Source organism: Cervus elaphus, chromosome 4, assembly GCF_910594005.1.
Source record: "Cervus elaphus chromosome 4, mCerEla1.1, whole genome shotgun sequence".
Classification (NCBI taxonomy): domain Eukaryota; kingdom Metazoa; phylum Chordata; class Mammalia; order Artiodactyla; family Cervidae; genus Cervus; species Cervus elaphus.
The window spans coordinates 40,096,669-40,157,801 of record NC_057818.1 but is presented as its reverse complement, the minus strand read 5'-3'; the positions used below and the strand labels follow the sequence as shown (position 1 = coordinate 40,157,801).

At 46.1% G+C, this 61,133-nt stretch overlaps 2 protein-coding genes and 1 non-coding gene across 9 annotated transcripts; 1 reads left to right on the top strand and 2 right to left on the bottom strand.

Annotated features, from left to right (window-relative positions):
• The first annotated feature begins 18,904 nt into the window (after positions 1 to 18,904).
• Positions 18,905 to 18,977, top strand: TRNAM-CAU. Its single transcript has one exon. It is a non-coding gene; the product is annotated as a tRNA-Met (tRNA).
• Positions 18,978 to 22,136: 3,159 nt separating this feature from the next.
• TLE7 (TLE family member 7) lies at positions 22,137 to 37,470 on the bottom strand. Of its 3 annotated transcripts, none has more exons than XM_043899019.1 (10): positions 35,147 to 37,470; positions 25,670 to 26,077; positions 25,534 to 25,556; positions 25,297 to 25,355; positions 24,588 to 24,800; positions 24,240 to 24,481; positions 23,897 to 24,038; positions 23,610 to 23,763; positions 22,793 to 22,866; positions 22,137 to 22,496 (listed from the first exon to the last, which is right to left on the bottom strand). In XM_043899019.1, the coding sequence occupies exons 2-10, from the start codon at positions 25,975 to 25,977 to the stop codon at positions 22,392 to 22,394; spliced, it is 1,320 nt and encodes a 439-aa protein (XP_043754954.1). In that variant the 5' UTR covers positions 25,978 to 26,077; positions 35,147 to 37,470; the 3' UTR covers positions 22,137 to 22,391. The 3 variants fall into 3 exon arrangements, with proteins under 3 accessions (XP_043754954.1, XP_043754955.1, XP_043754956.1); XM_043899020.1 differs by lacking the exon at positions 35,147 to 37,470 and adding an exon at positions 34,658 to 35,118; XM_043899021.1 differs by lacking the exon at positions 35,147 to 37,470 and adding an exon at positions 34,658 to 34,704 and having other exon boundaries at positions 25,670 to 26,007.
• Positions 37,471 to 37,602: 132 nt separating this feature from the next.
• Positions 37,603 to 50,692, bottom strand: ZNF23 (zinc finger protein 23). 5 transcript variants are annotated; one of them, XM_043899014.1, is made up of 6 exons: positions 50,655 to 50,692; positions 50,146 to 50,261; positions 45,580 to 45,644; positions 43,280 to 43,406; positions 42,487 to 42,600; positions 37,603 to 39,897 (listed from the first exon to the last, which is right to left on the bottom strand). In XM_043899014.1, exons 3-6 carry the CDS (start codon positions 45,613 to 45,615, stop codon positions 38,096 to 38,098), a joined length of 2,079 nt encoding a protein of 692 aa, XP_043754949.1. In that variant the 5' UTR covers positions 45,616 to 45,644; positions 50,146 to 50,261; positions 50,655 to 50,692; the 3' UTR covers positions 37,603 to 38,095. The 5 variants fall into 5 exon arrangements, with proteins under 5 accessions (XP_043754949.1, XP_043754948.1, XP_043754952.1 ...); XM_043899013.1 differs by lacking the exon at positions 50,655 to 50,692 and adding an exon at positions 50,571 to 50,635; XM_043899017.1 differs by lacking the exon at positions 50,655 to 50,692 and having other exon boundaries at positions 43,280 to 43,456; positions 50,146 to 50,564.
• Positions 50,693 to 61,133: the final 10,441 nt, after the last annotated feature.

The following is a 61,133-nucleotide window of genomic DNA, read 5'->3' as shown; positions in this document are numbered from 1 at the left end:
ATGGTGAGTGACTGGGGCTGCCCCAGGACTCACGGGGACCCAGCTGGTTCCAGATTTGGGAAGTCTCACCTTTCAGAGCAGGCGTCCGCCCCGTGGTGTACCACCTCCTCCTTCGGGGATGGGAGTCTTCTGAGCCCGGCAGACACTCCAAGGGGATGGTTCTGTCCACTCTGGCCCAGCAGCTGACCTCATACACCAGGCCCATGAGGATCCCAGAAACTGCCCAGAAGTCTGGCTCAGGGTGCTCAGTCTTCCTCATGCCAGCCCATTGAGTCCACTCAGAGATCACGGTCAACCAAGAGAACCCTGCCAGACAGCCCTCGTTTCGCTCTCAAGTCCCCCATCTGTAGAATGGGAAGCTTGGAGTGGACAGCGTGCAAGGTTCCTTCAAAATCTTACCCCCTGACATTTCATGGATAGTATTTATAAATGCAAATAAACACACTGAAGATGACTGACGTCATCAGCCATTAGGGAAATGCCACTGTGAAAAACTGAGTATAATTTTTAAGTGTCTTATTCCCACTTACAAAAGCAAAATCTACTGAATGAATTGTTGTGGATGACAGGGAGCTGAAGAAGAAAAAAGGCTTTCTCACAGAGCCAATAAGCAGAGTGTTATAAAACAACATTGCCAAAAATTAAAAAAAAAAAAAAACCACACAATGAAATTCCCACATCCCTCCATGCAGTGCTCTGTAACTCATTCTTACCTGCTTCTGGACCAAAAACGTCCTGGAAATCCCAACTCAATCCATGGGGATAGTCTGAGAGCTGCCTAACTGAAGTCAACTCAGAAGCCCAAGAGTCTATTCTTCATATAAAGTATGGACAGTTTGAAGTACCTGGTACATACAGTCTGTTATTACGAGGCTCTAAGACCATCGTCTTTAACTGAAGACTCAAGCACTCTGCAGCTTAGAGCAGGGCCTTCAGGCAAACACCAGACTAAAAAAAACATCTCTAAGATGACAGAGATTTCATGGCTGTGGTTACCGTATTACTCTTAACCAATAAGATCAGAATGGAGGAGAGTACACTTCTCTCTCAGACTATAGTACAGAACAATTTCATGAGACTTTAGATGAACCTCGCCCCTAAGGGTAAAAATATATGGGCAGTGAGGCACTGACAAGTTGCCAGGAGCTTCCACAAACCATATAATTTCTAAGACACTTACATTAACACTTCATCCATATAAGCATAACCGCAAGAAGGCCAAAAACATTCTCTGATCTGACAATTCTTATGCAAGTCTTAAAACAGTAACATATTAAATAAACCTAATTCGTTCTGGAACCTCTCTTTTAATAAGATGCAAAAATAAATCTTCGTGATTTTCCAGGGCTGCTCTGAGAAATAAATCTCAAAGAACACAGTACACGTAAAGGACATCCTGAAAGTTTCCTTCTTTTACTATGTTTATTATTTGAAAAGATAAAATCTACAAAGAGTTATCAGAAGAGATATAGACACTTGATTAATATATGATTGTGGGTGCCTGAGAAACAATCCCTGGTTACCCATTTAAATAACATTTAAAAGTACACAGACCCAAGAGCATTGAAGGCACGTTGTTCATTTTTGTTCAGTCGCCCAGTCATGTCCAACTCTGTGACCCCATGGACTGCAGCACGCCAGGCCACCAAGTCCCTCGCCATCTCCCGAAGTTTGCCCAAGTTCATGTCCATTGCATCAGTGATGCCATCCAGCCATCTCATCCTCTGACACCCTCTTCTCCTTCTTCCTTCAATCTTTCCCAGCATCAGGGACTTTTCCAATGAGTCAGCGATTCACATCAAGCAACCAAAATATTGGCATACTGAATAGTGAAGGCATAGTCCACATAAATGTTTGCACACAAATGTTCACAGCAGCATTGCTCATAATAGCCAAAAAGTGGAAACAAACCAAAATGCCCATCAACTGATGAATGGATAAATAAAATGTGGTATTTCCATTCACTGGAATATTTATCACTCATAAAATGGAATGAAGTACTGATACGGGCTACAACATGGATTAACCTCAAAAACACTACACAAAGAAGTTACACACAAAAGGCCACATACTATATAGTTTCATTCATATGAAATATCCAGAACAGACAAATCCACTGATACCAAAAGTAGACTAATGGTTGTCAGGGGCTGGGGCAGTGGTTGGAGACAACGAAGGGTATTGGGGAGTGAATGCTACCTGGTATGGGGTTTCACTGTGAAAATGTTCTGGAATGAGGCAGAATGACATAGTAGTGACAGTGTTGATGGTCGCACAACCTAATAAGATACTAAAAATCACTTACCAAATAAGGAGTTCGTATTTTTTGTGTTATAAAATGGTCTATTCTAGGACACAACAAATAAATTCAACATAAAGCACCAAAAAGTTTTCTGGTGGACACAGCATCTCTGCTGTCAAAAATAACCTTCTATGTTGTAGGCAATGGTATTAATCAGTAAATCAAGGGGGCAAGCCCATCCAACCTGAGCAAACTTTGCTAAAATAGAATGCATTGCACAGTTTATTTCCAGACAAAGACAGTGTAAAGTAATATAAACAAAAGGCAGACCTTTTGTTCACTTCTGGGAACAAACTGACCCTTTACTGTGCAACAGAGAGTCAGTGAGGTCAAAACTATTTTCACAATAGTGATAAAATGTTATTTATGTCAACACAATGTGTTCATCATTGCTATTTTCAAATGACTCAATAAATAATTTACAAAATGTTTCCATTTTTATATCAAATGCAGTAAATACCAATAGTTTTAACCCACATAAACAAAAGTTCTTTGGGTAATTTCAACGAGTTTTAAAAATGTAGAGCAGAAGACCATATCTGAAAGCTGTGTTAGGTAAGAAAGAAAACAGATTAAGAAGTGTGCTGACTGTTTATAATAGCCAGGACATGGAAGCAACCCAGATGCCCATCAGCAGACGAATGGATAAGGAAGCTGTGGTACATATACACCATGGAATATTACTCAGCCATTAAAAAGAATTCATTTGAATCAGTTCTAATGAAATGGATGAAACTGGAGCCCATTATACAGAGTGAAGTAAGCCAGAAAGATAAAGAACATTACAGCATACTAACACATATGTATGGGATTTAGAAAGATGGTAATGATAATCCTATATGCAAAACAGAAAAAGAGACACAGATGTACAGAACAGACTTTTGGACTCTGTGGGAGAAGGTGAGGGTGGGATGTTTAGAGAGAACAGCATGGAAACATGTATATTATCTAGGGTGAAACAGATCACCAGCCCAGGCTGGATGCATGAGACAAGTGCTCGGGCCTGGTGCACTGGGAAGACCGAGAGGGAGCGGGTAGAGAGGGAGGTGGGAGGGGGGATTGGGATGGGGAACACATGTAAATCCATGGCTGATTCATGTCAATGTGTGACGAGACCCACTACAGTGTTGTAGGGTGGTTAGCCTCCAACTAGTGAAAATAAAAAAAATAAAAGAAGTGTGCTGAAAGTCACCCTAGGCCCTGAAGGTTCCCACGCCCCCTCCCAAAGGAAGATGCAGCTGCCCAGGACAGAACTGACAACACACAGAGACCCCCGTCCTGGGCTCCGAGCATCATCACCTTCCTAGAGATGCTTCATCCTGGAGAACTTTCTCCAGCAATCCACACACGGAGAGAGCAGGGGAGAGTTGGCCTTGGAGGGAGCAGTTCCCAGGAGACGGAAGGCAGGTGGGGCTAGGTGGACACCAGAGAGGCAACGCATGCGAATTTATCATGTATGGACCACCTGCATTGACCAAAGAGGTTGTATAGTTGCAGGGACAAGGCTGGGAACACTGGCCAGGTGGGAAGCATGTACCTAACCTGGAAATAGGCAGGAAGTGACAGAAGTGGCTGGAGGGAGCAACCACACCGTCTGTCATCGTGCTAAGTGAACGTCTTTAAAAGGTGCGTGAGTTGGAGCACCATGGTGCCCACAGTTAGAGGTGGGGGAGAAAAAAGAACCCAGGAGAGACACAGAATCCCGACTGGAGGGCCAGGAGCTGAGAGAAGAAAGTTCTTCAAAAGGTGCAGAGAGATCCACGGGGTCAGCGCCACAGGCTCAAGTCCCATGGATGTGTCCTGAAGGGTACATGCTCCATCACATTAAACCAACAATAGAAATATCAGTGATCAATGCCAAATGACCAGCTGGTTTCCGCTTATTCAGGGCCCTGACTGATTGGGACCTGCCTGCTTATCAAGAGATTTCACTGCCACTCAGCTCAGTTATGAAGTTTGTCATCATTTGACAACTACTGTTTGGAGCAATAACCACAGGCTGTGAGCTACACTCACACTGGAGTTTGTATCATGAAGAACCTGCCCGTATCGGGCTCCTAGTGGAGGAGACAGCAAATACTTCCAGGGGTGTCCTTGCCTTTTTTGAGTCCCATACAAAATGCTAATCTCTCATACTCTTCATTCCATTGATCCCCTTCCTCTCCCTCCATGCTCACCCTCCACTCTCTCTCCTCACCCCAAGCCTTTATGCACAACTCTTTTTCTGATGACCGATTACCTCTTCCTTCACGGCCCTCAGTAATATTCCAGGGACACACTGTGGCCTGTAACTGCCCTTCTTCGGACTAATCAGGCAAATGATTTATAGGGCTGATCAGTGCTAAAAGAAAACAGGGGGTCTCTCACTTCAGAAAATTAGCAAGAACCACGAGGCAAGGACAGCAGAGCATTAGACCAAGCCTGGGGCCCTTTGAGGCTGCTCACTGTTGTGCACCCCAAAAGCCAGCCCGCACCCTGCGACATGGAGACAGGAGTGAGCTTACTGACCATCAGCCCAGGGCGGAAGAGAACCATCAGTCTGTGACCCCTTAGCTTGTCATAAGCAGGGGATGGGCTCTCATCCCTGACTGTCCCCAACGGGACCCAGAATCTCACCAACACCCCATAAAGGAAATCACTAACACGTGTCAGAGCAGAAATTGCAAATGAAACTTAACAGTAAAGAAAAGCAAGGATCCTGAATGTTAATTTTAAAAACCAAACTGAAGTTGTGAAGGGTGCTTCATGACCACAAAACTACACTCTGAATCACAAAAGCCTGCACAGCAGGCCTGGTTTTGGGACAGGTGTGGTCAGGGCAGCGCGTCCTCAGGGGGGATACTGTCAGCAAACAGAGAGATGAAACTGAAGGGGAGCCAGCTGTGCCCAGGTTGTAGCCGAGAGGAGGATGCCTCCCCGCACCCCAAGGTAGCCTCTCTAAGTCCTGAAGGAAAGAGGCTGTTGCTCCGTACTCCCCTCTCTTGGCTTCTACTTTCCTGAAAGATCCCTGAAGTCAGGAGGCACTCCTCTGAAGTAGGGTATTGTATCAAAGACTAAGCAGCTAAAACCATAGCTGGGTTAACTGGCAAAGAGCTGAAAAACCCCAGGCAAAAGTATAAATGGGGGAAGAAATGGACCCAAAAAGGCAGGGAGGCCACACAATCAGAAGAGTTATCACCTGAGGAGCATCTCTCAGTCAAGGAGACTGGAGCTGGCAAGTAAATCCCCCAGCTTCCTGGTGCCATTTCCTGTGGCTCACACCCCACCTCCGACCCTGTGCCCCCAACCCCAGCATCCAATGAACCACAAGCCAGAAAGCAACTGAATCCCAGGGTGAGAAAATCAGAAGTCTGATGAGTTCGATCATAATGAAACGATCCCAGAATAAAATACTGCCCACAGCAGTTCAAAAAAGGTACCCTCTTTCCCATCCAAATGGAGACAGAGGGCATCACTGTGTCATACCAGAGACAATGAAGGTGCACAGGCCACATTCTACCGAAAAATCAAGAGAAGAGTCACATAGGCCTTCAGAAGGCCATCAGCAGCAAGTCATGGCTCCATAACACAAACAAATCAGGAAGAAAGGGAATGGTTTGAAAAAAGATGCAGTCTCCCAATCCCAGGTGAGATGATGTGTCCAGCGGGCAAGTGTTGAGAGAGGAAAGGGAGCAGTGAAGGAGGCAAGAGTTCCCTGCATCTGGCCAATCGATGCACCCCTGACAAATGAAGCCAAAACCACGCAGGCCCTAATGAAGGCCATCGGCCACGAGGTGGCGCTGTTGCACATCCAGGCCATCAGAAGGGAGAAAGAGCAGGCACTCCTTGAGAAATTGAAAATGGACAACCAGAAAATCCAAGACCCGGAGAAAAAAATTAGAAAAACAAGAAAGATCCTCTAAAATTTACATTTGCCACCTAAACAGGAAAGCCACGACTCCTGTTCTGGGCACAGGATGTTAAAAGAGCTCTTGCCACAGAGGAGGTGGGACCTGCCAACTTGAGACATGTTTTAGGACAAACACACCAAGAAAAAGAGAGACTCTAACAAGCTGTGTCTCTTCAAAAAGTTCTAAGATGTTAAGCAGTCTGCCAGAAACTTCCTGGAAGATGCCCTCGACAACCAGAGGCTCCTGTGGTCTGTCCAACCATCAAAACAGGTGAAATCTGGCTCCGCAGGTCAACTGGGGGTGGGGGCTCTCTCCCTGCTGAAGGACCCCGGCCTGGACTGGAAGCCCCAACAACCACTCCCAGGGATCCCCTGAGGCCTCTAGTGTGGCACCCACCTCCTGGCTGGTTCAGCTGCATCCCACCACAGATGCAACAAACCCTTCTATTCTAGGGAGCTGGATGCCACAGGCTGCCTGTCATTTCCACAATTTCCATGATCACACGGAGACAAAGACACCCACGCCACCAGGAAGACCTCCTGCACCCCCTTGCATCCTCCCACCTATGGTTCCTCTCAGACCTACTGAGAAAATACAACCTGCACTCTCCCCCTCCCCCCACCCAGTAAGAACTTCCTTTTGCCCAAGAGAGTCTACGCAGACAACAATCTGAGGTTTGCGTTTCAAACAACTATCTGACCCCTGTAAAGACCACTGGCTGAGCTGTTTCTCCCCACCACCAACAGTGAGACAGCCCACGAGCCCCTCCTAGCCCCTCCCTGGAGGAGGTCAGCCTGAACTGAGTCCGGCCTGCAGAGGAAGCCCCTCCATCTTGTCCTGGGCTCCTCCAAGGTCTCTTCTGGTCACATAGCTGTGCTCTGCTGAAACCATTCACTTTTGCAGATCTCTGCAGAAGAGCCCTAGTGTCATAGCATCAGAGGGAACCAACTCGATTCCCACAAACATGGCCAGTCCCGGGCCAACCCCATCATCATCTTCCTCAGCCATTCTCCCTGAATCTTCCAAGTGAGAATTCTAAGATGGGACCCACCCTGTGGAGACTGGGCATACTCCAACATCGGCTCTGCTGTCTACATAGCAAATCAGAGGGCTCCACACTTTTGTAACTATTCACACCACAATCCTTGGTGCAGTCTGATCAGCATGAAGAGGTGTCATCTGCAATTAAAGCCAAGACTGATAGCCCTAGCTCCACAGCTACTTCTCACATGGGAAACCAGAATTCTGAACCCACACATCGGTGATGATCTGCAACAGTGACTTGGTCTATAACACGTAGCCCTCAACATCCCAGTGGCATCTTTAGAGACTTCATGATAATGGCCACATTCGCTCTGCAGAGAACCACCTCCATGCTTTAAAGCACCCAGCAACGTTGCCAGGGTACACACATCTTTCCCAATGTACCTCTGTGTACATTACCTCTGTCACGGCATGGCCGTGATGTCACAAGGCACTACCTGGAATCTTCATTATCGAACTCACAGGGACAGCTATGCAGACGACCATCCAGGTATACACAATGGGGAGAGGGACTCAAATGGCCACACTCAACGCTACCAACATGCACCTCCCAGAGCCCAACTTAATGCCAATTCTTCTGCCTGGGGTCTTTGTCAAAACCCCCAAATCCCACAGAGTGCAGAAGTAACTCAAGGCAAAAACCAGCACTCAGTTCCCTCACCGGAGGTGCTCCTTGCTGCACCCTGAGCATTTCCAAAACTTGCTTCTACTGCCTGGTACCAGATATCACAGTCCCAATAATGAGGGACTCGCAGGCTGCCAGACCTACAACCAAAGGACTGCCCGAAGCAGGCCACACATGAGCATTCAAACAAAAAACTTCCAAAGCTTGGAGGAACATTCCTCACTCCTGAGCAGCAACACATCCTGGGGTTTGGAATTCCTGGGGAAGTGCTGGAGTAGCTATACAAAGAATTAAGCAAGAAAAAGAAAGCTTGATTCGACTACGGAGGACGAATCATCATTTAAAAAAAAAAAAAGCCAAAGATCCTCATGGCATCCAGGATGCCCCAGCATGACGGCACTGCAAGTGCAGGGCGCTTTTACATCACCTCCTAAATAGTGGGGACCTCAAGTGCTTCCAATTCATATTCCACATCCCTTCCCTGCTGGGCCTTCTCCTTAAAACCCTTCTCCTCTGGTCTCTTCCCTGCATAAGCAACTACCACTTCTGAAGTTTGTGGTTAAAAAGAAAATGTATTCACCACACAAGGTTATCTCAAGACCTTATTCCCCACAGAATCATTTTAATAGTAAAGGACTTAGGGATTTAGAGCACTACGTATGATGCTCTAAAAAAAACTCTTTGGATTTGAGTAAAAACAAATACAATAAACACCAAGTTCCAGCCCATGCGGATACCCAATCAGATTTAGGAACCAGTAATTCACATCTAAAAGGGCTAGGGTTTAAAAAGTCTGTGGCCGTCACCTTTGAAAACATTTTTGCCGTGCTTTCATTGGACCCTCCAGACGGTGCACAGAAGTAGGCAGAGACTACCAAGGTTCAGAAAAGTAAGCTGGCCAGAGCACCTAACAGCCGCGTTCTGAGGGCTCACTCCGCAGAGAATGTTGCAAAGCAGCAGTTCTCAACCAGAGGCAACCTTGTCCCCATCTCTCCTCCCTGAGGATATCTGGCAATGTCTGGAGACATTTTTGACTGTCACAAATTGGAGGGGATGCTACTAGCATCTCATGGGGAGAGCTAGGGACGCTGCCAATCATCCTACAACGCACAGGGCAGGACACCGCCCACCATGACAAAGAACAATCCACACCCAAGTGTCAAGATTTCAGAGGCTAAGAAAATCCCAACCAAAAGTCACTTGAAATCCCCGAGGCATCCACTCTTGAGCAGCTTATTCTGGAGACAGTCTCCCTGACAGAGGAAACATATTGTACCCAAAGACTCCAAGCTTTGCCGTTTTGAAGGGATGGGGGGTGGGGGTGGGGGCGTCAACAGCCCCTGATGGCCAATCGCGACCACTCTCCTTCACCCCACCCTGCAATGCCAGGCACCCAAGGATACTCAGGTCAGAAACTCTTTTCAGAGTGTATTCCAAAACTTTTAAAGACACTTCTAAATAAAAAGAAACCCTGCTCAAAACAAGCTTCAGCACTTATTACCTCATTTAAACTTCATAGTCATCCTGTCAGGTCGGGACTCGGAGTCACTGCATGACAGAGGAGGAGCCTAAAGATTCAAGCAACTTTTCCAAGGCGACACTGCCAGCGAGTGGCAGAGCCGCAGGCCGGGGGGGCCTTAGGGTCCCAAAGCCACGTGGAAACTCGCGGAAGGATCCCAGCCCACGGCGGTAGGGTGGGGGTGGGGGGGGGGTTGTGGGGGGCACTCCGACCCCAGCCTGGCTCCCACCCAGCTCGCACCTCCTCAAGTGGCCACCCTCCTCTGACTGGTAGTTAAAAACCTCAGAAACGCCCCGCCCGGCCCTCTCGCACCCCCCACCACGGAGGGCGGCTCTCGGCGCAGACGCGGAGGCAAGAACGTGGACGTGGGGGACGTTGACAGGACGTGCGGACGTTGACAGGACGTGCGGACTTGACGTTGAGACACTGACGTGGACACGCAGCGTGGGGCGTGGGCAGCGCCTCCTCCCCCGGGCTGGCGCTGCGTCTGCAGAGAGAACACGCTGTCCCGTGTTCTTCCCCGCTGTGTGGGTCTCCGCAGGTGCGTCTCTGGCTGGCCGCTCCTTTTCCGCTGCAGCCACGCCTGCCTGTGGCACCTGTCGGAGCTACTGGTTCATGGAGCAAGTCAGCGCCAAGGCCCCTCACTTGTGCATTTAGGGTCCCCCAAACTTGCCTGCTGGCTCCATCCGCCAGGAGCCTTTCTGTGCTCCTCGGAGGCCAGAAGCCAGCCAATACCTGTATGTCAATGAGCAGTGGCGAATCCCTGAGGTTTCCTTATTTTTCCTTCATTAAACTCCTCGCTTCCCTCATTTTTGTCTCATTTTTGTCCTTCAGGGGAAAACTTCACTTTCCTCCTCTGACTGGGGAATGATGCAGCACATTCATGCCCCTGGGTTCGTCCTGTGTCTTCACTTCCTGGTGATCGAGCTTTAATTTGATCACGGGGTTCCTGCTGAAAACCACCCAGCAGGGCACCTTTGCATCCAGAGGCCTGTGACAGTCAAGAAATAGCATTTGGAGAAACTGTTCAGAGGCACATTTTTTCTTCTACTTTACATGTATTCAGATCTAAAATTTTTGTTTCAGAAAACAATAGCCAACCAGATTTAATGGATATTACCCCTTTGCCCTGTGTGCACCAGATCAGTTTTTTAAATGAGTAAACGTTATTCTAAAGCTCACCCACCACCACTACCCTGCTATTCCTTTCTGTAACCCACCCCTACTCTGGGACAATCACTATATGAGTCAACAGAGCATCCTTTCTCTGGATATTTCTTACTGGTATGGGACACTAGTGTAGCCAGAAATCAGTATGTTATACCTGCCCAGTGAGTTCTGACAACTTACAGAAAAGGCATTATATTGCCCATATCTGGACCCTAATGGACTCATTCTAAAACAGCCCCAGCTCCTTTTCTTGACTGAATATCGGATCCCTGCAAATGGGCAAGGGTGGCTTTTTCCATTTCAGACTGGATGGGATGAACCCTGCCATCTAATGGAGGAGAAACAAGCCCAGAGAGAACTGAACATGTTGAGATCACAAAGTCAGTGGCAAGGTAGGGAATAGACCTGAGCTCTTGGCCTGGGCCAAGGTGCATTCATGATATGGTGACATCATCAGAACCTTCTTCCTCTTCATCCCACAGAGAGTGGGCTCTGTGGACGGGGCCCTCCTTCCCCACTGCACTCAGCCTGGAGAAGAGCCAGCCAGTTACAGGAAGCTGTGACCTGAGGCTCTCAGCTGCTAAAATTCCGCTTGAGGGCATCCTGCCACTGGAGTCAGCATTTCTGGTCAGGAGGGAGAGGACTAGGGCACACAAGTTAAGATCTAGGTGGAGCCAGAGCGCCATCTGCTGGCTAACTGCTAAGTAACCCAAATCTTAGGTCTACCTCTTAGGATTTCTTGTGATCCCCACCCAGGAGCTGAGGGTTAGATTGAGGGCAAACCCCTCCTGGAGAGATTTTTCTTTTTTCTCTAGATTACCCCTGGGGGAATCCCCAGGATTCCAGATGATGATAAAATCATATCCATCGTGTACAAGACCCTTTTTCTCTCTTACTGCATCCCTAACCCAGCATCATCTATTGATGGCTTTATGTGACCAGCCACTGGATACAGTACTTCGAGGACTGGAAACAACAAGATACTGTTCTTCCCACAGTGGAATTTCTTGAGTGAGGCAGAAAAAGAAACAGTGAGACAAATATTTGATGGTAGGCAGTGGGATGGAGGGGGTAGAAAGGAGGACCAAGTACCATGAATATGGATCAGAGGGGCTCTAATGACAGACAAGGTGTTTTAGCTGAGTTTTGAGGAAGAAACAGGTAGACAGATGTGGGGAGAGGGGAAAGCACTTGTGGGGGATGGAACAGACATAGCCAATACCCCTTCTTACTAGTCCCATGTCCCAAATGCTTCCTCTTCCTCCCTCCAGCCATTCTAATTCACCATGGGTCACAGTGGCTGTCCACCTAGAGAAGCCACCCACCTTTCCTGGCTGCAGCTCCCCTCTCCCACCAGGTCCGTCTCCAGTGGGATTCCTATGACTCTCCCAGGTCTCATACCTTGACCCTGCCCATGAACACCAGTTTCCTGGATCTTGCACAAGCCCGTCCACAATCTGGATGCTTGAGAACTCAATATGTGGGAAATATTTCTTATGCAGGGGATTCAGCAAAGCCTAAACCATCCTTTATCCCTAAGAAACAGAATTCATCCCAGGAAAGGAGAAAAAGTATGAAGGTGTCATGCCAATAAGTTTTTTGCACGTTCAGAGGAAGGAGCAAGATCCCTGCAGGCCCTTATGGCTATTATACGTCCTCACTCATGGCAGGGTGGGTCCTGATGGTGCAGGGAAACCCGGTCACCCTGGACAGCAGCATTGCTTTCTCTAGCCTTCTGATATTCCTATCTCATCTGGGGAAAATCAGCTTGAGCTAGAAATCTGTGCTGCCACCAGAAGGCAGCAGAAGACCACAGTTTGACCAGAAACCAGCTCCTTTGTTACATTCTCTGTCCACTAGGTGGCCCGGTGGTTCTTTACCTTGGCTGCAGATCAGCTTCACCTAGGGGGATTTATAGGAACACTGATGCCAGGATCCCACCCCCAGAAATTTTGATTGTCCCAGGGTGCAATCCTAGCATCACATGTTCTGGTCTCCCAACAAAAACTTTATTTTTGTTTAATGGGGAAAAAATAAAGGAGGAGAAGCAGCAACCTCTCAGACCATTTTTTTCAGCTAGGGTTGAGAACCACTGAGTTAGGCCTTTGTAACCCAATCGTGGTTCACAGACCAGCAGCATCAACATCACCTGGGAACTTGTTAGAAATGCAGAAACTCAGGACTCATCCCAAATCTCTGAATCAGAATCTGCATTTTAACCATATCTCCAGGGGTTTTGTGTGCATATCAAAGTTTGAGGAATGCTGGCCCTAGTAATCAGAAGGGCCCTTAGGGTCGTCTTGGTGAAAGGTGAAAAGTCGCTCAGTCGTGTCCGACTCTTTGTGACCCCGTGGGCTGTAGCCTACCAGGCTCTTCCTCCATGGGATTTTCCAGGCAAGGATACTGGAGCGGGTTGCCATTTCCTTCTGCAGGAGATCTTCCCAACCCAGGGACTGAACCCGGGTCTCCCGCATTGTAGGCTTTACCGCTTTACCGTCTGAGCCACCAGGGAAGTCTTAATCCAGTGCCAAATCTAGTTTAGAAATGCAGAGACTGAAGCAAGAGGGGAAAGTCCATTTTCTCAGCATCACTGGCCGTGCACGGGTGGAATGGCACAGACCTCAAGACACTGACTCCCAGTTAGTACTCTTTTTCCCACAGCACCCAGACCTGGGCCTGGGCATCAGATGGCCATAAATGGTGGTGGGAGTTTGATGAGGTTTTGGAACTTCCCCATAGCTCTTAGTGCAAGGACAGTGGGCATCCCAGAGATGGCGAAAGTACCATCAGCTCAAGGAACTTCCACCCAAATATATAACTCAACACACAGACACATGATATCACCCAAACATAACCTCTCACCTTGAGTGACGCTGTGGAACCATCTCTAAATCTAGGAAAACAGAGAAGAAAGAAACATCAGTGTGGACGGAAGTGTAGCCAGGGAAGGCTTCCTGTAGGCTGGGCTGGTGAGAGGGGTGGGTGAGATTTCAGTGGCTGGTGGAGGGAGAGGCAGGTTTCAGGTCAAAAGGCCAAGATGAATGAAGGGTATTAACAGGTCAGGAAGGGGGTTTGGTAAGACCAGGAAACCAAGTAAGTGTTGGGCAGCTGCGAGAGATAAAGCTGGGTTGAGGGAGTGGCTCGGGGCTTCCCTGATAGCTCAGTTGGTAAAGAATCCGCCTGCAATGCAGGAGACCCCAGTTCAATTCCTGGGTTGGGAAGATCCCCTGGAGAAGGAAGAGGCTACCCACTCCAGTATTCTTGGGCTTCCCTTGTGGCTCAGCTGATAAAGAAGCCTCCTGCAATGTGGGAGACCCCTGGGTTAGGAAGATCCCCTGGAGAAGGGAAAGGCTACCCACTCCAGTATTCTGGCCTGGAGAATTCCATAGTCTATGGGGGTCACAAAGAGTCAGATATGACTGAGCGACTTTCACTGACTCACTCACTGGGGGAGTGGCTCAGAACATAGACAAGACCCTGAAAGCAGACAGTGGACTGCTTGGTAGAGTTGATTCAGATCCTGGGCTGGAGGCCACAGGGAGCCATAGAAGGTATTGGAACCAGAGGGAAGTCTGGGCCTTAAAAAGGCCTTCTGGGATATATTGGACATGATTCAGTGGAGGAAGGGGCTATAGGAACCCTTACCCTGGGAGCTTGCTGAGGGCAAGACTAGAGGCTCATTCATCTCAGGGTCACCAGCATTTTCGTACAGCCTTGGCCTTGGAAGGTCTCCTCTAGCTGACCATATCCTTGGGAGGCCAGCCTTCAACACAAGGGCCATTTAAGACTCAAGGTCTAGAGCAGAACAGGAAATGTAAGTCAATGCTCTTGTGACCTCAGGCTTGTTCCATCACAGAGTGGGGACCATAACAGAAATTCCCTCATAAGGTAAGAGTTGCCGTGATAAGACACATTCTACGCCTGGTGTCTAGCTGGTGCTCCACATCATGACGGCTCTATTCTACTTCTTAACCCTTGTTCTTCCCAGGGCTTCATAAGCTAGCACCGCCTTGGTTATCTCTTTGAGTTACTCCTTCGATCTCTTCCCCCTAATTAATGCTAGCATCTGTTGAGTACTACACCCATATCAAAGCACAAGCTCATTTAATCCTTCAATAATGCTTTGAGATCAGTTCTATTCATTCCCTGATTTAAAGGTGAGAAAACTCAATGACAGAGTTTTACATGCACCCAATAAGGGTTTGAATTGGGTTACTAGATCAAGCACCCCTCTCTTAACCACACTTTCATACAGCCTCCTAATGAGATGGCCCAGGACTCTGTGGCTCCTCCATGACTTTCAAGCTACACATTCTCCCTTAATAACTCCTCCTCTGGCAGTTACAAGGACAAATCTCAATTTTTTTGTTTTTGACCTTCATCTTCTTTGATCAACAGACCCACATTTCCAAAGGCCAGTATCTACATGGATGTCTTGTCTTCTTCTGAAGCCTAACCAGTCCCAAGTTCCCAGCCCTGTCCTCTAGCCTGAGCCTGGGTAACTCATGCCATGTACCTCCTAACTTCATTCTATCTAGAAGGGTGGCCATGCCGGTCTCCATCCCCAGTGTGGGATCCTGGAGGACAGACTGTCTCCTGGTGCCTCTCAAAGACCTGAGCACACTCAACACAGGACCTACCTATCTCTCCAACCAGCGTCCCCTCCCTGATCTCTCATTCTGAATCACAGCACTGTATCCTTCCTTCATCAGGTCCTCTAAGATCTGAAACTTTTCCTGGACCATCCCTTTCCAGCAGGCTTCTCATTCCCCCAACAGTCTTCTCAACTCAGAACTGCCTCCCAACTGCCTCTTAGATTGTTCCCTTCCCCCACATTCCAAAAGCCCAACTGCTCCCTGCCTCCTGCAAGCTCAGGCCAAATCCAAGCCCCCTTCAGTTTTGTCCACACTCTGGCCCCTATAAGAGTTAGTTCCAACTGAGTGTCTTACTCAGTGAACAATAAACTCCTTGGGGGCAGGAGCTGTGGCTTTTTATTTTTTGTCCCCTTGACACTGATCACAGTAACTAGCATAGAAAACCACTAATAACATATTTGAATAAAAGAATTTGGGAATTCAGTTAAAACAGTGTCTTGATTCATAGGGAACATTAAAAAAAAAAAAATAAAACCTAACAACTTGGAACTTGTATGTATTCATGACACAGAAACATAAAACTGCCCACTCCCACAGTCCAGGTCACTCTGGCCCTTGCATTGCACACCTGCCCTGTTTTTATTCATTTATTTCTGTTTTCACACACTAATGTGTGTGGACTATTCATTCAAATACTTCTTGAGCTAATGAATGAAAGAGATGTTAATGGTTACCTGATCCAAGAGAATTTACAGCTGAATACTGGAAATACCTAGGAAGTTTGTTAAAAGTACAATCCCAAAGCCCATTCCCAAAATTTACTGAATCAGAATCTCTAAAGGAAGGTCTGAGGGCTTCCATTGCGATTCATTTGTTTTCAACTTTTAACTTTTCCTTCTAAAGTACTTTTCAGACTTATAAAACAGTTTGGAAATAATAAAGTTCCCATATACCCTTTACCCAGCTTCCCCAAATATTAACACTTAACCTGTCATGCAATGATCAAAATCAGGAAATTAATATTGATATATAAACTCATCTACAGGCTTTATTCAAATTTATGCAGTTGTCCATTGATGTCCTTTTCAAGTTTCAGAAGCCAATCCAGGATCCCATTGGGCACTCTAGACCTCCCTTCCTAACTCCCCTCCCTCCCCCTACGCCCTTGGTCACATCTCCCAACCTCAACCCCAAATCCTCAGATCTCCCAGTCCTTTGTAGGCCTTTCTATAGAGAACTCTCTACAGTAATCAATCAATAAACTAAAACTAGTTCTGTGTATCTGCTGTAGAGGATTTAGAAAATTCCAGAGCAACCTCTGCCACAAAGGTAAAGGAATCATCTCAAGGGAAGAGTAAAGATACAGGAAAGTGAAGGAGAAACATTCTCTGTTGGTTCTGGGCCGCCGAACAAGAGGAGCTCAGGACAGAGGGGCTTTGTGGGTGACCAGCGTCAGATTAGGATGTGTGGGTAGGTGGAAGGAAGGCAGGAGCAGAGGCTGGGAGGGAGGCTGGAAGGTTCCGAGTGGGTGTGCAGGATGGCACATGGCCTAATTCTTCCAGCTGAGAGACCAAGCTGCAGAGCCCTGAGAACTATTTCCCCAAATGTCGTGAGGAGCCATTCAGGATTGGGCTCAGGGATACTTTGGCCCGCTGGAAGAGCTGCCTGTACCGCAGCCGGTTTCTTCCTGTTTTCGGGGCAGAATTTGTACCAGGCTAGGATGACCCGGTGGAGAAGGCAATGGCACCCCACTCCAGTACTCTCGCCTGGAAAATCCCATGGACAGAGGAGCCTGGTAGGCTGCAGTCCATGGGGTCACTGGGAGTGGGACACGACTGAGCGACTTCACTTTCACTTTTCACTGTCACACATTGGAGAAGGAAATGGCACCCCACTCCAGTGTTCTTGCCTGGGGAATCCCAGGGACGGGGGAGCCTGGTGGGCTGCCGTCTATGGGGTCACACTGAGTAGGACACGACTGAAGTGACTCAGCAGCAGCAGCAGCAGGATGACCCAGCGGAGAAGGCAATGGCACTCCACTCCAGTACTCTTGCCTGGAAAATCCCATGGACGGAGAAGCCTGGTAGGCTGCAGTCCATGGGGTCGCACAGAGTCGGACACAACTGAAGCGACTTAGCAGCAGCAGCAACAGCAGAATGACCCGGAGGGGAAGCCACAAGGTCAAGATTGGGTAGTGGCTGAGAGAGAACAAATGCCACGCCCTGACTCCCGGCCATGTGAACTCTTTGTTCACTAAACAGGCTCACAGAGTCTAGGCCAGAGGTGGCAGTCAAGAGGGGCCTGGGGGTGGGGTCCAGAACCTCCTCAACCATCCTTCTGAATGTGGTGTTCCCAGGGGTGACTCAGATTCTGTCCCTGCATTACAGAGCACCCAGTCAAGGAGGAGACGCACTGGGAACAACTGAGAACAGCCTGGAACCGCAGGATGCAATACAGTCACGTAAGCGCCCTGGGAAATCAGAGCAGCCAGAGGGAACCGGTGTGAACGGCTGTCCAAGAGATGACCTGAAACCTGCGTTCAGCTGTGCACCAAGGACCTGAAAGCGGCCAGGGCAAGGGGCTAGACCCACCAGATATGGAAATACACTGTTCCCTGGTGAAAACAATAATTCCACAAGGGCTGAGGGAAAGAATAAGCCGCCCAGCCCAAGGTAGTAATCTTACCTGGTAATAATCGTTGGATAAACGGGATGGGGTAGTGATTCCTCTGTAGTCATGCCTTCTGGGCATCGGCGGCAGAAATTCCCGTGAAGAAGTAAGGAAGGAACGCTTTCTGACTTATATGTTCTATGTTATATGTTCTGCCCATCCACTCATTCATCCATCCACCCTGCATTCTTGTAACAATAACATTTTAAACCCTGCCTAGAGGGAACGCTGCTGCTCTTCTGTTCTCCAAAATGCAATGCTCTATATGTAATAAGGACACAAAATGATTTGAAGGAGAAAGCAGAACCACAAGGTTGAATAAACGAGTAAGCTGGCAAGTCCAAGGCAATCATGGTTTCTCCCTCCGTTTTTCCAACTGAATTCACATCCAAGAGTCTTCTGGAATCTTCTCTCCCTCTCCTAACTCACCCCCACTCCTAAGGCCGGCTCAGGGCCTGGAGAGTTCACGCCCCAAATTCTTCCGAACCCCTCTCTCCTCCTCCCGCCGGCCTGCCCTAGCCCCCAGGTCCCTTCCCACCTTTCAGGGACGCCCCCCGATGCCCATCTGCAGTCTTCGTCCAGCCGGACACCCGCCGTTTGTCAGCAACACAAGCCCGAGCTCACTCCCCGAACGCTCCGGCGACAGTGGCCGTCTGGGCGGACGCCCCAGCGCCGCCCGCCTGCGTGCACTGCGCATCCCCGCCGCCGGTCCTCCCGCCAAAGCCAGGCGCGTGCTCTCCGGTTTCCCTCGGAGCCTGTGCCCGCGCGGGACCCTAGCGTGTCCTGCCCCGCCTACGCCTGCTCGCCCCGCAGAACCCCACCGGCCGCGCGCGCCCTTCCACGCCTGGCGAGCGCGGCTGCACGAACCCACCTCCTCTCCCGACCCTCTGAGCTCCAGGCAGGCGCGGGACTCCCTCCCGCCGCAAGACGGCTCCTCTCCTCTCCCGGAAGAGGAGCCGTCCTGCCCCAGCTATCCCGGGACCCACCGGCGCTCTGCCGGCAAACACCGACTCTTGTTAGGCGATTAGGCCAAAGGAAGCGGCTACAGGTATTTTCCCTTTAATGATAAAGAAGGACTTTTATTCGTCAGCCCTCTTAGCGCAGTGGGCAGCGCGTCAGTCTCATAATCTGAAGGTCCTGAGTTCGAGCCTCAGAGAGGGTATGACATTTTGCTGCCATTCACAGAAAATGCTTTCCGGGATAGTGTTTACAGAGGCCCTGCGGACCCAGCAGATAGAGGGATCCCCACGTGCTGCCAGAGGACACGGTAAATGCGTAGGTCCACAGAGAGCCCGTTCAACCACAAGCCACAGCCAGAGGGTCGATCATTGTCCCATCTTCCTGCGGGGAAATGGATACAGCACTGCTGAGTGATTAAATTCGTCTGGCAACATCTCTGAAAAATGTTTCCTAAACTACTTCTGACTTCCTTTCCCACTTCCTCCGTGTGCTCCCCTAATGGATCAGCGGTAAATAATACGCCTGGAGCGCAGGAGACGCGGGTCCAATCCCTGGTGGGGAAGATCCCTTGGAGAAGGAAATGGCAACCCACTTCAGTATTCTTGCCTGGGGAATCCCACGAACAGAGGAGCCTAACTGGCCCCAGTCCATGGGACTGCAAAAAGTCAGACACCATTTAGCAACTGAAACACGACCACCTTCCTCTACTCGGATCAAGGCCGTGTCTCCACATTCTTTCTCTGCTGCCTCCGGCGACTGTATCCTTTCTACGGTCCAGACCCAGTTTTCAGTTTCTGGGAAGACCTGGGCTGTTAGTGCAAGTCTCCCACGTGGCCCCGGAAAGCAAGGTGACGCCTGGCATTGATGACCTAGGAATGGCCAAACTTTAACTATAGCTTTAGCTAAGTCCTTCCATTCTTTTTAATTTTTTTTAAAAAAATCCTTCAATTTTTGATTTTTCAGTTAACAATAGCTTCCAGTTTCTTTGTGATTTAGCCTCTGCCAATTATTTAGGCATATATTTCTTAATTTCCAAAACAAAGAAATTTCTCGTTTCCTTTTTATTGTTTATTTCTATCTTAATTGCATTATGGTCTTAGAATATATTCTGTAAGAATTAAATACTCTGAACTTTATGGCTCAGTATTTAGTCACGTCTTCTGTTTGTTATTATTACATAATTTTATTTAGATTAATATCAAATTAAACAATGTCCTGAGTTAATAATAAATTATATTATAAATATAAATAACTTATTAATATTATTATACTCTATTATTCCAGTAGTTTTCCTCTATTAACTTGGAAGCTGTACCCTTCTTTAGTATTCTTTTAGTAATTAGCCTTGAAATTACACTACTCTTTGACTTATAGTGACTACTCTTAACTTGGACTTTTACCTTCTTTCCACAAAAGTAGAAAAAGTACAGTTCTCTTATTTTATCTTTTCAAAGTCTTACTCTCCCAACTTACATGCCTTTTTTTCAGTTCTCTTGGGTATACATCTAGGCGTTGAATTGCTGAGTCATATGGTAACTCTACCTTTAGCATTTTAAAAAGCTACCAAACTGTTTTTCAAAGTGGCTGCAATGTGTTCTATTAATACAATCCCACCAGCAAGTTATGGGGGTTCCAGTTTCTCCATTGACTCAGCAACATTTGTTATTGTCTGTCTTCTTTATTCTAGCCATCCTGCTCATGCAACATTCCTTTGCACTGTGGGTTTGGTTTGTGTTTCTCTGATAACATTGAGCTTATTCCTGTGCTTGTTGCCATCTGTATACCTTCTTTATAGAAACAGATATTCAAATCTTCTGCCCTTTTTAAAATCGTTTTGTCTTTTGCTGTTGAGTTTTAAGAATTCTTTACACATTTTGGATATAAATCCCATACCAGAAACATCTTCACAAAGGTTTTCACCCCTTCTGTGGGCTGTCTTCACTTTGTTAATGGTTTTTCTTGAAGCCAACTCTTTTTTGACAAACATTACCTTGAAGAAATAAACAATGCAGATAGAGTTTAATCTGTCCTTTTTATCCTTTTATGATCCAGTTTCTCTACTTTAGTCTCCAGAAATTAGAGTTGAATCTGTCCTTTTCATCCTTTTATGATCCAGTTTCTCTACTTTAGTCTCCAGAAATTACCACCTTGTGAATTCGATCTTTAGAATTCCCTACCTTTTAAAAATACTGTGTAAAAAACATATAGACACTTGGAGTCTAATTGTTACTATAGCCCAGGACAGGACTACTGTTGGACCCTACTCTGTATATTTTTCCATGGAAGCTAAATAAATATATTATTGAGAAGCACAATGGCCATAGCAGGAGTCAGCAAACTACAGCCAGCAGACCAAATGTGACCCACTGCTTATTTTTATAAACAAAGTCTTATTGGCACACAGTCACATTCACATATGGCAACTTTTGTGCTACAACAGAGCTGAGCAATTGCCAACAAGGCCTAAAATATTTGCTATCTGGCCCTTTAAGTAAACGTTTGTTATTTCCAGAGTTATAGTGACACTTCAACATGTATAACAATTTAAATACAAGTTTATTTCTCTCCCCTGAAATATTCCAAAGGGGAAGCTTTTCTCCATATTTGATTTGGGGACACAGGATGCTTTCATCTCATTGTTTTGCAATCCCCTTGGACCTTCACATCACTTGCCTGGAGCTGGTAGAAGGGGACAGAGAGCCTGGAGGAGACATCCCCCTACTCCTTTAGTCTTGGCCTAGAAAGGAGGCACATTCTTCACTCGTTATCTGTCAGCAAGAACCAGTACCGGACAGTATCTTGATGCAAAGGATGGTAGAGTTGGTCCCAGGCTTCATGCCTCTTCCAGGTTAATTCTAAGCTACAAACTTTAGTAGGCTACTAGCTGTCTCAGCCATGCCAACTCCAAGCAGAGGCTGGAGGAAAGCAGGCCTATATGGCTTGATTCAGAGTTGGGTCTTTTTCAGTTTGGTGAAGGCCACACAAAATATCACATCCACCAACATGAGAAGATGCCTTGAAACAGACAGGCAGCTTCTGACTGGCACCAAATGCCAGATTGAGAATCAAGACCTTGGATATGGTTAGATCAGCTCCTGGAGTTTTAACCTGCGTCAAGAGTTGAGTTTTGTTGGTCTACCAGCATCCTGATACAAACTGAAAGTTTGTACATGGACATACATTGCTTCCTGAACTTTCTTAAGAGTCCAAGAATTCCCTGACACCCCCAAAAAAGAGTTATAAACAAAACTAAGTCTGGTCTAAAATTTCTTACCCACCCAGGAATTTGCTGAAAGGGGGTGTAAGCAATCCATCATGATGAGTTTGTTGTGTAAAACAACTGACCACACACCCAAGTCACTTTGGTTTTTGCTTTTCTCTTTTATTAATTACAAAATCCAGAAACCAGTGGTAGAAAAATAACAAAGGAAAAATCCCTAAGTTGTATAATAAAAACCTGGAGAGCAGGCTAGGCATGTGCTGGGCAAGAGGGGAATGGACAGATAACCAACCCATGAGGAGAAGCAGGGGGAGTAGCAGGTGTCAGAGTGGCCCAGCACCCCAAGATCACCCTCCCAGCACACTGGTCTTCTTTGGGTCTTCACCAGTGGGACCTTCAATACAAGAGCTGGTAAACCGTGGCACTATTCTTGGAGCCCGTGACCAGATACCGATTGTCAGAAGATATGTCACAACACAGGATGTGTGCGGACTCCTCTACCTGGAGGGAAAGAGAGGCCATGGAGGAACAACATGCGGGGTGTTTCAGGCTTCATACAGGGCTCTTTTCAAGGCTCCATGTATACCCGAGGCTTGGTCCAGAGGCCAGGCTAGGTTCGGAGCTCAAGGTGGAGCCCAGGAGTTCCCAGGACCTTGAGTCCTCATTCCCCTTGATGTACTCAACAGCCCTGGTTGCCATCTCAGAGGTACTTTCCAGCACTATCTCTGGGGCCCCATCCGGGGTCTGGGGTTTGTGAGCTCCCAGTGCCTGGGTTTGCACACCCCTCCACCCAGTACCTGAAACAATCTATGCAGAGAAGGTGCAGCTATGCAGCGGATCGTCTCATTCATTGTGGCCACAAAATAGCTCCCTGGCAGAGAAAAGACAGATGGAGGGGCCAGAGACCAAACCTGCCTTCCAGCCCCAGCTCTGCTCCCGACAAGACCAGGGAAGGAACCACTCTTTCTCTGCCTCAGCTTCCCGCATCTATAAAACTCAGAGACATGACCCAAACCATTCCTTCATCAGCCTGCTCCCTCCTGCCACACCCAGGATCCCGGGGAGAGTCCCTGAACAACAGGACAATCACATGGGGCTCCGTTCCTCTTCTGTCTTTGGCTGGTGTCTTTGGGCTGGGGTTCCGTGTAGGAAGCTACCATTACAGACAGAGTCAGAAAAGCAGAGGGAACAAGCAGAGAAAGGAGGGAGGAAAGAGACTTCCCTGGTAGTCCAGTGGCTAAGACTCTGCACTCCCAATGCAGGGGGCCCAGATTCAATCCCGGGTCAAGGAACTAGATAGATCCCACATGCTGCAACTAAGAGCTTGCCTGGCGCAACTAAGACCTGGTACAGCCAAATAAATAAGTGATAATAAGAAGAAGAAGAAGAAAGAAGAAAACTTAGCCATGCCAGCAGGGGAGAAAAACTGGTGGTGCAAGGAAGCAGAGGCGAAGGCAATGGGAAGGTGGCCCGAGACCTTGGTCTGGCCAGTTCTGGGGCCAAAGACGGGGGAACTAAACAGTCTGAAAGGAGGCTGGGCCCAGACTCCACAGATGAGCAGACAGCTTGGTAGGCGACGGGGCACCCAGAGGTGTCCCTGGCCTGCTCACTCACCACAGGAGGCAAACTTGAGATTGTGATGGTAGATGTATTTCTGTAGGACAGCCTTAAACTTTTCCTTCCGGTGTGTGTGCACGATTACGATGTCACTCATTCTCAAGCCTACTAGCAACCACTCCTCACTCGGGTCATGGGTGATGCTGAGGATCTGTCGGGGAGGAGGTTTGGGGTCAGCACTCAAAGAGGCCAGGCCCATCATTCATCACCCCCCACTTCGGCATGCGCCCACAGCTCCCGGGCCCCAGGGACCGCACTCAGACCCTCGGTAGTCATGCGGGCACCTCATGCCGTAAATCATGTTGCTGCAGCCTCTGGTAGCTCCTCAGGTCCCAGGAGTATAGTTTGGTGTCTTCACCTCCCGTCCAGAACTTATTGCCCGTGATGTCCACACACTGGGATCCGTATATGGGGACTTCATGCTTCCTGGTGGGAAAACAACTCAGAGGTTCATGCGTCGGTTGAACCCTCAGAAGTCTGGGGCCCAGGAAGTCCCTAGATACGCAGCCCATATGCGTCCTCCACACGGACTCACCTCGTCCTACTGCAGAGGAGGAAGTGAAGCGGGGCAAGCAGCCCAAGCTTCCCAAAAGCCTCACCGTTGCACCCCACCCCCTGGGGTCATACCTGATCAAGATTTGGTTCTGTAAATCCCAAATTTCAACAAATCCTTTGAAACAAGCCACGCAGATCTGGGCATTGGAGGATAGCGCCAGGGAATAGCACACGGGGCCAGTGGAGGCCAGTTGTGCCCTGACACGGGGGGTGGGCGCCAAGTCCCAAAGTGTCAGGGTCTGGGACAGACCCCCCGTGATCAGGCTCCGCTCATCGGGGAACAGCTTGCAGGTGAAGACACAGCTGTCACGGTCCTGTTGGAAGGGCCAACATTCTCAAATGGTCTCCAGGAAGCATGGGCTCTCAGTGTCAGGACAGAGGTCATCCCGAGCTCCCCCAGCCTTCTGGAGGACCCCTTACCTGGAAGTTGAGCTGGGCCTGGGGCGCCCGGTCCCAGGCATGCAGAGCACTCTCATCCCACACTCTGATGTAGCCGTGGCCACACGTGTACACGTGGTGAGTGGAGCCACTGACGGCCACTGCATAGACTTTCTTCCCGTGGCGGAGTCGGCCGACCTTCCAGGACTTATGTGGGGCCCTCTGCCTAACCACCACATCATCTGGAACGGGAGGCTGGGGTGGCCACAAAAGGGTCACAGCCTTGACCTGCTCTCATCGATGGGGGCCAGCCTGTCCTATCCTCTAACTCAGTTCCTAAGCCTGCATCCACCAGCTGCTCTCTGATCCCCAAGCAGGACCATGTCCTCAACTGGGGTCCCCAGACCACTGACATCCTTCTGCACCAGCCCAGGGTGGCCTCCCTGACAAACAGGCCATATCTTAGACACTTCTGAGTTTAGCGATGACAGCAGAGCCTGGCTCAGAGTTCCCCTAAGGATGTCAGTCTAAATGCGACCCTGACAGCTGAGGCCCTACACACTGGTGACAGACGGAGGGGAGCCCAGGTCCAAAGAAGCAGGGACTCCATGCACTCACCACCTATGGGGGACAGAGTGAGGGTGCAAACATACCACACACCCTTACCCTCTTCCTACTAACTTCTTGTTGAGGCGGGAGAGGGGAATGGGAAGGGAAAGATACTAGGATTAAAACAAAAAAAGACACGTACAATTGCTCTGAGGAATGACAAGACTTCTTCACTGGGACCAGGCGAAGGACAAGGCTGACCTACAGGGAGAGACCAGCGGCCACCCGCTCAGAGAGGTAGGGTCTCGCAGCAACAGCATCACAGGACCCAGGGAGAAGGCTGCTCTCACATCCCAGGGTACCCCCACTCTGAAGCCCAGCCACGGGCTGCACCCTTGTTGCTCATGATGTTGCTCACATCGTCCCAGCTAGGACTTACCAAACTCCGCTCCTGGTGGGGGGCTGTGACACAGGAAGGAGAGAGGGAGGAGACAGACGGGAAGTGAGATGGGTGGAGCCTCCCTCTCCCGAGAAAGTTCACCACCCCAGGCCAGCCTTGTTCAAGGGAGGCTTACTTGAAACCACACGCTGCATCTTCGGATTCTGCCTTGGAGAGCCGAGTGGCTGGCAGCTCAGATCCATCTAGGGCCTGGGGGGCCCACTGCTGGGGACTCACACAGGTCGTCTCTTGATAAGCTGGGCCACGCTGACTCGGGGAGCCCAGGGGCTGTTCCGGGGGACCGCACACCTCGCCCAGCTGAGACCGCGCACGGTGCTCCGGCTGGGAGGAAGCATCAGGGCTCTCTGGCATGTCCCTCCTCTTTTCAGGCTCATCATAAATTGGGAGCACACCGAACGAGGCCTCTTCCTTCTCTTCACTCATGGTTTTCAGTCAATGAAGTGCCTGAGCCACCTGGTTCCAGGGTTTGAGGAATGAATGAGTTTGTCACGCAGACCCTGGGTCCCCAATTTGTCCAGATCCCCTGCAGCAAAAGAGAGAAGAGATGCTGACATGTGGATGCGATCTTTGGGGTCTATTGAGAAGGCTGTGAGAACACTCCTCTGAGGGAGAGGATTCGCAATTGGCCACAGACTCACTTTTGATACTAAAGTTGGCAGTGATGGTGCCGAGGGTGAAACGTCACTTGGACATTTTGAGATGTTATAATAGTACCAGGTGTGTGTTTTGGTTTTCCTTCTAGAGACACAGACTGCACTTCCTATCCTCTAAAATCAAACTCACCCTTAAATTTGAACATGCAGATCAGGTCAGTGGCATTAAGCACAGACACACTGTTGAGCAACAATTCTGCTTGCGTGCTCAGTAGAGTCCAACTCTTTGCAACCCCAGGGACTGTACCCCACCAGGCTCCTCTGTCCATGGGATTCTCCAGGCAAGAATACTGGAGCGGGTTGCCATTTCCCACTCCACAGGATCTTCCTGACCCAGGGATCAAACCCGCGTCTCTTGCGTCTCCTGCACTGGCAGGCAGATTCTTGACCACTGCATAGCGTTTTCAAATGAGGGTTCATCCACCAGGTAAAAGAAACATGAAGCCACAGGAAACCATACACACATCACGGGGTCTCTCCCCTCTAGAGGGGACAGCATGGAAGAACTCAGCGGTCATGCAACAAGCCTTGGGCGAGGCTGCAGAAGGATGAAGAGGTTGGCTGGTGGGGATTTAATCTTTCCCATCCTAGGAGTTAATTCTGAGAACTGAATGCAAACAGGATTGTGGAATACTCAGAATTATACAAGGCCAGTGGCAAACACTCAAGACATGGCAGATAGTGTGTTTATTTGAGAGCTATGCCAGGGACCAGAGCTTTGAGGATTGAAGGCAGACCAAATGCCTTCCTTCAGGATGCTCAAAAGCCAACCCCAGAAGTCCCAGGCGAGACCCAGTGTTCCACTGACAGGACAGATCAGAAGCTATAGGGACAAGATGACAGGCAGGGCTGAAGAGGGGATCTTCCAGTTGGAACCAATGCCTTGAAAGCCAGGCTCGGTCCTCAGCTCTCAGATACAATGGGGTACCCAGGCTGCCTGCCCTTGGGAAGCTCCTCCAGACACTTGGCGGTCTCACTGTGCCTGTGGCCCTGAACCAAATACTTCACATTCCTGGTCCCATTTCATCCACACATCTGTGCGGGCCACATTTGACAGGTTTTAAATACTGAGGTTCTGAGTGGGTAGGCAAACAGCTAGAAAGCACGGAGAAGAGGTTCAAATTCTGCCGTGTCTGGCTCTCAACCGTCTCCTTCCTTCCTTCCCATCAGAGGAAGGAGGGTACCATCTACCACAGTCACGATGTAGTTACCCAACCCCCAGCAGTTCCACTTTCAGGAATTTATCCTCAAGTTGCCCTCAAATATAAGCTAAATAATCTATGTCTAAATGGAAGCATTATAGCATTGCTTGTGATAAATGACTGGACAAACCCGAAGTCTGTAAGAAGGGAGTGGTAAAATAAGTCACAGTAATATGTGTAAAGTGGAATATGACATAACTGTGAAAAACAACAAGGACACTGATGTCTGGACGTGGAAAATTCCAAGGGAAGTTAATGGGGAAGGAGTGGATTCAATGTGTATAATGCACAGCTTTGGTGTAAAAGAATGGAAATTAGAACCTACCTTTGCATATGCTTGTATAGACTTAAGAAATTAGGAAGGGTGCTGCCCTAGGAATAGAAATTGGCAAGTAGGAAAAAGGAATGGAAGGAGGATGTCACTGCAAAACTTAGGATATATTTTGCATGCCTGTGGCTCTTTAGACCTAAATTAAAATTGCTGGACCATGAGCCTTTTTCCTCAACCAGGTCATTTCTTTGTCATTTTCTCCAACTGGCAATTTGAGGTTCTCATGATTCTTAATTGTTGTTATTGTTTAATTGCTAAGTTGTGTCCAACTCTAAGACCCCAAGGACTGTAGCCCGCCTGGCTCCTCTGTCCATGGGATTCTCCAGGCAACAATTCTGGAGTGGGTTGTCATTTCCTTCTTCAGGGGATCTTCCCCACCCAGGGATCAAACCCAGGTCTCCTGCACTGGCAGGCAGATTTCCCACCACTGAGCCACCAGGGAAGCCCAATTCTAATTACTTGTTTAAATAATTCAGCAAACTTGCCAAGACATGCAGCAGTCTCCTTTAACTGGGACCCCAGGTCTGGCTTGGCCCTGAGGGTGGTGGAAGGGCAGAACACCTTCCCAGCCAGGGGGATGCGGATGTGCAGAGAGAGACGGGTAGGAGCCCAGGCCCACGTGTAGGTAAAGCTTAAAGGCAGTGAAGCCATTTAGACAGGATTTCATGGATGAGAAGGATTACATCCTAAGAATAAGACAAGGCTTTCTAAAGTGTCCAAGGAAGAGTCAGCATCACCAATTCCCTTCTCTGCTCCACCCTCAGAACCGGGAATAAAAGCAACTCTTTTTCTCAAGCTTCAACACAAAATGCCAGAGCAGAGATTCACCCTGCCAGCAAGACAAGCACTCACCAGTCCCTCACGGCACGCAACTCACCTCCGTAGGCAGGTCAGACGCTGGAGGCAGGAGGTGAGAATTGCACACAGGTGGTTAGTAATGGGAATCGCTTCCTCCAGCCTCGTCCACCCCTCCCTCCCTCAGGCACTGCCCCTTGTGCTGCAGGCTGCTAGTTTAGACTAACTGATAATTAAGCCCTGGGTCAGGTGTAGGGCCCTGGAGGGCTCATCAGTTACCTGGCGTGACCTTGGCCACCACCCACCACAGAGCTGGGCTGCCTTTACTGATAAGGCTGGGATAAGAGTCCTGGGATAAGACTGGGATCTGTCCAATAAATTCACAGCAGGAGGCCAGGTGCAGTGAGACATTTTTCAGGGGATGGGTTCGGGGCACCCCATGCAAGCCAGTGTTTTCGCAAAGATGGAGAGTTGGGTGGAGCTACACCAGGAAGCAGTTTCACATTTTCATCTCCAGGTGAACCCCCTGGGCAAGGGGAGGCAGCCCTGTCACCTCTCATCTCTTACCAGTCTCTCTCGGAAAGTGAGGATCAGGGAACTCTTCTCTGCGGAGGCTTCACCAGTGATTCTTACATTGGAGTGCTAAACACCTGGAGGGCTTGTTAAAACCCAGCACTGGGCCCACCCCAGGAGATTCTGATTCTGTGTCCCTGGGGTGGGGTCTGGCTCTAGGTGAGTGATTACACCATCTCGATTATCTGGGCCATGAAGATCTTTTCTGTATAGTTCTTTTGTGTATTCTTGACATCTCTTCTTAATATCTTCTGCTTCTGTTAGGTCCATACCATTTCTGTCCTTTATTGTTCCCATCTTTGCATGAAATGTTCCCTTGGTATCTCTTATTTTCTTGAAGAGATCTCTAGTCTTTCCCATTCTATTGTTTTCATCTATTTCTTTGCATTGATTGCTGAGGAAGGCTTTCTTATCTCGCCTTGCTATTCTTTGGAACTCTGCATTCAAATGGGTTTATCTTTCCTTTTGTCCTTTGTCTTGAGCTTCTCTTCACATCCTAAAAGAAATTCATCCTAAAGGAAATCAGTCCTGAATATTCACTGGAAGGACTGATGCTGAAGCTGAAACTCCAATTCTTTGGCCACATGATGCAAAGAACCAACTCTTTTAAAAAGACCCTGATACTGGGAAAGATTGAAGGCGGGAGGAGAAGGGGATGACAGAGGATGAGATAGTTAGATGGCATCACTGACTCAATAGACATGAGTTTGAGTAAGTTCTGGGAGTTGGTGATGGACAGGGAAGCCTGGTGTGCTGCAGTCCATGGGGTCACAAAGAGTTGGACACAACTGAGTGACTGAACTGAACTGAACTGGTGTGGGGTCTGAGACTTGATATTTCTAGCACCTTCCCCGGTGAGGGTGACCCTGCTGCTGGAGGTCTGGGGACTCCACTGGAGAGGCACCGCCTAAATCCCTGTTTGGTGGTCCTTTTCTGGCAGGAGGGGAAGGGGTAACGAGGCCATACCTCTCCTGCTCTGCTCCCCTTGTTCACCTCCAGTCATGGCCCACCCCTCCCACTGAACACACTCTCTTCTGTTCTGCTTTTTCTCACTTGTTGCCTTCCTTCTGTTGAAGTGTAAGTCCTGAAATTGCTGCTGCTTACAAAGAAATCTTTTACCACTCCTGACCTCCAATATCCAAAGCTCTCTGTCTCTCCCTTTCTCTCTCCCCACTCATGAACACAGCCCTTGTCTCCAAAACTGTTACCGCTGCCTATCGTCTTCCAGATAATGCCTGTATTTAAGGTCTATCCCTAGGTGACTTCCCTGGTGGTCCAGTGGCTAAGACTTAATGCTCCCAGCTCCCAACGCATGGGGCCCGGATTTGATCCCTGGTCAGGGAACTAGATCCCACATGCAGTGGCTAAATGATCCCACATGCTGCAACTAAGGCCGGGTACAGCCAAATAACTAAATATTTTTTTTAAAAAAGAGAGAGAGAGAGAGTTGTCCCTGTCAAGGCTCCATGTTTCCATCCTCATGCTGTTTGTTCTCTCATCTAGGACCTCTGTTTTGAAAAAAAAAAAAAAAAATTTATGAAAAATTAAAAAAAGACCACGTCTGTCACTTTCAGACAGCCTGTCAGCCTGAGAGAGGCCAGTGAGAGGACCCCAGTGGTCAGCGAGGCAGCCCCTGGAGAAGAGAGTTCATAGAAGGGGCCTAGGGTCTGGATCATAATCCAGAGCACTGCTGGGCACTAGACGTTCATTTTCTGCATCATCATCATAGTCCACTCTCAGAGCCAACCCAGGAGGGAGGTTTACAGTGAAGGGAGCTAAAGCTTTGAGAGTTTGAATAACTTGCTCAAGATCACACTGCAAGGAAGGGCTAGAGTTAAGACTTTGAGACCAGGTTTGCACAACCCCACAGAGCCTTCTATTGGAGTGCAGGGAGACGGAGGACAATAGGAACAGGGGGGCCACTTGGCTGCAGCAGCCTGGAGGGGTGCTTTCTGGGCACTCTCAGGACAGACATGGGAATGCTAAGAGTTGAATTGTCAACTATTGATAATAATGGAAGTGGGGACTTGCCTGGTGGTAAAGAACCCACCTTCCAACGCAGGGGATGTGGGTTTGATCCTTGTTGGTGAACTAAAATCCCACAGGGCAACTAAGCCCACACATGCATCACAACTACTAAAGCCCATGCACCCTGGAGCCTGTGCTCTGCAACAAGAGAAGCCACCACAGTGAGAAGCCCGCCCACCACAACTAAGAGTAGACCCTGCTCACCACAACCAGAGAAAGCCTGTGCGCAGCAAGGAACAGCCTGGGCACTGCAACAAAGACCCAGAGCAGCCAAAACCACAAACTTAAACACAGAATTACCATATGACCAAGCAATTCCGCTCCTAGGTATATACCTAAAAGAATTGAAAACAGAGGCTCAAACAGATTTTTGTATACCAGTGTTCACAGCAGCATTATTCGCAATAGCTAACAGGTGCAAACAAACAACCCAAGAGTCCATTAACAAGCAGATAGATAGGCAAGATGTGGTATATCCATACACTAGAATATTAGTCACCAGTAAATAGGAAGGACACATACATGCTACAGCTTAGATGAACCGTGAAAACATTACACTAAGTAAAAAAACAGACATAATAGCTCCATATGTATGAGGCTATTTACATGAAATACCCAGAATGAAAGTGTAAGTGTTCTTTGCTCAGTCATGTCCAACTCCTTGTGACCCCATGAATCACTCCAAGGAGTTCTCTAGGCAAGAATACTGGAGTGGGTTGCCATTCCCTTCTCCAGGGGATCTTTCTGATCCAGGGATCAAACCAGGGTCTACTGCATTTCAGGCAGATTCTTTACCATCTGAGCCACAACAGAGATCAGAGACCATTTACATGAAATACCCAGAATAGTCAGATCTATATAAAGAGAAAGCAGATTAGTGGTTTCTAGGGATTGGAAGGTGGGGGTGGGGGTATAGGGATCAACTGCTTAACAGTCATGAGGTTCTCTCTGGGGTGATGAAAAGGTCTGAAACTAGATAGTAGTGACCAGTGCACTGTGAAAGTACAAATGCCACTTTAAAATAGTTAAAACGGTAAAGTTTATGTTACGTGTATTTTACCACAATTAGAAAACCAATGAAAACAGACTTTGTGCCAATGAGTTAGAGGCCGTGCAAGTCCCAGTAGCATTTTCCCCTTCTTCCTCTTCATCCACCAAACCCCAAACAGTTTAGCTGGTAGTTTTCTAACCTTTGCTTCCATAAAAGAAGAACCAGCAAGATGCAGGTATGTACCCCTCCCTGCAGTGGTCATGTATGGATGTGAGAGTTGGACTGTAAAGAAAGTTGAGCGCCGAAAAATTGATGCTTTTGAACTATGGTGTTGGAGAAGACTCTTGAGAGTCCCTTGGACTGCAAGGAGATCCAACCAGTCCATCCTAAAGGAGACCAGTCCTGGGTGTTCATTGGAAGGACTGATGCTGAAACTGAAACTCCAGTACTTTGGCCACCTCATGTGAAAAGACCCTGATGCTGGGAGGGATTCATTGGAAAAGACCCTGATGCTGGGAGGAATTGGGGGCAGGAGGAGAAGGGGACAACAGAGGATGAGATGGCTGGATGGCATCACCAACTTGATGGGCATGAGTTTGAGTAAACTCCGGGAGTTGGTGATGGACAGGGAGGCCTGGTGTGCTGTGATTCATGGGGTCACAAAGAGTCAGACACGACTGAGAGACTGAACTGAACTGAACCCCTCCCTGCCCAGAGACCCTGGCCAGCTACAGTCTAACGGGCAAGGGTTTGTTCGCCCTCTGGTGGGCAATCAGAGAGCAACCCAATTCTAACCACCTAAGATATCTGTGCTCACATCCCAAAGCACTTAATGGTTGTACTCAGGGTGCCACTCCCCCACCCTGGAATTTCTCTTTCTGCAGGAGAGCCTCCAGAGAACTGACTAGGGCCCCTGCTGTGGATGAAAATGTATAAACCATATAAACACAGGCACAAAACACTTCTTCCCTTACGAATTCGTTGACATCATCCATTCAACAGAAATTATTCACAGGCAAGTTCCACCCAGCCTGTGAATGCTGGAGGTGGTGTTGGAACTGTGGTGTTGGAGAAGACTTTAGAGTCCCTTGGACTGCAAGGAGATCCAACCAGTCATCCTAAAGGAAATCAGTCCTGAATATCATTGGAAGGACTGATGCTGAAGCTGAAACTCCAATACTCTGGCCACATGATGTGAAGAACTGATTTATTGGAAAAGACCCTGATGCTGGGAAAGACTGAAGGCAGAAGGAGAAGGGGACGACAGAAGATGAGATGGTTGGATGGCATCACCAACTCAATGGACATGAGTTTCAGTAAGTTCCGGGAGGTGGTGATGGAAAGGGAAGCCTGGTGTGCTGCAGTCCATGGGGTCGCAAAGAGTCAGACATGACTGGGCGATTAAACTGAACTGAAGTTCCGGCCTCGCCCAATGAGTTACCCACAAGGAGCTTGTGGTCCACAAGGCGAGTCAGTAAACCAGCAGCTCCAAGTAGAGAAGGCAGAAAATGGTATCAATTAGATGGAGGTGAGGTGAGGACCCAGAACAGGGGACACAGTGCTAACCAACCAAGGAGATCAGGGAGGCCAGCGAAGGGGAGGTGGCCTTTGGCTGAGCTGTGTGAAGGGGGAGGGGAAGAGTTCTCCAGGGAAGGGACACTCCTCACAGTTCCCTGGGTCCCCGCGCTTCCTCTCTCCCCCTCCCTTCCTGTCGTGAGGAGCCTCCAACTCACCACTCCTTACTCTGAGCCCTTCCCACAAGAGCACGGTGGTGGGTCCCACCTCCCCCATCTTGTAGGTTCTTCCTACCCATCTCACCCCCACAGCCTGGCTACTGAAAGCTTGTGTTCTCAGTTCTGCATTTCACTTTTCCTGACGGAATGACCTCTTACCTCCCAAGGGACGTTTAAGCAAAGCCCCTGCCCCTCATTCCCAGGGGCCTGGGACTGCCCCCTCCCCGAAGTCCTACAACAGTTCTATTTAAGTACATTCACCTGGTGGCTCAGATAGTAAAGAACCCACCTGGTGGGTCCCTTGGGAGGTAAGAGATCATTCCATCAGGAAAAGTGAAATGCAGGGTTGAATCCCAGCGTTGGGAAGATCCCCTGGAAGACAGCATGGCAACCCACTCCAGTATTCTTGCCTGGATCATCCCCAAGGACGGAGCAGTCTGGCGGGCTACAGTCCATGGGATCGCAGAGTCAGACACAACTGAGCGACTAGGCACGGCCCGCAGTCCTAAGGCAGCCCTCTATTGTGTTCACCATCTAGGCCTCAAGTCAGATTTCATGGGGTGTAGGACTGAGGGTGGGGGTGGGAATAGGCTGTGCTTCTTTTAAGAAAAGTTTGCAACGCCTTCTATGCGTCCCGCTGACTGACCTGCAGGACACGGGGTCCTGGACGCACACAGTCCAACTCCGAGCCTTCACGCACCCCAACATTCCCCCACCTCCACTCCCACCCCCGCGCCCTGGTCTCTAAGATCGTGTCCTCCCCCACCCCTCACTCCGCGGATCAACAGGAGACTTACCGTCAAGGGCTCAGACCGGCTGCCCCGGGACTCCGCCTGGGAGACTCCTCAGGACCAGAGCAGGGAGAGCCGGCCCGCAACAAGGGAACCCGGGGAACCTCGCGCTCCTAGTTCGTTTCTTCCCGCCCTGCAGTGAGCGGACCGGCCGCCGGGGGCAGCAGGGGCCAAGCTGGCGGTCTGTGCGTCTTAATGGCTGGCTCCTCGTGCCCACAGCGCCGGCCTCCGAGCCCTGGACGCGCAGGCCTGTCCTCTCCGCTCTCTCTCACTTCGAGGCCAAAACAGAGTCCCAGGGCGACAAGGCGCGCGCCCAAGGGCGACAGGAAGGGAGGCAACCACTGGAGGCGGCCACCGGCTGCCAGCGCCGCACGTCTATGGCCCAGGACGTATGGGACCCAGAGCCTCAGGCCCCCATCTGCAGCAGGTGGGCCCCGGAGGCCCGGCCAGCACGGCCGGCAAATGCGTCAAACCCTGGGCAGGAGGACCCCTTACCTTGGCGAGCCGAGGAGAGGGGCGAGAAGGTGCGTTCGGCCGCGCCGCTGGGAGGGCTTCCTGGAGGCTGGGCTTCGGCTGAGTGTGGGTGGGATTTCAGTGGCCGGGGGGGGGGGGGGGGGGCACGCTTCAGGGGCACTGGAAACACTTGAGCACCGACCTGCGCAGGGCAGGGGCTGGGGAGCAGGGAGGGGAGGGTGGGAAACCAGAGCCGGAGTGGGACTCAGGCCCGGGAAGCCCAGGAGCAGGCGGAGAACGCCGGGCCCCCGCAGAGCGGGCTCAGACCCCGGGCGGAAGCCCCAGGAACCCTGTGAGGTGTGGGATTTGCTGAGACCACGTGGTCTGTGGTGCGAATGGGGCCCGAGAGAAGGCGGAAGAGGCTGCAGGGAGGTCGCGGAGGAGAAGACCAAAGTTCGCTCCTCTCGGAGTCCCCGGGCACTTCGGAAACCCTGGCCTGTGGATGGGCCCACAAATGTTCAGTTGAACTGAGTGAACTGTGTAAGGGAAGGGGTGTCCTCAGTTCCTTGTCAGGAGAAAGAACAGCAGAGCGGGGCTATGGTCTGTGAGGAACGGGGATGTCAGAGGCGGAGAGGTCAGAGGAACATCTTACGAGCCTCTTCTCAGAACCCCCAGCCCCACCACAAGGACAGGGCTGCCACCCAGGGGGAGCTGTGCTGTCTCTTTCCGCCCCCCCACCCCCCCCACCCCCACCCCCACCCTGACCAGATGTCACAGAAGCCCTGCCTCCACCCATTGCACACACCCTCCCTCCCTGATTGGGCCTCTGCTCGCCAGGCTTCCCAGACCTGCTGAATGCCCTGCATCAGCCATATTTCCTCTGAGCCTGTTTTCCCTCCTGATCTGGACAGGGCAGGATCAGGTATTTTCTGAGGTCCCTTCCAGTGTGACAGGCCTGGGCAGAAGGGTGCCCTGTGCTGCAGAGATGGAACATGTTTACCTGGACTGAGAGAGACACTTGATTTAATCCTGACCCTTCCAGGCTCATGGCTCCTGATGAGAAAGAAGTGCTTTTTCGAGGTCTCCAGTGCCATGGCTCTTCTTAGTCTCTGGAAGGCCCCCACTGGACCCAGGCAGCTCTTCACTGGAGTAGTGAACATGGAGGCTACAATGTGTCAGGACTTCTGGGCCATAGGGTCCACATGACTTCACGAGACTTTGCAGTTACCTGCTTTATTCACCCTCGTATCCTTGGGATCTGAGCAGATGACCTACCATGGATAGTAACAAAGCTACAGAGAGGGAGAAAACTCTCAGGAGCCGTCTGGGTGAGATGGGCCTTACGCCCTATGTCCAGTCCCAACCCTGCAGATCAATAGCCTTAAGACCCAGAGCCCAAGTTCACACAGGATTTGGGGGCAGATCCAGAAGATAGGTTCTGTCCTCAGTGATTCTCAGCCCTCCTAGAGTCCCTGCCTTGGTCCTGCCACAGCAGAGATGGTGCTAAGACTCCACCTGGAGCCAGGACTGCAGGACTTCCTGTCCCCATCTCTCCTGTCACATCCAGAGACCAGCTGGAGAATATTCATGACCTAGGAGGGGTGGGGTGAGCCACGGCCTTCTACCCTCTTCTCTGGCCTGGGTAATGGGACACATCAGCCACTGATTGCTGTGTGACCAGGGGCAGTGCCATCTGTCTCTGTTTCAGTGTTTCTGTAAGTAAATGAAGAACATGGATCCATGGCTTGAGGCACTTCTGGGTTTGTGTGGTCTACAACTGCCCAAAGGAGTAGGCCAAGATGGTTGGGTAAAGGACTATGCTCTCCTGTGTTCGGGGGCTGCCAGGGTCTGCCTCCACCCATGTGCAGCTTCCAGAAGCTGGAGTTGGGGGCGGGGAGAGGTCACTTATACAGTGGTCCTGGACATTCTGCTGAGGTGCTACACCATGTCATTAGCTTTCTGCCAGGAGTGGTTCCTCTGAGGTACAAAAGACAGTGCTCCCAGCCAACACTGGTCTTCCGAGCTACAGAGAGTGCAGGAGCAGGTGTGGGGAAAGGGGGTGCTGTGGGGTATACTGTGTGTCTATGAGAGTCTGTGTTCATCTTGATGTGAGACAGAGGTTTGAGGGCTTACTATGTGTGACTGTATGCTTTTAATTTTTACTCCTTAGAGTACTCCTGAGACTGAACATCTTCATTAGTCACTTTTGTATCTTTTTAAAAAGCTGCTTGCTATTGTTTGCTGGGTTTTAGAATTTCTCTTAACTGTAAGATCTCTTTGTATATTACATACTACATGTTAATATCACAAATTTTACAAAGGTATTTCCACTTTTTGTGCTTTATCTTTTACTTGGAGTTATTTAAAACAAAAGCATAAAGATTCAATTTTGAAAAGCCAATTTATCAATATTTTCCCTCATGGTTGGTTTCTAGCTTTCATCTGATGCTTAGAAAGGTTTTCTCCATTCCATGAAAATAAAAAGATTTTACTCATTATTTTTCCCTTAAGGAAAGTTTTATTGTTATACCTCTTTACAAACTGGTGCATGCTTGTTGTAAAAAATTAAAGGGCAATAAATTAATTTAGGTAAGTAGTTGAAGAGTTTTTCTATCTAAGAAGGTACTGCTCTCTTCCATTTATTTAACTTCCCTTCTGTGGCCCTCAGTGGAGATCTGTTAAGTTCTCCACAGAAGTCCTACATAATAAGTTTATACCCAGAAAATTGACTGTTCTTGATGCTGTTGGGAATGGAATATTTTCCTTCATTATATTTTCTATTGGTTGTTGGTATAAACCAAACTATTTAGTTTTGGATGTTATTTGAAAACTGGTCATCATTCTTGATTTAAAATTGAATAAAATGAAAAAGATTTGTTTCCTTGTGAAGACTCGGCCATATTAATTTCCCTTTCAGGGTTTTCCACCAGGGTGAATCTGAGGACACTTGATCCAGTTCAGCGTTAACACTGACAATTTTCTACATCCCTTTCATGAGGACTTTACTTCACTGTGAATGCTCTGATGCTGACTAAGTTGGAAGCTAAACCTGAAGGCTTTCCCACACAGATTACACACATAGGGTTTCTTCCAAGTATGAACCGTCTGATGTATAATACAGTCAGAACTATAGCTGAAGCCTTTGCCACACTCCACACATCTGAAGGGTTTCTCACCAGTGTGGCTTCTTTGATGCCGAATTAAATGAGCATTAACATGGAAGGCTTTTCCACACTCCTTACACTGAAAGGGTTTCTCTCCAGTATGGATTCTCTGATGCACAATATAGTCAGAACTACAGCTGAATGCTTTCTCACATTCCATACATTTGAAAGGTTTCTCCCCAGTGTGTATTCTCTGATGCCTAGTTAGTTTGGCATTGATGCTAAACGCTTTCCCACATTCCTTACATTGGTAGGGCTTTTCTCCAGTATGGATTCGGTGATGATCAAGTAGGTTTCTTTTAGAAGTAAAGCATTTCCTGCACTCATTACATTCAAAGGGTTTCTCCCCAGTGTGAATCCTCTGATGCTGCATTAATTTCGCATTAACGTTGAAGGCCTTTCCACACTCATTACACTCATAGGGCTTCTCCCCGGTGTGGATTCTCAGATGCTGCCGAAGCTGGGAGTTACACCTGAAGGTTTTGCCACATTCTTTACACTCATAGGGTTTCTCACCCGTGTGGATTCTCTGGTGCTGGATTAATTTCCCTTTGACACCAAAGGCTTTTCCACACTCAGTACACTCATAGGGTTTCTCCCCTGTGTGAATTCTTTGATGCTGAATGAGTTTTGCATTACTACTAAAGGCCTTTCCACACTCCTTACACTGAAAGGGCCTCTCTCCAGTGTGGATGCTCTGATGCTGCCTAAGCTGGGAACTGCACCTGAAGCCTTTCCCACACTCAGTACATTCGTAAGGCTTCTCTCCAGTGTGGATCCGCTGATGTTGAATTAATTTTGCATTAACATTGAAAGCTTTTCCACAGTCATTACACTCATAAGGTTTCTCTCCAGTGTGGATTCTCTGATGTATGATATATGCAGAACTGCAGCTAAAGCCGCTCCCACACTCCTTGCACTGATAGGGCCTCTCTCCTGTATGGATTCTCTGATGCCTACTTAGACTCCCATTAACACTGAAGGCTTTTCCACACACCTTACACTGATAGGGCTTCTCCCCACTGTGGATTGTCTGATGTGTAATATAATGGGAACTGTAACTGAAGCTTTTACCGCACTCTACACATTTGAAGGGCTTCTCCCCACTGTGAAGTCTTTGATGCCAAATTAATTTTGCATTGATGTTAAAGGCTTTGCCATACTCCTTATATTGATGGGGCTTCTCCCCAGTGTAGCTATCTTGACCCTGATTAAGTTGAGAGTTACAGCTAAAGTTTTCTATTAATTCTTCACATTTGAAAGGTCTTTCCCCAGAATTAATTATTTCCTGTTGAATAAGTTTTGTGTCAAAGCTGAAGGCTTTCTCCAGTCTTGTACACTCAGGGGGCTGCTCTCCAGTGGAGACGGTATGACACTGATTCAAATTTGGACTTTGACTAAAGAAACACTCCTCCATGGGGCTAGTATTGTCTTTCACCATCCTGTCAATGACATTGCTGTTTTCTTTCTTCACACTTCCTACTGAGTGGACCTCCTGCTGTTTCTTTAGAATATACATTTCTGTAAAATCTGTTTCCTGAAAAGAGTTCCTCTGAAGTTCATATGATGTATTATATTTTTCTTCACACATTTCTCCTGTCAAATTATTGTCAGTCTGGATATCAATATCTAATATAAAAAACAAAACATAAAATATCATGTAAGAACCATGTTAAAAAAAAAAAAAAAAAGAACTGTGACAGAATACATGATCAAAGTAATCAAGAGGGCTCTTTAAAATCACCAGATTGGGCCAAAGAATCTAAATCTGGAATAATATGTAGCTATTAAAAAAATGAAATAAACCCATGTGTGCTGAAGTGAAAAGATGTCAAAAATACACTGTTTACTGGAAAAACAACTTGAGATATGGTATGTAAAATATCTTCCATTTGTTACAGAAAGTAAAAAGGGCTGACATACATCTATTTGAATATGGCTAGAAATCTACTGCAGGCATACACAAGAAACTGATCAAACTGGCACAGGAATTTGGGGAAACTTCCCCACTGCTTTCACCTTATGCACTTTTTGTACTGTTTTGAGCATGTGCAAATATTACATATAGTAAAGTAATGATTTCAAAAGATTATCAGTCTCTAAACCAACAGCCAATAACAAGAAGGTTAAGAGTAACAGCAGTGGGACAAAATTCTAGGGTCTTATCTGTCAGATCAAATTCCTTCTATCACATCATATTTTACTACACTCTGCAGTTTCCATTAATAAAAATGGAAATTGCTTAAGAAGGATAAGGCACAGAATCCAACAACATGTGGCAACAAGGGATGGCAAGCATTGACAGCACTAGGAAGCAAATGGGAATGAATTTTGTTTGTTTTCTTAGAACCAAACTTCTAGGCTTTCCAAACTTTCTCCTTTAACATCTTTTTTCTGTACTTGTGAATGGCTCCATTCAGGCCCATTAGATGCCTCTGACCCCACCTCTTCCCACCCCCACCAGAACACTGCTGCATTCACCTTGTCTTTCCTCATACCTCTTTCTACAATCCTAAAATTGGTCACTCTCCAACATTCTTTCTGTCGTCTTACTAGTTTTTCTATAATCCCCACAGTCCTAGTAGAACTAATGATCTGTACACTTATTTTCAAATTTCTCAAAATTGGCCCCAAAATGTTGCCTCTATTTTTTCATTTCTCATCTCTTCTCAATCATATGTAATAAGCCCCCTACCTCAGTATTTCATTATAATACCAAGACAGTAATGCGAAACAGTAATCCCAAGTCATCTTTCTCTTCCTGCAGGACATGGGTTCAGTCCCTTGTCTGGGAAGATTTCACATGCCATGGGGCAACTAAGCCTGCATGCTGCAACTACTGAAGCTGGCAAGCCCAGAGCCCATGTTCCACAATAAAGAGTAGCCTCTGCTCACCACAAGTAGCGAACACCCACATGAAGCAACAAAAGACTGAGTGCAGAGATAAATCAATTAATTAAAAAAGAAATCAACTCTGCTGACATAGGTCTTGTGCCCTATGATTTACCCTTCTGCCTGCCTAGAACCCATTTGGTTCCTTATCCCAATTAACCTACATACACTGATGAGATGAATGTTTCTATCCTCTGCTGACATCATGATGGGTTGTTCAAAGACTTCAGGACTGTGGGCTGCCTACAGAATGAAATCTAGACTTCTCTGACTGAGAATCTCCACAACATCACTGACTTGCCCCTCTGTTTGGTCAAACACTTTAAACTCTCCATTTCATTTCCAAAATATGTCTTCCTTGGTCAGTAAACAACTGGTTGTATGATCACAAGGAACAAAAATCCAATGAAACCATCTTTTTTTTAAAAAAAAAAGATTTATCAAAAGGATGCAAGAGTATCTTATGGACCCCAAAGGCAGGAATTAAAGCTAGGCCTCATGAAAAATGGGAAATCACCTGGCAGCTACTCTGTGTGAGCCCATGAGAACCTCATTACTTCAAGAGTGAATCTTGGCCCTGCCCCAAACTAACTGAATGACAACCTGCACATATGCAAGATGCCCAGGTGATGCACTCATTCTTCTTTTGAGAAATGCCGAACTGATAGCAGTACTTCCCACCTTACTTCCTACAGCTTATTATATACAGCTTTCTCCTAAAATACATTAGTAAATAATAAAACAAAATTTAACTGAGCACACACTATAAGTTAGGGGCTTGGTACATGTTCTCTCATTTTATCACCAATCCACAATCCAAAGGACTATTACCTCATTTTATAATTACTACTCCATTTGCAAGAGTGAGAATACTATTAGAGAATGCAAATAACTGACCTGCTCCAAGTCACACAACTAGGAAGTAGCACAGTTAGGACTGGATCTGAGAAAGTCTACTCCAAAGCCTACATTGAAAGACTTAATTCTGTACCCTTCATATTAAGTGGATAGTGCATAGAAAATATCAAGGACCCAAAGAAGTACTGAATCCTTTTGTTTCAGAAAGGTAGAATAACAAAATTAGGATTGAAAAGAATTAGAATGAAGCATTCAAAAAAAGATCTGTTCTTGGAATTATAAAGAAATAGCAAACTACAAAAACAGAAAGGTCTCAAATGTTCCTATCTCTAGAAATCAAAATTTATTTAAATGTTATTCTGTACACCTGGCCACTAAACATGGCATGCTTCTACATTGCTGAAGTTGACTTTCTTCCTAAAGGGTTAAACTACTTTCCAGCATAAGGGCAATGTGTGCCTCCCTTACCAGTCCAGAGGCCCTGGGGGCCTGTGCCTGCTCCAGAGGCCAGTGGAGATGGGCCCTCAAGCTCACCTCCTCCCTCCAATTGTGAGATCACAGCAGGTTTGAGAAGCGGAAATCCTGTTTCAGAGAAAGGAAAAAGGAAAGGCAGGTGAATAATCTCCCACAGCTGATTTCCTAAACCTGATTTCTCAGATTGTGTCAGTAATGGGGAGAGAAGGAAAGAGTCCTGGTCGGGGGCGGGGGGGGTCCTGTGCCTAAGAACTATCGGAAAGGGGGTGGCGTGGGTGGGTAGGAAGGTGCATGTGTAGGGTGGGGTGGGAGGCAGAAGCTTGAGAAGATGTGGGAGGATTTGGGCAGGGCCAGACTGAGATAGTTCATGCAGGGCAAATAAAGATATTCTGCCTAAAGGGACAGATACCATTTTTTGACCACGGCCTAAATACTATTCCAAGTACACTGAGATTCCTAGAAAGACTCAAGAGATGCAGGTTGGGTGAGGGGGAACCTGAAGGTAATACCGCAGAAAAGGAAGTTACTTTTTTTCCTCTCTGTATCCAGAACAGCCTATAGGGTGAATCAAGAGTGCATGCCAGTCCCAGCAGAGTCCTATATTGGCCCTAAAAGGGCTTAGGGTTCATCCTTCCCAGCAACCCCTGGGTCTAGGGGATTAGGAATCAGCTCCTGAGGTTCCTACTCTGTAAAGGATTACCAGAAGCCCCCTTGCAACCAGTAAAGGGAAAGGAAGCCAGGAAACCCTAATAAGCAGTCTGAGCCCCAGGGGGGAGAAAGTGCTTACCCAGGGAAGCCACATTCCCATAATTCTCCAGCATCACATCCCTGTACAGGGCCCTCTGTGCAGTGGACAGGCTGTCCCACTCCGTCTGGGTGAAGTACACAGCCACGTCCTCGAAGGTCACCGACTTCTGAAACAACAGGTTCCTGCTGCCCTACGGCCAATTCCATGGCTCATGCCCTAGGTGAGGGGCAGAGGGCAGTATGAGGGCTTGAGGAGGCGCTTGTGGAGAGCACAGAGGTAATAGGGGGAAATATTTACAAAAAACACCTAGAAAGTAAGGCATGGCATATCTGGCTCACAGCAGAGAAACCTCATGCCATATTTCATACTTACCAAAGATGACATTAAGTTGAAATGAAAGAAAACAAATTCTCATGACTGAGTTCTCCCAATGCAATTGCTTTCTTTCAGTTAAGCTACCATGCCCCTCACTGGCAGAAGCAACCCCGGACCCACCCATAGGCTTCACACTCCTGGCCTTGAGGTCTTGCCTTCTGCGCCCAGCTTACCACACCTTGCCCTCACCCTCAAGTCAGCTCCAAAGCATATCCATGGCTTCTATCCCATCCACCCCCACCTGCCACAGATTTCTATCACGCACCCTCTATGAGAGGATGTGCAACCTCTACTCCAGCGTCTACAGCAGAGGAAACTCGGTGCTGCCCAGATCAGCTGGGTGGCGTGGGGGTGGAGAGTGTGGTAAGAGCAGACTGCCCATTCTGCTTCCAAATGGGTTTCACTGAAAGCCTGTTTTCTGTTACCCTCTCCCATTTAAGCCTCATCCTGTCCAACTTCAACCAAGACTTCACTGTCTCTCCAAGGAGGTTACCATCATTTCACTTACTCCTCTGCATCACTCCACACTCAGCACAGACTCCTTCCTCGGCCTTCTGAAACACCTTTGGGACACACTGGCAGCGATCTGCCTCTCAACTAGTTCTCTACCAGGATCCGTCTTATTCAGTTGTACTGGCCTCCAACCCATCAACCATTCTAGTCCAACTTGTGAGCATTTCTGTGAGTCACTCATTGTGTGACCTGGATAAGTCAAGTAACTTCCCAGTACAAAATGAAATGCCCTCAACATCAGCCACCACCCGCTTTTTCCCACAACCAGTGCTTCTTCCTGAATTCAAATCTCAGCTGGTGTCACCCACCATCATCCGCATAAAAAAGAAACCTGGTGATTTATTCCTGGCTCCTCCCTCCTTTATCCCACCCCAATCCTTGGATTCACTGTCCTAGAGATTTTTGTTAAGCATTACCTGAATTATGTTAAGCATCCTCCTCTTTAGCAACCACTTGTCTTAATGAAGCCTACATCACCTAGACTGATGGGACTTTTTCTGAAGTGGTCACTCTGCTTTCAAATCTCCCCTCAAAACTATTCCCTATATAGCCATAAGAAATCTGACCACATTATGGTCCCACATGTGACACAGGGCTGAACAGTAAAGAGTCATGCAATGACTGTGTGACTGTGGGCAAGTCACTTCAATCCCCTCTGCCTTTGTTTCATTTGTGACAGAATGAACACAACACAGTGCCTATCTCCCAGTGCTGCAGTCAGAACTGAGTAATCCAAATAAAGTGCTTAGTATGGTGGCTACAGTATAGTAAGCTTCAAATGGTGTAACTAGAGTCACTATGACTATGATTATTCCCAAACTATAGTCCATGGAGGCCCAAGGATGAGCATCAGGGGGTCCATGAAATCCCTGAAATTGTATGGAAAATTCTGTTTGCTTGTTATTCTGGAGGAGAGTATCCACAGCTCTTAATAGAGAACTAAACTTTGACCACTGCACCCCAAGCCCTAAAAGCCTCTCCAGGACACAGTAAGACATCCCACCCCACAGTACATCCTTCCTTTTTTCCTTCACTTGACCCCACTCTCATCTTCTGTTTGCCCTGGAACTATAGGTACAACCACCTTTATGTGGATCTGGTCCTGCTATCCCTCTTTATTTATATTCCCCTTCCTGGAATCCTACTCCTCTGCTATTCTTCTCCATTCACGGGCAGCTTCCACTTCTCTTATTCACCAGAGCCCTCTGCTGGTGGAGCAAGACAAACTGCTGTGCAGAAGACTATACCTCTGCCTTCCCCTCACTCGTGTCTTTCCTTTCCTGGTCTCTGGACCCTATCCCTCCACATCACCCCTTTCCACAAGCTCCAGCCCAGCAGGCTGAAGCATGGAGGCCCCCTCCAGCTTTCACAGCAAGGCTCACCAGCTTCCCTTCTCAGTTTTCTTCAATGTGAAACTGCTCAGAGGAAGAGATGAAGGACCCACAGCTCACCTCGGGCCAGGATGTCAGGAGCATGGCTGCCATCATCTGGTCTCCCTCTCAGAGGAGGACTGGAGCTGAGGGAAAACAGGGGAACAAGTATAAGACAAGTCACCCCCACCAGGAAACATATAGCCTCTCACAGAAGGTTTGAAACACAGGCAGCCAGCATCCAGACAAGAGGTGCGAGCAGAGCTACCTGCCATGGTAAGAAAGGAGTGATCTGCTCAATGGTTCTGTGCCCAGGGGTCCTCCCAGCCATGACATCGATGCTCACTGCCAGGAACTCTGGGATTTTTACAATTCTGACATATACTGTACACACAAAAGTGTGTACATAAAATGCAGGTAGAGCCTGAAGAATACTAAAACAAAGACTCATGTAGCAACAGTTCAGCTCAAGGGACAGAACATTCCCAAGGTCTTAGGCTTATTTGTCTTTCTCTAAACGAGCTTCCCCTTCTATTTTACAACAAGAGAAGCCAAGATAGAGAGGCTGCAGCCCCAATACAGAGGCCTGAGAGTCAGGCCCCAGGGAGGCAGTTCGTGGAGAAAGGTACAGCCACTCTCTCCCATGGGCCTGTTCCCCCATACAGCTGAGAGCCCTCAAGAGTCCTGATATCTCTGTACAGATCTTGGAAGTTAGGCTTCTGCCCAGTCCAGCATTACGATGAGGATGCTGGGCTGCAAGTGAGATACCAGGCTGGCTCCTCATACCTTCCAGGCTTCTGATGGCAAAGAAGCCAAGGCCTCAGCTGCCTGAGAGAGGGAGTCACTATAGCATCCAGGGTACCATGGCCTAGCACTCCTTGTTCGTTATATTCCAAACAACATGGACTGGTTATTTCCTGATTTTTACTGCTTCCAAAGTCAGTCTTGAGATGTTATATTTTCTTAAAATACTGTCCATGTCTTTCAGAATTTAAACTTGAGTGTAGGATTATGGGCAACACTGGCCTGTGATTTTTTTCTTTCACTTTTTCCCATACCTGAAGCTACTCTGCTTTTCCTACTTCTTTTGATATATGTGTTGTCCAGACCTTTTAGCTTTAGTTAATGTTATGGACTGAATGTCTCCCCTCAAGATTTGTATGCTGAAGCCCTAATTTCCAATGTGACTATATTTGGAGACAGGACTCATGAAGACGTAATAAGGTTAAACAAGGTCATAATCCATAGGGCCAGTGCCCTAAGAAGAGGAAGAGACTCCAGAGTTCTCTTCTCTGCTATGTGAGGACACAAGTGAGAAGCAGCCATCTGTAACCAAAAAGAATCCTTACCAAGAAACAAATTATCTAGTACCTTGATCTTGTACTTCTAGCCTCCAAAATTAAGAGAAATCACTTTCTGTTGTTTAAGCAGTGTATGGTGTTTTGTTATGGCAATCCAGGCAGACTAAAAACATTAGGCTGAAGTGTGGTATATCTATGTTAACTTTTATTTTTAAACAACCAGCTTTTTAATTTTGAACACCACTTCCTTTTCTACTTTTTAATTAAGTTCTGATTTTTTAAATTAATTAATTTTAATTGGAGGATAATTACAATATTGTGTTGGTTTTTGCCATATATCAACATGAATGCATGGGTGCACATGTGTCCCCCTAAGCTCTGCTTTGTAAAATTTGTTTCTCTAGCTCTGTAAGAGATACCTTATGCACCTTACCAAATCCGCCTGTCCACTCTTAGTCCAGTTCCAGAGGCTTTGACCAGCTTTGCACAAGTACAACCTACCCATGCTTCCTCAAGGGTCTACACCACACATGGTAATGGCTCCTGCCCTGGGGCTTCTCTGTCCTGTGTGGGACATCTGCAGACGTCCACTGGGTCCTGAAGGACAGGGGAGTTAACACCTGTGATGCCACCCCTGACCAACAACAGATAGAGGTCAATGGAAAAACATTTTCCCCTTTAGTCTCCCAGGTGGGGAGCCATGAGACTCCAAGGCTCTTCAAAGACCCTGTAAGTCAGAGTACCACTCTCCCACTGAGAGACCAGCCTGGCAACGCATCCCTGTATTGGTCCCTCCTTCTCTGTTTCACTCCCCTTGTCTTTAACTCTGCCCTACGACTAAAGTTCCAAATAAACAGCCTGCCCACAAGCCTCTGTCCAATGTTCTGCTTGTAGGGAATGCTAAACTACAAAAGGTTCTACCAATTTTATTACATAACGTTTTCTCCATAACCCATGATTACTTTTACCTAATTGTTTAGAGACCCAGTAAAGAGTGAACTCTCACAAAACTCTGAGTCCTTATATATCATGGGCGAATCCTTTCAAATTTTAAAGAAATGAATAATTCTAACACTACTTAAACTGTAGCAGATACCAGCAAAATAAGTTTGTAGTAGTTTATTAACGGGACATCATGACTGGGAGGGATCATCCCATGAATGCAAGTAAAGTTCAGTATTGGTGTACAGATTGTACTTTTTCACATTAATAAATCAAAGAAATATAAACATGCTCTCCATCTCAGTGGATGTCAAACGTGTTTGATAAAATTCAACATTCACACCTAAATTTTAAAACTAATTCCCTAAGGAACTTCTCATATGTAGGTGATATACATACAAAATTATTCATTACTGGAAACAACTCACATGTCCACTGAGAATATGAACAAGCAGTGTTAGGGAAACTGTAGAACAAAGCAAACAGCATTGTAAAAAAATTAACATAATACCAGTGATGCAGTTTTGCTCAGATTGACAACGATATCAGTTTGCTTCCTGGATCATAAAAGGAAACCCAAACTGCAATCTTTGAAGTCTCACCCATGGAGAAGATGCCCTGCCTGAGACCTTTTCCCAACTGGGACTCCAGATGTGCTGTGACACGGGACTTCCCAGGGCTGTTTGAGTTTGGACGTTGGTCAAAACCCAATTTGGTGATGCATCCTCTGCTGTTTCTGTTTCTCTTTTCTTTTAATGTTAGTATATTAAAAGTAAGCTACATAATTCTCTAATAAATATTGCTATTGTTTACTTGTATGGAACAAGTGGCTTATTTTGTTAACAAATCCTTTGACCCAGAGATGAAGTGAAAACTTTCAGCAAAATGAGCTGTCATACTATTTTTACAATGAAACATCACCCAGTAGCAAAAATGAATGCCTCAGCAACACACACAATCTGGATGAATTCAGGATCATAATACTGAGTTAGGCAAGTTAGGCAAGTCAGAAGACTTGCCCAGAAGACTTACAGACACCATGACACTACCTTCATAAAACTCAAAAACAAACAGAATTAATCACATTATTTACAGAAACAAGTATATCTGATAAAATTATTTTTTAAAATAGGTAAAGGAATAATGGATTTCCCTAGTTGCTCAGTGGTAAAGAATCTGCCTGAAATGCAGGAGACTCAGATTTGATCCCTCTGTCAGGAAGATCCCTCGAAGAAGGAAATGGCAACCCACTCCAGTATTCTTGCCTGGGAAATCCTAAGGACAGAGAAGCCTGGAGGGCTACTGTCCTTGGGGCTGCAAAAGAGTCAGATATGACTCTTAGCAACTAAACAACAATAGCAAAGGCTATGATTAACACAAAATTCAAGAGAGTACCTCTAGGGGACAGAAAGTGGGAGCTGGAGTGGGGAGGAGTGTACAAACACATGCAGCCATATTGGCAATGTTCTCCTTTTTATTGGAGTGTCTCATGGGTGCTCACATCACTACTATGCTTCATAAATGCCATGCTAGATCAATCTTCTGAATACATGAATTACATTTAAAATATATACTTATCTATATGATATGAAATAATTTTCAACATGCAAAAGGTACTGTGCTATGTTCTGTGTAAAACAAAAAGGAACTATAATATATGTATATCTGGTGATTTGTGCAAAAAGAAATAAAAGGAAAAACCAGAAACTAAGGAGAATGGGTGCCTCAGGTGTGGATGGGAAGTCAGTGAAAGGAACTCAGGGAATGGAAACAGGGTGAAAGGAAACCTGGGTGCAGAAGTAGAAGGGGTGACAGGAAATGACACCTCACTGAGTGTGTCTTTTTGTTCTGACTTTCATGTAATGCTTTGCATATCAAAATACACACACACATACATATATTAAAAAAATCAACCACCAGGATGGGATGGGGGTGACAACCTCCAAAAACTAAAAACAACAGCAAATGAGCCTAACCATACCACAACATTACTGCACTGAAGCGATGGGAAAGAAAACAAGTAACTCTGATAAATAATATTTTAACTAAATACTCTAAGGCTAAAAAGACCTGTACCCAAAGGCTTCTTGAGGTTGTATGATTTTTAAATTTATTGCCATTCTTCCCTATTTGGCAGTTAAAACCACAAATTTCCTTTGAATGCACTACAAACTACATTCCAAAAGCTTTTCAAATACACACACACACACACACACACACACACACATGTCTTCATTACTGCTTTACATTTTTAATAAACTTGCTTTCCTGAGGGTATGAATGAGCAATTCAATAACTATTTTATGGGTATTCTAGAACGGAGAAAATCAGCATATTCTACATTGTAACAATCATTCCCAGGTCATCGTCATCCCACAGCCCCAGAGATGTCGGGCCCGGTTACCTTTTGGAACTGACATCGCTCCAGAAGACAGTGCCCTCCAAAATCCGGGCTTCTTCCGATCTCGGGTGCCCTGGAGGGGCTCTGCTTTTTCTGTTCCCCACTGACCTCGATTCACCCTGTGTTCGGAAGGAAGACACATAAAGCTTATACTTGAAACGCATACAGATAAAAGCCCCTGCACTAACCCAACACATCGAGAGACTCGTGATACTATCTTAGGCCTCTTCATCTCTGCAAATATTCCACCCTCTGGCTGCTCCAACACAAGCTCCCAAAAGGCCAGTAGCATCTTCTCCGAAGTGCTAATTGCTCGCGGCTTCGCGGTTGTGACAAAAACCCAGGCTTCGCCTTCTACCCGACGGAACGTAATCGGCTACTAAATCTAAAGAAGGCGCGAAGAGGACCGAAGAAGCCCACAGATCCACCTCAACGGAGCTTGGAGGAGCATCACAACCGCAACCAGAGCGTTTGACCAGGCACCGCCCCCGCCTCCCGCAGCCCAATCTCACCTCCGAAGCTAGCCGCTCCACGGCGCGGCCGGAAGTACGTCACCAGAGCGCGGCCGAGTCTCTAGCAGCAGCATCGCTCCTACTCGGATGTGCTCTGGCCCCGCCCCCTGCAGCGGAATACCGGGTACGCTATCCTGGCTTCCTTCTCCCGGATGCGGGTCTAATAGAGAAAGCAGTGCTCCTCGAGATGGGTTAGGGAAGGCAAGAATGAGGCGAGCGATGGACCCAAACCAGGGGCTGGCGCCGGGGATCTGTATCGTAGTAAAGCTGCAGGTATAACCAGATTTGGGAGTTTCCGGACTGGACCCCTGATCACACGATGGCAAACCTAAGGCCCCCCTTTTTGAAACAAATATTTCCTAATGACCACCATAAGCTCCCGTCATGAAACTCATAGATAATAGCTTAGAAGATCATAGACAGTATAAACAACCTGCACTTTAAAAAGTCATGTTATAAAGGAAAAATAAAATAATTTATAATTTAAAGTGTATGTATTTCAGTAGGTAAATGTTTGGTAAGTCGGATTTAGACCGAATAGTGAAATTGCTCAGTCGTGTCCGACTTTTTGCGATCGCATGGACTGTAGCCTACCAGGCTCCTCCGTCCATGGAATTTCCCAGGGAAGAGTGCTAGAGTGGGTTGCCATTTCCTTCTCCAGGGGATCTTCCCGACCCAGGGATTCGAACGGAGATCTCCCGCGTTGCAGGTAGATGCTTTACTGTCTTGAGCCACCAGGGAAGCCCAGAGACCTAATAAGTCCTCAGATAACTTGCCTCTACACATAGAACATACGGGGTCCACAGCCATAATGTTGTATCTTATGTTGGTATTTCAAAAAACTACAAGGTGTGATCCAAAATGGTTTATCACAGAATCTCCTGATTACACATACACAGTAGTTAGATTTTTGGAGAATCAGCTATATCAAAACTGTGCAAAAATATACTGTGTTTATCCTGATTAAAAAAAAAAAAAAAGCTCTAGATTCAGATCATCTGTAAGCAGTTTTTACCTATGTGAATGCCCATCAAGACATATGAAAGCCTGTGAAAACTTTTCATAGGCAGGTCTGTGTTGTGCACTGCAGGCTGTGTTACTCCTGGCTCCCAATCAACACCACCAAATCTTGTGACAAAAATAGCCCTGTTAAACTCCAAAATGATCATTAAAATGTAATTTTTACTTTTAATTTTGCTCAAGGTAAATGGCAGATTGAGATAGGTGGCTGTCTATATAAGCCTTATATATGTAAATAACTCAATGGTGTAGTTAGGCAAGTATGGAGTTCAACTAACTTTGGGTTGGTGAATTGAGGGCAGAAAGTTTGTGAGTTAGCAGAATCTTATATGCTTTGACTTATTTGGGGGGTGTGGCAGGGTGATAATGGTATATAAAGTATGAGAATTAGTGGGAGGATGGTAGGGGTTTGGTTAGACAAGCTTGTCTAATCAGATGTTTATCAGATGTAAGTGTGCATGTGTGGTATGTGTGTAACTGCTCTGTATCCTGTGACCACTGACACAGTAACACATTATGATAGATGATGTTGGAAAATAGTACTCAATTTAAGCTCAGCTACTTCTTGTACAAGGCCGTCCCTTGTAGCTCAGCTGGTAAAGAATCCGCCTGTAATGCAGGAGACCCTGTAATGCAGGAGACCCTGGTTCAATTCCTAGGTCAGGAAGATCCACTGGAGAAGGGATAGGCTATCCACTCCAGTATTCTTGGGCTTCCAAGCTGGTGGCTCAGCTTCCCTGGTAAAAAAATCTGCCTGCAATGTGGGAGACCTGGATTCGATTCCTGGGTTAGGAAGATCCCTTGGAGAAGGAATACTTCACTCCAGTATTCTGGCCTGGAGAATTCCATGTACTGTATATCCATGGGGCTTGCAAAGAGTTGGACATGACTGACCTTCACTCTCAAAGCTTTCACCTTCACTCTCAAAGCTCAGCTACAAGTTTCTTAACTGTGTTAAGGCCTCTGATGGCCATAGCTGAGTCCCAGCATCCCCCTCAACTTAAAAATACCAGAAGCATGAAACCAGTGAGCATGGCTGATTAATCATTAGTCTATTGAGGTGTATTACTCAAGGGGAAAGAATGGATGATTTTAGGTGAGATAATCTTGAAGTAAGAACCAGATGCCAGATATAGTTCATTTATAGAAATCTTCATGGTTCATTGGCCTAGTACAAGGAAAGAGGCACATTTGTGGGTGAGCTGATGATTTATCACAGCTTGATAATTATGCTCTGCCTATTAATTATGATAAGCATGATGATTGGAAATGATTAGCTTTATGTGATATGCATGATTTTAAAAATATGTCCTGTGCAATATTAATCACTTCAATTACCCCTGTGAATGTTTGTGGGGACTGGAATCTAATGTGAGTTGAATTGTTAATGTGTATGGAATATCAACAGGCTGATGTACATACTTATATACACAGGATAGAGAAATAATTCATGATTATACATATCATATACTATGCATGAGAAGGCATAGTATTTATTTACATAAGTGGAAGGGCACAAAATGCACAAAGGACACCATAATATTAGTTTTTAGACGTCATTTTTAAATACACAGCACTTAAAGATCGTGTAAAATGTTCCATAAGCAAGTTGTCCAGGGAATCACTGAAGTAGAGTTCAGCTTTGGGTGTTGATGGAGGGCTGGAGCATCTTCCTTGAATCTTAGGGGAAAATGTTATTTTCCTTTTCTGTTTTAGAAGAACAAACTAATAAGTACACTGCAAAGACTCTTCTTTTTAGGAGGTTCTCTACAATAATGCTTGGTAGTGGTATAAGGACTACAATCATAGGAAAGTACAGAACAGATCCTCTTTGTCAAGTGATAATAAATGAGTGATCAACAGCTTGTCCTCCAATTCATGTCACTGTTAAGAGGTCCCCTAAAAATATGCTGTTAATAGGTCCCCTACAAATACTTTGGCCACCTGATGCAAAGAAATAACTCATTGGAAAAGACCCTGATGCTGGGAAAGATTGAAGGCAGAAGAAGGGGACAACAGAGGATGAGATGGTTGGAAAGCAATCACCGATTAGATGGAAAAGTTTGAGCAAGCTCCGGGAATTGGTGATGGACAGAGAAGCCTGGCCTGCTGCAGTCCATGGGGTCGCAAAGAGTTGGACACAACCGAGCAACTGAACTGAGCTGAACAAGTATTCAGGATAAACACTGGCTAATAGGTCATAATGTTATACTTTGCTGTTTTACTATATGAAGTATTGGGACCACTGATAAAATTAGGAATGAGATGGTTAATACTAGAACACCTCCTATTTGTTGTAAATGGATCACAGAATTGCATATGAAAATAAGAAATATCATTCTTATTTGATGTGAGGGAGTGCACTGAGGAGGTTAGGTGGAATATAACTCTCTGGGTACCCTAGAAGGTCAGGTGAGACTAGTATTAGTAAGATTAAGATTAGAAATAGAAACAGGACACCCAAGATATCTTTAATTGTGTAGTATGGATGAAATGTGATATTGTTCATTCAGGATGAGATCCATTTTGGACTATTAGAGACTGTTTCATGAAGGAATAATAAGTGAAGAACTGCTAAAGCTGCAATAATGAATGGGAGAATAAAGTAGAATGTAAAGAACAGGGGAAGGGTGGCTTTATCAACTGAGAATCCTCCTAATAGTCATTTGACTAGATTACTTCCAATGTCAGGAAGTACTGAAAGGAGATTTGTAATTAATGACTGTTGCTCTTCAAAAGGATATTTAGTCTTGTGGTAAGACATAACCTATAAATGCTGTGACTATTACCTTAAATAGTATGATGATTCCAATGTTTCATATGTCTAGAAAGTGTAAGATCCAAGTATCAGCCTCTTCCTACATGGATAAATAAGCAAACAAAGAATAAGAATAGGAAGGTCCAATTGCATGTAAATACCAGATAATTCATCCATAGTTTACATTTTAGTAGATATGGGTTACAGATGAGAAGGCAGTTATTGTATCTGATATATAATGTATTGTTAGGAATAACCCTGTTAATATTTGTATAATTAAACAAATATAAAGCAGGGATGAAAATTTCATCACGCTGAGCTATCATCCTAAAAGATGATATTGTGACAGTGCTACACTCTATACCAGCAAATTTGGAAAACTCAGCAGTGGCCACAGGACTGGAAAAGGTCAGTTTTCACTCCAATTCCTAAGAAAGGCAATGCCAAAGAATGCTCAAACTACTGCACAATTGCACTCATCTCACAGGCTAGTAAAGTAATGCTCAAAATTCTCCAAGCCAGGCTTCAACAATACGTGAACCGTGAACTTCCAGATATTCAAGCTGGTTTTAGAAGAGGCAGAGGAACCAGAGATCAAATTGCCAACATCTGATGGATCATCGAAAAAGCAAGAAAGTTCCAGAAAAACATCTATTTCTGCTTTATTGACTATGCCAAGCCTTTGACTGTGTGGATCACAATAAACTGTGGAAAATTCTGAAAGAGATGGGAATACCAGACCACCTGACCTGCCTCTTGAGAAATCTGTATGCCGGTCAGGAAGCAACAGTTAGAACTGGACATGGAAAAACAGACTAGTTCCAAATAGGAAAAGGAGTACATCAAGGCTGTATATTGTCACCCTGCTTATTTAACTTATATGCAGAGTTCATCATGAGAAACGTTTGGGCTGGATGAAGCACAAGCTGGAATCAAGATCGCTAGGAGAAATATCAATAACCTCAGATATGCAGATGACACCACCCTTGTGGCAGAAAGTGAAGAAGAACTAAAAAGCCTCTTGATGAAAGTGAAAGAGGAGAGTGAAAAAGTTGGCTTAAAACTCAACATTCAGAAAACTAAGATCATGGCATCCGGACCCATCACTTCATGGCAAATAGATGGAGAAACAGTGGAAACAGTAGCAGACTATTTTTCTGGGCTCCAAAATCACTGCAGATGGTGAATGCAGCCATTAAAAAGATGTTTACTCCTTGGAAGAAAAGTTATGCCCAACCTAGACAGCACATTAAAAAGCAGAGACATTACTTTGCCAACAAAGGTCCGTCTAGTCAAGGCTATGGTTTTTCCAGTAGTCATGTATGGATGTGAGAGTCAGACTATAAAGAAAGCTGAGCACTGAAGAATTGATGCTTTTAAACTGTGGTATTGGAGAAGACTCTTGAGAGTCCCTTGGACTGCAAAGAGATCCAACTAGTCCATCCTAAAGAAAATCAGCACTGAATGTTCATTGGAAGGACCGATGCTGAAGCTGAAACTCCAATACTTTGGCCACCTGATGCAAAGAGCTGACTCATTTGAAAAGACCTTAATGCTGGGGAAGATTAAGTTGAGAGGAGAAGGGAATGACAGAGAATGAGATGTTTGGATGGCATCACTGACTCAAAGGACATGAGTTTGAATAAACTCCGGGAATTGGTGATGGACAGGGAGGCCTGGCATGCTGCAATCCATGGGGCTGCAAAGAGTCGGACACGACTGAGCAACTGAATTAAATGACTGACTGACTGAGCTATTTGATAGGGCTGGTAGATCAATAAATGCATTGTTAACAGTTTTGATTAATCGGTGGGATTTAATTAATGTTGGTCATTAGTGTTACTACAGTTGGGACACAGTGATGATTTTTCAAGTCATTGGCTATGATTACATTGTATGTAAGAATAATGACGACACACATTATATTTGCTTCAAGTACTATTTTGGTAGTTCTGTAGGTTTTTCTTCAAACCCTTCACAAATTTATTGTGGGCTTGGGTATCCTAGATTGAAAAATTCCATGGACAGAGAAGCCTGGCGGGCTACAGTCCATGAAATTGCAAAGAGCCAGACACAACTGAGCACCCACTTCTATGGGTTAATAAAGTGGTTGTGTACTGTAATAAATTTTGGTGTTTTGTTTTGTACTTAATGATTTTTAAAATTTGTTTAAGGGAAATATATTTAGTAGTTTTAAGGGGAATGTTTAATACTTTTTAGTTATACAACAGCTATGTCTACTGAGCAGTATCCTGAGGTTTGAGATTCTAATAAAACCTTCTTAGGTATACTTCTTTCATGTTATGATAGAAATGCAAATTAAAACCACAAAGTGACATCCATTCACATACAATAAATGGTTATAATCAAGAACAAACAAAGATGTTGGCAACAATGTAGAGAAATTGGAACCTTTACACATTCTTTGTGAAAGTGTAAAATGGTGTGGACAGTTAGTACACATATTGGCATATGGACAATATGTACACATACTGGCATACACAATGTTTGGCATTTCTTCAAAAAACGTAAAATTCAATTCAAGCTTGGTTTAAGAACTCCATGCCTAGGCATATGCCACAAAGAACTGAAAATGGTTGTTCAAACAAAAACTTGTAAATGAATATTCATAGCAGCATTGTTGACATTGGCCTAATGGTAGAAATAATTCAAATAACCCATCAGTGGATGAATAGATAAGTAACAGAGGGTGGTTATATAAAGTTCCATGTTATTCCACCATATACAGAAATGGAGTAAAATAGTGCATCTGCTGTAGAAAAGAATACAGTATGGTGGTTCGTCAAAAGCATAAATTAATGTATGATTTGTCAATGCCACTTCAGGATATACACCCAAAAGGTTTGAAGGATGGAGTGAAACAGATATTTGTACACCCATATTCATAGCAGCATTACTCTGGCCAAAAGGTAGAAGCAACCCAAGTATCCATGATACATGAACTGATAAGCAAAATGTGATATATACACAAAGGTATATTATGCAGCCTTAAAAACTGAGGAAATTCAAACACATGCTACATCATGTATGAGCCTTAAAGTCATCATGCTAAGTGAAATAACCTGGGCATAAAAGGATGAATATTATATGATTCCACTTCTATGAAGTATTCAGAGAACCAAAATTCAGAGACAGAAAGTAGAATGCAGTTGACAAGGGTTAGAGGGAGTTAATGTTTAATGGATGTGGTTTCACTTGGAAAAAATGAAAAAGTATGGGAGATGGATGGTGAGGACATTTGAACAACGAAAATGTAGTGAATGTCATAGAACTATACTTTAAATGGTTTAACTGGTAAATGTTATGTTCAATAGATTTAATCACAATGGGAAATGTGAATGAAGTACTGACAGAAGTTACAACATGCATGAACACTGAAAATACCCTAGGAAGAAGCCATATAGAAAAGACCACCCAGATCATACTCACCTTGTGTGCTTTAACTCCATCAAGGTTGTGAAAATGAAAGTCTCAAGATAACTTCCAGAAAAAGAAAACTGGATCAGAATGGAAAAGACATTTTCATACTTTGGGACAGGTGGTAGAAGTGGGCCTGTAGATTGGATCAGAAGGTGAAAATCATAATGATTTCTCATATTCGGGTTATAGGGGTGTTCCCTGGGACAGTGTCCCTTTTGAGGGTAAAACACGATAGAAATTATCATTTAAACTGGCATATGTGGCAAATCAGTGATGACTGGGAAATGTGAAGTGAAAGTTGCTCAGTCATGTCTGACTCTTTGTAACCTCATGGACTATAAAGTCCATGGAATTCTCCCGACCAGAATACTAGAGTAGGTAGCTCTTCCCTTCTCCAGGGGATCTTCCCAACCCAGGGATTGAACCCAGGTCTCCTACATTGCAGGCAGATTCTTTACCAGCCGAGCCACAAGGGAAGCCCAAGAATACTGGAGTGGGTAGCCTATCCCTGATATCCTGAGCTACCAGGGAAGCCTGGGGAATGCTGAACCTACAAATAAAGAATACACTGTACTGCTACTTCAGGTTTTCTGTATGTTTGAAGTTAGCAGAAAGTAAATAACTTTTCAAAACAAACACGTCATCTACTTTTCTGACATGGTATTAAGACATCAAACTTCATAATGGGGCCAAGCCCTACCCACATTCAGCTCTCCTAAAATGGTTAATTACTCTTAAAGGAATCCAGATATTATTAAGAGGTACTGTGGGAAGATTATATTAGTAGCGACTATGTCTTGGGTGTTATGGATGACTTAGAATGTGGTAGAAACAATGACATTTTTGAATTACAATTTTCCACATCAAACTGCCAAAAGTTACAAGTAATACATAAATCTAGTAAAGTTGTATGATACAAAAGTAATACACAAAAGTCAGTTGAGTTTTTAACACACTAAGGAAGTATCAGAAAGAAAAATTAAGAAAACAATCACATTTGCAACTGCATCAAAAAGAAAATATCTAGGTGTAAATTTAACCAATGATGTGAATGAAACACTTGCACAATGAAAACTGGAAGACACTAATAAAGAAACTGAAGAAGAAACAAACAAAAATATTCCATGATTGAGCATTGGAAGATTATTGTTAAAACGTTCCTCCAGCCAAAGCAGTGCACACATTCAATTCAAACACAATTAAAATGGCATTTTTCACAGAAACAGAATTAACAATTCTACCATGTGTGTGGAACCAAAAAAGCCCTGAAATAGCCAAAGCGGTTCTAAAGAAGAAAGCACAGCTGGAGTCGACTCACTCCCTGACTTCAAACTACACCACAAAGCTTCAGGAACCAAAACAGTGTGGAACTAGCACAAAAACAGGCACACCCACCAGAGGAAGAGAACAGAGAACCCAGAAGTAAATTCAAGGACATACATTAGATTTAAGTCCCCTCAATAAACTGATGCCCAGGAAACTAGATACAACACACCAAAGAAAGGCACTGGAAACTGTCTACACCACACACAAAGCTACCTAAAATCCACAATTTTCCACATCAAGTCCTCTTCTGGCTCCTATGAAAATGGATCACTACCCCACACCCAGGAGTCAGCCACGTACAGGAAGCTTCACCCCACTTTTTCTTTGCCTTTTACCCCTGCAGCAGTGCCTCCCAGCAGGTCTTGAAAACACTGAACTCTCGTCTGTACATGTAAGTGTGTCCTGAGAAGACTGAACTGTCTGTGTTAACTCAGCCAGGCATTGTCTGGAAGTCAAAGCCCTGGCGAATCCTGAGACAACCAAGCTCCTATCAGCTGCATGGAATCAGGTCCTCTAGATGAACATGCAGGCACCTCAAAATTCAGAGAGGTAGACTTGGCTCTGCCTCCTGGCCAGCTGGGAAGTGCAGGCTTCAACCACTCAAACCTTTCAGTTGAGGCCCTGTGCCCATCTGACAGGTCTGATGAATCCACTAAATCTGAAAACTCAAATGGAGCCAAAAATCCCATGACAAGCCACAAATGGAAAGAAAAAGATTTTCAAAACACTTACATGATAGAGGATTTGTACTCAAATTATACCAACAACTATAGAACAAACAGCCCCATTAGAAATGGCTTTATATCTGAACAGGAGACCTACTTGGCCAATGAAGATAGTAAACAAGCATATAAAAATATGTTCCGTATCACATATCATTAGGGAATTACAAATGAAAACAATGAGAAAATACTGTACAACTTAAAACTGCTGAACTCAAAAAAAAATGATACTACCAATTGATGCAAGTGTGAGAAACAACGGAAACTGTCCTTCACTGCTGGTGAAATGGATATACAGCTACTTTGCAAGACATTTGGGAAGATTTTTGCAAAGCTATACAAATATCACTGTGGAAAACAATATGGTAGCTCCTTAAAAACTTAATATATGATCTCTCAATTCCACCCCAGTATAAATACCCAAAATATTTGAAAGCAGAAACTGAAACCTATTTGTACAACCATCTCATAGCACCATTATTCACAACAGACAAAGGTGGAAGAAATTCAACTACCCACTGACAGGTGAATGAAAAACAAGATATGGTATGAATGAATAAACAATGGGATACGATTCAGCCTTTAAAACTAAGGTAACTTTCAAACATGCCCACAACGTGGGTGAAGCCTGAAGTCACCATGCTAAGTGAAATAAGTCAGTCATAGAAATACAAATATTGTACAATTCCACTTACACAGATATCTAGAGAAGACAAAAATAATGTGGTTTCCAGGGGCTCAGGGTACCAAGTTAATAAAGAGTTTCACTTGAGAAAGATAAAAGTTCTGGAGATGGAGGGTGAGGATATTTGTACAACAGTATAAAGGTAGGTAATGCCACAGAACTGTACACTTAAAATGTTTAAACGGTAACTGTCATGTTATATATTTTTAATCACAAAGGAGAAAAAATTAATTAAGTACTGATAATTTTTACAATATGGATGAACATTGAAAACATTCTCAGTAGAAAAAAAGCCACATAGAGAAGGCCACCCAGATCACATGTTCATCTTGTGGGCTTTAAATCCATCAAGGTTATAAAAATAAGGGAAAATCTAAGTAATCATTCCAAAACAAGAAAACTGGGTCAGAACAGAAAAAGTTATTTTCACACATTTGGACAACTGTTAAAAGTTTTTGAAGTGGGCTTATGAATTAAATTACAATGTGGGAACCACAGAATTTCTTGATTGGGGGGTTATGTGTCAT

What these genes read in the sequence shown, in the direction of transcription:
- TLE7 (XM_043899019.1), bottom strand. Translation starts at nt 25,977, where the DNA reads ATGAGTGAAGAGAAGGAAGAGGCCTCGTTCGGTGTGCTCCCAATTTAT. An exon ending in GATGCAGCGTGTGGTTTCAA is followed by an intron (nt 25,557 to 25,669) that starts GTAAGCCTCCCT and finishes CCTGTGTCACAG; the next exon opens with CCCCCCACCAGGAGCGGAGT. An exon ending in TCTCAAGTTTGCCTCCTGTG is followed by an intron (nt 22,867 to 23,609) that starts GTGAGTGAGCAG and finishes TTTCTCTGCCAG; the next exon opens with GGAGCTATTTTGTGGCCACA.
- ZNF23 (XM_043899014.1), bottom strand. Translation starts at nt 45,615, where the DNA reads ATGATGGCAGCCATGCTCCTGACATCCTGGCCCGAG. An exon ending in TCCTGACATCCTGGCCCGAG is followed by an intron (nt 43,407 to 45,579) that starts GTGAGCTGTGGG and finishes CTGTTGTTTCAG; the next exon opens with AAGTCGGTGACCTTCGAGGA. An exon ending in TGGGAATGTGGCTTCCCTGG is followed by an intron (nt 42,601 to 43,279) that starts GTAAGCACTTTC and finishes TCTCTGAAACAG; the next exon opens with GATTTCCGCTTCTCAAACCT.